The sequence below is a fragment of the Phaseolus vulgaris genome, chromosome 3 (assembly GCF_051622355.1).
Source record: "Phaseolus vulgaris cultivar YP4 chromosome 3, ASM5162235v1, whole genome shotgun sequence".
Classification (NCBI taxonomy): domain Eukaryota; kingdom Viridiplantae; phylum Streptophyta; class Magnoliopsida; order Fabales; family Fabaceae; genus Phaseolus; species Phaseolus vulgaris.
The window spans coordinates 32,227,144-32,288,091 of NC_143500.1; the positions used below are offsets into that span (position 1 = coordinate 32,227,144).

General features: G+C 33.3%; 2 protein-coding genes across 8 annotated transcripts; one reads left to right on the plus strand and one right to left on the minus strand.

The window, feature by feature from the left end:
* Positions 1-25,453: 25,453 nt before the first annotated feature.
* LOC137807049 (E3 ubiquitin-protein ligase UPL6) lies at positions 25,454-52,449 on the plus strand. 7 transcript variants are annotated; one of them, XM_068607471.2, is made up of 26 exons: positions 25,454-25,930; positions 27,772-27,869; positions 28,028-28,155; positions 28,474-28,585; positions 33,601-33,781; positions 34,616-34,798; positions 34,987-35,169; positions 36,594-36,660; positions 36,892-37,007; positions 37,117-37,400; positions 39,354-39,450; positions 40,538-40,681; positions 41,267-41,350; positions 41,430-41,516; positions 41,693-41,833; positions 41,946-42,071; positions 42,301-42,399; positions 42,595-42,662; positions 43,488-43,554; positions 44,843-45,013; positions 45,107-45,196; positions 46,616-46,696; positions 46,954-47,027; positions 47,111-47,182; positions 47,291-47,380; positions 52,079-52,449. In XM_068607471.2, the coding sequence occupies exons 1-26, from the start codon at positions 25,772-25,774 to the stop codon at positions 52,143-52,145; spliced, it is 3,069 nt and encodes a 1,022-aa protein (XP_068463572.1). In that variant the 5' UTR covers positions 25,454-25,771; the 3' UTR covers positions 52,146-52,449. The 7 variants fall into 7 exon arrangements, 2 of the variants coding, with proteins under 2 accessions (XP_068463572.1, XP_068463573.1); XM_068607472.2 differs by having other exon boundaries at positions 25,486-25,930; positions 47,300-47,380; XR_016519677.1 differs by having other exon boundaries at positions 25,530-25,930; positions 42,576-42,662.
* Positions 52,450-53,199: 750 nt separating this feature from the next.
* Positions 53,200-56,708, minus strand: RPS1 (ribosomal protein S1). Its single transcript, XM_068607473.2, has 7 exons — positions 56,285-56,708; positions 55,899-56,174; positions 55,723-55,803; positions 54,936-55,217; positions 54,757-54,867; positions 53,879-53,965; positions 53,200-53,463 (listed from the first exon to the last, which is right to left on the minus strand). The coding sequence occupies exons 1-7, from the start codon at positions 56,582-56,584 to the stop codon at positions 53,359-53,361; spliced, it is 1,242 nt and encodes a 413-aa protein (XP_068463574.1). The 5' UTR covers positions 56,585-56,708; the 3' UTR covers positions 53,200-53,358.
* Positions 56,709-60,948: the final 4,240 nt, after the last annotated feature.

Consider the following 60,948-nt stretch of genomic DNA (forward strand, 5'->3'; position numbering starts at 1 on the left):
TATATATACAAAGCTAAAAAGGGAAAGTTGGAATGCACCAACATTCACCAAAGTTGCCCCAAGCTAAAAAAAAAGCCAAGACGCCACCAGTGAATCTCGCTCAAGCGAGCTCAATAATGTTGGGCCTTTTTATGTGAAACTCGTCCAAGCGAGCCCATTAGCGCCCAAGCGAGAAGTCACTTAAGCCCAAGATAATTAGGTTAAATAGGAGGTTTGAGACAACCCTAGAAATCAGTGATTGAGAGCAAAACATCATTGAGTAAACTGTAATCCAATTGAGAGAATATAAGGTGTTAGAAAACCCTAGAAAAGGTAGCCATCAAGGAGAATTATCCGGAATCTTATTTTCTTGCTCTCTCTGTTTGTAATAACCATCATGTGTGGCTAATTCTACCCGTTGGGATTGGGAATAATTTGTTCAAACTCTTATGTATTGAGGTGATATCTAAACATAATATTTTGTTCTTGATTGAAGATTGATATTATTGTTTTATTTGTAATGCTTGGTTTTCCATGATCTCGAAACTTAGATTTGACTGGAAAGTACTTCTAAGGTTCTGACCAAAATGATAATGCTTAACAGATTTGAATGCTAGGAATAGATTTGAAATGTTATTTGATATCAACGTATAATCTTAATGATATGTTGTTTTTATAAATATGCAAATAATCGATATTTAGGAAGCATCTTAATAATTTTATATGCGAGGAATCAATATAAATTATTTTTATACGGACATCAATATCAATAAAAGGATACAATATTGTCATGCTAATCAAAATACAAAAGAGTGAGAAAGATGAACCTCAATCCCTATTTTTTCAATTGAAGCAACAAACTCTTTGACTTGTTTTCTTATTAATCATTGACATCATAACAAATCTCAATAAACTTTTATTATTTTGTTTTATATTCAGTGAATCTTTTACTTGATTATTCAATTATTCTTTGTGGGCTCGATATCCATCCTTAGGGACAAATTCTTAAATATTGTGAATATTCTAAATTTTTTTAATTTTTGTTTATATTTGTTATTGTGTTTATATTTTTTTACTGTTTTTATTTTGTTTTATTTTTGTTACAAATTTTTTTAATTTAATTTAATTTTTATTTATTTTAATTTACAGATTTGATTTGATTTTTTTAATTTATTTTGAATTTATTTGTTTTTATTTGTTTGCAATGTTAAATTTTAAGAAAAAAAATATTTTGTTACTGCTAGTGAATCATTGTGTTAATCCTTGAAATAGTTGTCTTATATGATATTAAGAGGTCAAATTTCCAAAGACCAATTATTATTTGAAGCAGGGATTGAAAGGGCAACCAAAAGAAACAAAAAGAAAAGACAAAAGAGAGACAAGGAGACACTAGACATGAATCCTCAACCATTTCTTCTTTTCCACTAATTTTTTCACGAGGAAAGCAATATGGCAGAAAAGCAAACACCACCCCCTAGAAAGATCCTTGGAGATTATGCCATGCAGTAGGGACTAAGACATTTTTCTAGTATTGCAATACCTGCTACCACCAGGGCCTTAGAGATGAAACTTGTTTTCTAGTCTCATCAGTACCCACCAATTTACAGCAATGGATCATGAGGATCCATATACACATTTGGCTACATTTTATGAATTGGTGGGAACAATGGGTTTTCAATTAGCTGATATTGAAACTATTTATATGTGCTTGTTTCCTTTTTCATTGGTACGAAAAGCTAAAGAATGACTCAAATCACATCCAAATTAGAGTCTCACTAGCTGGAAGGATGTAAAGGAAAAATTTATGCAAAGATTTTTTCCAATCTCTCGCTACATCAAAACAAAGTCTCTAATCTCTATATATTAAATGCATTTTGTAAGAAAGATCGTATTGTTTCGTGTGCGTGATGATTATTGTGCCTTTGATGTGAAAAGTCTCTAACCCCTAGCTATTGGATTCACCGAAATTTAACGGTCAAAATATTGTGTCGTATCGTTTGGAAGAGGATTTTTATTTCTATAAATAGTCGTTCTTGAGTGACAATGGCCCATTACTTCTATTGGATTTGTCTTCTTGTTGCCAAGAAGTATTTCTTCAAATTTTTAAGAAGGTATTATGTCTTCCTCAAGCTTTGTTTCCGGTTCTGATGGGGATTCGAGGTTTTCGAGCACAAGTGCACAAGTAGTCGGGAGAGTGATTGAAGATATCAATAGGAGTATTCATTCGGCTGCTTCATCAACAACTTTATTAATAACAAGAAATAAAGCTTCTACTGATTTAATCTCAAGTAATGAAGTTCCAGATCTTGAGGCTGAAGAACGAGCCCAAAGGGCGAAAGAAAATTGGAGCCTCATAAGAGGTTATGAATGAGTCGACTATAGAGTTCGAGAGTATTTTCCCCAGTATTGTTGGTTGTCTGCATTTCAAAGTTTTTTGTCAAATATTTCCATTTATTCTCCTGAAGCTACTGAGGAAATCATTTTTTCTAGGCGTTGTCGGGCTATCGATAATGTTTGCCATGGTCGTGAGGGTGAGGCTTGATTTTTATTTAATTTTATGACTGCCTTTTTACACACATTCATGTTCGGTTTCCTCTTGATGACCTCCAAATGGGTGTTCCTCGCCTTTTAAATGTAGCTCCTACTCATTTGTACCCTAATAGTTGGGCTTCTATGCAAGCTTTTCATATTGTTTGTGAATTTCTTCCATTAACTCCTACTCCTGAAGTTTTTCTTCATTTTTATAGCTCTCGGCCTGACAAGCGTTGTGGTCGGCTGTCTTTCATCAGTCGATCTAAGGCTTGTTTACTTTCACCTTTCACTTTCTCTTATAAAAATTTCAAAGGAGAATTTTTTAAAATTCTTATAGAGGAAACCAGGAAAAAATATTTTTATGATGAAAATGTTCCAAAGTTTGCTTTCTATTGGACTAACAGTCCTTTGAAGTTAAACTCTTGGTTGCGCCATTCAATGAAGCCGAAAGATCTTCAAGTCCTTTCAGTTCTTGATCACTTTTCCCATAAGCTTCCAACTTATGGCTTGCTATGAATTTACCTTTCCCCCAAACCGGAAAGAGACTTTATCAGTATGTTTTATTCTGAATTGACTTGCTTTATAAAAGAGTTTTAACTTTTTAAAATTTTCTCTTGAATTGTAGATTTAAAGGCTTCTACTCATCTGAAAGGTCGGGCATATTTTCCAAAACTTTTGAATAAGCCTGGTGCCTCTACCTCTCAGCCGAGAAGAGAAGTTGAGAATGTTGAGCCCATTTCTCAAGTTGAACCTATTCTTGAAAGCGCTAATGTTGAACCTCAAAAGAATAGAGAGAAAAAGGATAGAGGTAGTAGACGGTTTCACTCCTCACCAAGGCGTCATCGTCATGGTGTCGGTAACTCTTCTCTACCTCTTTTAGAAAGTCTTTTGGTGCCTCCATGCGGTTTTGTGAATCTATTAACATCAATTTAAATGGACTTGAAGGTCAAGTTTTTCGGTTAACAACCATTCTTTCTTTGGCGGATGCGGCTATTGATCTTTCAACTTGGTGTTTGCTAATTTTGAAAAAAGTTAAGGAAGAAGCTGTAAATGGTGTTTCTACCACTGAGCATGAAAATTTAAAGAGAGAGCTTGTTGAATCTGGGAAGAGTGTTCAATTTGCTTTTGATGCAAATTTGACTTTAATTGCTTAAATTAAAGAGATTTCAGATGTTCATTTTTGTTGTGATGCCGAGAAAGATTCTTTTAAAGACGAAATTGTTGCCTTGGTTTTTGAAAGACTTTCCTTGCAAGTCGAGAATGAAAAATTGAAAGGAGGTTTGAACGATTTATCTACTTCCAAAAGTGTTGATGCCGAGAAGATAAATCAGTTGGAGAAAGATTTAGAGGAAGCCCAAAGTTTTTAATAGAACAACATAAGTTGGGTTGTTCTAAAGCTCTCCAACAAGCCGAATACTTTTACAAAGTTCCTTTGAATGAAGGAAATTTGATGTTTGAAAATATTTTTACAATGACAACCTCATTCCTACTCAAGAAATACCTTATGAAGAAGATCAAGAAGAAGAAGCCGCCATCACCAATGATGTTGTAGTGGATGTTGAATGATTAAGATCATTATATCTTTTTTTCTTTTTGATGTACTTCTCGGTTATTAGTTACCGATTTTGTGTGCTTTGGTTTGGCCTTTGTTAACTATTTTGACCTTATTAGTTTTAATATACTAGTTTCAACATTATTGTTTGATTACCTTTGTCTCTTATTTTTCTTTCAGTCTTTCGACATCTCTATTGAACAAGATGTTTTGATGTCTCCAAATCCAAGTAGAAAGCTTGAAGACCTTGTTGCGGTGTGTGTGTTGTCTAGTTGTTTGAAACTTGTTAATGCACTTCTTAAGATGATCAAAGTTCATTTGAATCTTTAACCTTTTGAAAAGATGGGTTTACTAAAAGGAAGTTAAATTTCAACAGGTTGAAATTTCGAATCAACAGGTTGTTTGACACTTAGTGGATTTTAAAATGTTTTGGAAAAGCTTTGCCTTTGCCTTTGCTATTAAACAAAAATCAATCGATTGTTTCGATAAATCAATTGATTGTTTTTCTGAAAACCTTAACAAAATTTATTAAGTGGTTTTTATGTTTTAAATGATTCCAACAACTTTTGGTTTTTTGTTTTAACCATTTGATTGAAAGATAAAGAGGTTGTTTTACGCTCCTATGCATTAATGAAGTGAGAGAGATCAATCAAAAACAGTTTTCAAATAGCTTTTGGATCATCTCAAGTGTGGAATAGGATTTGGTCTTGTATTCTGGACTTTGATCTTGTGATTTACCTAGGTGTATTCTATTCCCTTCTTCCTTCATAATTGTATTTATGTACTTGTGTTGCCAAGAAGTGTTGTGTGTTCTTGAGGGGATCAAAATAAAAAATTTTGGTGTGGTTTTTTCCAAGGAATGGTGTGTGTTCTTGAGGGGTTCAAGATCATCACTCTTGGTGTGTGTAGCTTGTCATCTATGGTTGATTACATAGTGAATTCTCAATGGTTTCTGAGGACTGGATGTAGCTCTTGGTTAAGAGTGAACCAGTATAAACATTTTGTGTGAATTTGTCTATCCTTACACTTTTTAAATTGCTTTAACTTTGTTTTTATAAACTGCTGATAAAAACAACCGATTGTTTCGTAAAAACAACAGGTTGATTTTCTGCAATCATATTAAAAGTAGTTTTCTAATTAGCTAAACAGTTTTCTAATTGATTAATTCTCCGTTGTCTTTCACTATACCTTCAAAGTTTGCAAAAATCTTTCATAAATAATTCACCCCCACTTGTTTAAGGCCTATAATTCTAACACTCTCGGCATCATCAACTTAACACAAATCATGTAAAAACAATTAAGTGTTTTAAGCTTACGGTCTTTCAACCTCTCTACCATGTAAAGATGATTAAATGATCTTAAGCCTTTCAACCTCTCTACCATTCAACATTTTCGACCCATCAACTTATAATAAAACAAATCAAGCAAGGATGGTTAGATGGTCTTAAGCCTTTTGACCTCTCGAACATTTGACATTTTGACCTATCAACTTATAATAAAAACAAAATATGTAAAGATGGTTAAATGACCTTAAACCTTTCGACCTCTTGGTCATTCGAAATTTTCAACATATCAACTTATGATAAAACAAATCATGTAAAGATGGTTAAATGGTTTTAAGCCTTTTGACCTCTCGACCATTTCACATTTTCAACATATCAACTTATGATAAAACAAGTCATGTAAAGATGGTTAAATGATCTTAAACCTTTCAACCTCTCGGTCATTCAACATTTTCAACATATACTGTTATGATAAAAAAAATCATGTAAAGATGGTAAAATGATCTTAAACCTTTTAACATCTCGGCCATTCGACGTCAACATATCAACTTATGATAAAACAAATCATGTAAAGATGGTTAAATGGTTTTAAGCCGACGTTTTAAATAAAACTAACCAAGAGCTATATTTACTTGATATGATTATTTCTTTGGTTAAGAACATTTAGCAAGATAAGTTGCTTTTCAAAATGGATTTATTTATATTGAAATAATTTTTGGCCGAAAGGTTTGTGTTTTCTCTTAAGCCGAGAGATTCTACTTAAACAAGATAAGTTTTTCTTGAAGGAGAATTTACTTACGGTGAGAACATCTTTGACTAAGAGTTTTGAAACGTTGGATTATATAGACTTCTCTCGAAAGGGATTCACTTATGATGAAAAGTTCCTTGGCCTAGAGTTTTGGAGCACTGGATTATATAAGTTTCTCTCGGGAGGGATTCACTTGAAATAAAAACTTGCTTAAAAGACAACTTATTAGCTTTAATGAAATGTATTTCTCTCAGGAGGGATTCACCTGGAGTGAAAACTTCCTTGGCCGAAAGCTTATTAGCTTTACTGAAATGTATTTCTCTTGGGAGGGATTCACCTGGAGCGAAAACTTCCTTGGCCGAGAGCTTATTTTTCTTTCTTTGAAGTAATAGAATGAGAGCATACTTTTTTAAAATTGATTTATTAATTAAACAGTTCCCTCTCGAGAAGGATTCTCTTTTGGAATGAGAAAACATCCTTGACCGAGAAGTATTATGTACCTTGATTGATTCTTGATACCATACATACAACTCTTCAACTGAAATAAAACTTCAAATGTCTTGTATTCCATGTTCTTGGAATTGCTTTTCCGTCCAGGGTTTCTAATCTGTAGGCTCCATTTTGTAAATTCTTGGTTATTCTGAATGGTCCTTCCCAATTTGGTGCCAGCTTTCCCTGAGTTGGATCTTTTCTTGCTTCAGCCCTCATTCGCCATACTAAATCTACTTCATTGAAAGTTCTTGGCTTTACTTTTGCATTAAATCTTTTACATGTTCTTTGCTTTACTGCCTCTTTTCTAACCTTTGTTTTTTTCTTGGAGTTCCTTTATTATATCCAAATTTGTTCTCAAACATTCATTATTTATTCCCCAATCTTCAATTTGTCTTCGTAATGTTGGCTCGCCTACCTCGACTGGTATCATGGCATCAGTACCATAAGTAAGGTTGAATAGAGTTTCTCCAGTTAACGTTTGTGGCATGCACCTATATGCCCATAATATTTTAGGCAACTTCTCAGCCCATAATTCCTTCGGACTTCCGAGTCTTCTTTTTAGTTGACTGAGAATGACTTTGTTGGAAGATTTTGCTCTTCCATCCATTTATGGATGTTCAACTAAGGTTGTTATTGGCTTGACCCCTAGATCTGCATAGAATTCTATAAGTTATTTATCATTAAATTGTTGGCCATTGTTAGTTATTATGGTATGTGGGATACCAAATCTACAAATAATACTTTTCCAAATAATTGTTTGAACTTGTTGAGCTATTATTCTTGTAAGAACTTTTGCTTCTATCCATTTTGTGAAATAATCTACTTCCACCACTAAAAGCTTTATTTGTCCCCGTCCCAGAGAAAATGGACATAAGATATCCATTCCCTACTTTGCAAATGGCCAAGGTGAGACAATTCCTTGTAACTCTTGATATAGTATATGGTTAAGATTGCCAAACTCTTGACATTTCTTGCAAGACCTAACAAAAACATTACAGTCTTCTCATACTATTAGCCAATAATACCCGACCCATAAAATCTTTGTTGCCATCGTTCAAGCACCACAATGTAACCCATAAAGCCCTTCATGCAGCTCTCGGAGAATGTATTCAGCTTGTTCTCGTGGAAGCCATTTTAACAACGGAGTTGAATGTCCTCTCTATACAACTCATCTCCTATCATAACAAATTTGGCCGTTTTTCTTGCAATACTGATGTCATACTCAACACCTTGCTATTGATTCTTGATTACTTCTTTATACATTTTGATCCATTCATTCTTAGTTGTTGTCGTTATCAAACATCTTTCTACTCCAACTGTTGGGTTATTCATTGTTTGTTGTATAATTGAATTGTGTTGAGTTTGTCTTTTTTGACTGGCTAACTTGGATAACAAATATGCTCTTGAATTTTGTTCTCTCAAAATATGCTCAATTTTGGCCTTGTTGAACTTTTGCATGATATTTAAAATTTATGATAATATTGTAACAATAAAGGATCTTTTATCTCATATTCACCTTTTATATATCCCATAGTTAAATTAGAATCGTTTCAGCAAACGACCTTCATAGCTCCCATGTCCTTAGCAAGCAATAGTCATGCAATTAAAGCTTCATATTTTTCTTGATTATTAGAGGTCGGTCTTGAAATCAAATCTCAAAGCTACTTCAAGTTGGAAATGTGTCAGCCCTTCCAACAATATTCCTATTCTGCTTCCTTTCTTGTTTGATGACCCATCTACATATAAAGTCCGCGTTTTTTCTTCAGATGCTGTTGTGGCAACTCGATGATGAAATCTGCAAGGGGTTGTGCTTTGATTGTTCCTCTTGGGTCATACTTTATTCCAAACTCTGAAAGTTCAATTGACCAAGCTACCATTCTTCCTGCATGTTCTGGTTTTCTTAAAACTTTTGCTATTGGACAATCGATTCTCACTATTATCTGATGATTTTGAAAGTATGGTCGAAAATGTCTTACTGCATACACTAAGGTAAGGGCTATTTTTTCTACAAGTTGGTACCTAGTTTCGGCATTTTGTAGGGCTCGACTCACAAAGTAGATCGGCTTTTGTTTTGGAAACTCTTGGATTAAGGCTACTTTTATGGCTTTATGTGAAGTTGCTAGGTATACAATGATGGGCTGAGATGACACTGGTTTCACTGAAATTGGGGGTTCAACTAACATTTTTTTTTATCAATAAGAAGGTTTGATCACACTGCTCATTCCACTTGAAAGCTTATGCTCTTCTCAATAGTTTGATTATAGGTTTCGTCTTTTCGGCTAGGACTGGTAAGAATCTGGCCAAGGCAATCAACCTTCCAACTAACCTCTAGAAACTTGTTTTAAGTTAGTTGGACTCCTCATTATTAAGATTGTTTTGCATTTATCGGGATTTGCTTCAATCCCTCTATTGGTCAACATAAACCCTAAAAACTTTCCACCTCTCACCCCAAAAACAAATTTCTCAGGATTCAACCTTATGTCATACTTTCTCACTCTTGCAAACACTTCTTCAAGATCTTTAACATGGCTTTCCACTTCAAATGACTTAACAATCATGTCATCTACGTACACCTCTTTGTTCCTCCCAATCTACTCTTTGAACACCTTATCCATTAACCTCTGGTATGTTGCCCTGCATTCTTTAATCTAAAAGGCATGACTTTATAGCAACAATTAACCACCTCAATAGTAAAAGTCGTCTTCGGTACATCAAACTCGTACATTTGTATTTGATTATACCCTGAATATGCACCTAGAAAACTCATCATTGCTTGACCAGAAGCTCCATTTACCAACCTATCAATACTATGCAATGGATATGAATCTTTCGAACACGCCTTATTTAAATTTGTATAATCAGTGCACATTCTCCATTTTTCACTCAATTTTTTTACCAACACCACATTCGTCAACCAAGTTGTATACTGAATTTGCCGGATAAACCCAACTTGTAACAACTTCTTGGTTTCTTGAAAAGTTTTCCTTTTTTTCTCTTCCCCCATCCTTCTTCTCTTTTGAGATATCGACTTGGCCTTTCAGCATAAAGACAACTTGTGGGGAAATAACATTAGGATTAATCCCAAGTATGTCTGTAACCTTCCACGCAAAAAAAATCTTATTTCTTCTCAAAGTTTTAACCAGTTCATTCATCAACTCTTCAGGCATGTTGCCTCCAACATATGTGCACTGCTTTTCATTCTCTCTTAATTGAATGGGTGTTGTTTCCTCCTTTGGCTCCATCCTTTCTTCATCATGCATTCTCGGATCAAGATCAACCATTGCAATCACATTTCTTTTGTCCTTTCATCTTCTCGACATTCTTGGTTCTTGAACTATTTTAAGACTTTCCATGTAACATTCTCGTGTCGCTCTTTGATCAACATAAATAGTTGCAACCTCTCCCTTTTCAGTTGGAAACTTCATAGCCAAGTGCGATGTTGACACTATGGCTCCCATCTTGTTCAACGAGGACCTTCCCAATAGAGCATTATACGAAGTGCATGCATCAACAACCAAGTATCTAATTTTAATTGGTTTCATCACTCTTCCGCTTCCAAACGTTGTTTTCAAATCTATATACCCCCTTGTATCCACTCTCACACTCGAAAACCCAATTACCTGTTCTCGATGTGGTATAATATCTTCCTCCCTTAAATTTAGCTTATGAAAACACTCCCAAAATAAAATATCAACAAAACTTCCCTGATCCACTAGGGTTTTCATAACCGCATACACTGTTATCTCCACCGTTATCACCATTGGATCATCTTGTTCGGGATCCACCCTTTAAGGACTTTGATGATTCCTCTCTTCTTGTCTTTCCACCCTTCCTTCCCTTCTTTCATCCCTCCTATCAAATCTTTCTTCCCTTCTACTCGTATACTCCCTTCCTCTCTATTCTGGAATTTTTCCCTTTCTCGCTACTCCTCCATCTCTTACAAAATGCCACAACTCGATGTTTACTTTAGTTTAAAATAACTTTATTCATAAGTGTTTTCATGTGAAATTATTGATAATTTAAAGATGTTTTAGATATATTGTAATTTTAGTTTAAGATGTTTGTAGTATAAGACAATTTTATGACGTCTCTGTTAAAGTTGTTGTTGGTCAAAAGGTGGATATTGGATCTCTGGGTGATCAAGAGGTTAAGAAATTTGTTGAAGTATTATCTACTATAGATAATGCATTTGTTGTTGCAACTATTGATATAAGGTGATTTAGGATCCCATGATGTTATTTTTGCTGATATGCTCTATTTGTAGAGTGTTAATAAATAAGATAATATGTTACAAAAAATGACTCCTTGCCTATTACAATTCTACTTGTTTTTAGAAGGATCCTCTCTACTTAAATTTGCAACTAAAGCAACATGTCCTAAATTTGTTGTTGTTAAACGGATTACTTATAAATTTGTTTCCCAAGATTTAGCCTTGTAAAACTGTCTTGATTATCTTTCAGGTGATCAACAAGAGACTCTAGAGTCATGTTTGACTATCTTGGCGCCTGACATAGTTGAATCTACATCGATTGATATTTTATTAGAAAAACCCAATTTAGTTTCTAAGTTCTAGACTATAAAGATGGATAAAGAGGAATCATTAAGCGAAGATGATGAACTGGTTCAAACCTCTAGGAAACTGAGATGTCCTCCTGAAACTGAAATGAAAGTCAATAAGAAGAAATCAAAAGTAGGTAAATCCAAGATCAAGTAATGATAGTGATATATATGAATATCAAATTATTTCATTACTTCTGCTTATTGCAACCATAACTCAATTTGGTGAGATTTGTTGTAATCCAATCATTCATCTTTGTTGTTTTTATCGGAGTTACACTTTAAAGAATGTTCTTTTGTTTGACTTTTTGTTTGGTTTTTTCATTTATAGGCTTAATCTCCCAATATAGTTTTGCTTATTGTTCTTCAAAGTTTCTTTGTTTTCTTTTCTTTTCCATATAGATTTAGTCTAATCCCTCAAATAAAATTAATGGTATACAATTTTTTATTTATTTTAAGTTAAAATGTTGGAATTCTAATTTTACCAAGATTTCAAATTTAATTTTTCTCAATTTTACACTTATCACTTTTAATTATTGGTTTTTCTTTAATATGTTTTCTCTACTTTCTAATACGTTACATCCAAATTTGTGTTTGATTTTCATTGTGTACTTAAACAATTATATAAAACATAATTTAAGAGACTTTTTTTCTTTATATAATATTCATTTTACTCATTTTCATTAAATATAGATTCCTAATTCCACCCTTAAATTCGTCGTGGAAAGTTATACGAAACGATTTGATGTAGTTGCTAAAACATTGCAAGTATCTGAAAGCTGTCAATTTTTAACATTCAACTTGAAGACCTCTTTTGTAAGGAAGTAGATAAGGCTAAACTAAGTCAAAAGAATTTGCGTGGTCGAAAAGGGAAGAGAGTCAAAACCTCCAAATTAAAATGCTGAAATAACAAAATATTGCATTCTTATAATAAGGTTTAGTGAGTCAGCTAGATAAGCATTGTAGCTATAAACTATAATTTATTTTCCAGTTAGTGTTCTGTTGCTCAATACTTATTATTTTCTATCACATATTTTTCAGTAACACCAAATACTTTACCTAAGCAAAATTATTACATGCCTTTTCTTTTTCTGCTAAATGGGTTTCTGTCCATACAAAGTTCAGATTTTAAGTTTTAGTTTTTGTAATTTTTTTTTTTGAAAATGGGGAAAATGACAACAAGTTTAACCTCTACAGTCTAATTATGGACAACAAAAATAAACAAGAAAAAAATTAACATTTTTTTAATTGGAACCAAATTTTGATTTCTACCACAGCTAAATGCTTATTTAACCATATAATAACTGTTATTGGATTTGTTTTTATATATATATATATAAATAAACTACATTCAGACATTTACTAATAGAACTGGCATAGATAGAAATTCAATTGAATTGAGCTTCAAGACCCATTTAGCTTTATTTGTGTTTTCTAGACTGTATTATTTCTCTACACGCGAATTCTTCCTTCACCTCCATATGCTTTATTCCTCACCTCTATAAAAGATGTGAAATAGCAATTTATCTTCTTCTTTTTTCATTTCTTCCTTTTTTTCTGAAATCTAAAATTTTGAATTCTTCAATTTGAACACAATTTTGTATTTTGAATTTAAAGTTTTGAAGCATCTCAAAACTTTGTAATTCATAATACAAAATTATATTATAAATTTTAGAGTTTAAAATGTATTTTTTCTATGTTTGAAAATACCTTATGAATTCTATAATTCAGATTATATTTGGAAGATTTTTAAGGGTTTGAATATACATTTTGAATTATAGAATTCAAAATACAATTTTTTTCAAATTCTATAGTTTGTAAGGTATTTTCTGGATTTGAAAATACATTCTAAACTCTACAATTCAGAATAGAAAATTGTATTTCAGAATTCACATTGTATTTAGAATTTATTTTTTCTAAGTTTTAAAAATAACTTATGAATTATAGAATTCAGATAACATTAGGAAGATTTTTATGGTTTTGAATATACATTTTGAACTATAGAATTCAAAATACAATTTTTTTTCAAATTCTATAGTTTGGAAGGTATTTTGTGGATTAAAAATACATTTTAAACTCTAAAATTCAGAATAGAAAATTTTATTTTAGAATTTACAAGATATTTTTTAACCCAAAAAATACATTCTCAACTCTACAATTTGGATTGCAAAATTATATTCGAATTTTAGATTTTGGAACGTCTATGGATTATACAATTCATAAATATTATACAATTTATAAATGAAAAAAAAAATCTTCACCTTTTGTCTAAAGGTGATTATGGAATTGAAATATTTATGGAGGTTCAGGAATAAAATATGGAGGCGGGGAAAGAAATTAATTTAATGTCTCAATTTAAACTTTTACTTCCTCACCCAATAGGGCCTTTGATAAAATAATAAAGATGAGATTTCTTTTAGCACCCTCATAATTTCATACGACACTTTATCAATACGAAAATCCTTATTTTGTCTTTTTGGTTTTATAAAAAAGTAATTTCTAAATTGTAAAACTTAGAAGTGATTTTCTACATGAAAAAAATGTATATAAAAATCATTTTTTGCAAGAAGAAAAAAATTTATGACTTGCATCTAAAAGTTATTTTTTTATAAAATAAGTTTTTGAATTATTTAATTAAGGAATTTTTTTATTGTACAATCGTGAATAATTTTTTCTTTAAGTCCATTCATAAGACAATACATATATAAAATATAGTGGTGAAAAAAAGACATGATGACAGGAAAAAAAAAATAATGATAGCAAGATGGACAATTTTATTTTCTAACCACCTTAACATAGTATATTTCTGGATAAAAGCAATATGACCATTTGATAAATAAAAAAAACTGTATAGAATTGATCAATTCATAAATGAAGAAATGTATTTCAAATGGTTAAATTTAATGTTATAATTATACTTTTAGATTGATTGCTGTTGAAATTTCAGATAAAAAATATTACTTTGGATTTGAGAGTATACAAATATTTTTCTTAAACATTTTATTTATTTATGCTTATTTTGGATTATTTGATAAAAAAATTATATTTACCTTTTTAAGATATAATTCTAAGTAAAATAAATTTCAAATATTTTGAATTGATTTTTTAAATTATATAATTTAAAAGGAAAAGAAAAACTAGTGGAGACTTGCTCGGCACCATCTCCAAGAACAAACTTTCCTAAGGTGGAGTGCCGAAATAAATTACGAGGGTGCAGGAAATATTTTCCTAACATTTGCTGAACCGTGTAATTGAAGGCCCATGTATTACTATTAAAAATTAGGCTTGTTCTTTCTGCACCCCCGACGATTTTCTTCCTGAACCCCACAATTTTAAATATCCCAAAATTAACCTTGACCTACAATTTGAAAAGAGGCATCGTGTTGACTTCCATTGTCATTGTTCATCTTCATCATTGAATATCAACTGTTGTGGAGGATCGTTGTAATTGTTTGGAGCAAGGTGGAGGACTACGCAACATTGTCGAAGTGTTGTTTGGGTTGTAGAGGTAAGAGTTAAGTTTTTTTAGGAGCATGGTGGTTATGGAGATTTTGGGGTTACTGGATATCGAGATCCGGTAATGTATTCTGAATTCATGAATCTTGAATTGATTAAATTGTGTTTTCCAGATGAGGGGTGTTTTGGAAGTTAAAATTTCATAAATTGTTGTTTTCTGGATTACTGAATCCGGAAGCCTAAATTGTATTACAGATTGGTGGATATAGAATTTTTTTTTTTTTTTGTGTTATGGATTCTTAAATTCAGAATGTGTAACTTGCATTATGGATTTCTGAATCCAGGATTTTTTATTTTTTTTTGTGTTATGGATTCCTGAATCCGGAATGATCTTTTTGAATTATGGATTGTTGGATCCGGAATGATTTTTTTGACTTATGGATTCATGGATCCAGAATGCAATGATTTAGTTTCATTTTTTTTTATTTGTAGAAGCATGGACAGTAGTGAAGAACTTGAACAAGAATTATATGATGAGGTCGATGTGTGGGATGATGATGATATCGAGAATTCATTATGTAAATCGAAGGGATATGAATGTACAAATGTGTTTACTACAGATGAGGTAAAGTTAAGTTTGTAAAGCATGTTTAAGTTGTTTGTTAATTAGTAAATGAAATAATTTGTTATGATAACTTTTGTAGGTATTTCGTACTCGGGATGAGCTCCTAAAGTGGTTAGAAAAGTTGCGTTTCACTTTGGTTTTATTATTGTGATATTGAGATTGGATACTTCAACTGACCAACAAGGAAGGAAGACATTTGTATTATTAGGTTGTGAGAGAGGAGGTAAATACAAACGATATAAGAAGGATTTACAGGTTACTGAGAGTGGAACTAGGAAATGTGGTTGTCCTTTCAGATTATGAGGGTATCCAGTAAAGAGTGGTGACAGATGAATATTGAAATTAATTTGTGGGTCTCATAATCATGAGTTGGCAAATACATTGGTTGGTCATCCATATGCTGGTAGGTTCACATGTAGTGAGAAGTCAATGCTTATGGACATGACAGATAGTTCGGTGAAACCTATAAATATTTTGCTAACAATGAAAGAACATAATGAGAAAAATGTGAGCACAATAAAGCAAGTTTATAATGCACGATATATGTACAAAAAATCAGTACGAAGTGATAGAATTGAAATGTAACAATTGATGATGTTACTTGAGTGAGATATGTATGTCAATTGATCTAGGTTTGAAGAAGGGACGAATGTTGTGCAAGATTTATTTTGGACACACCTTGATTCAGTGAAGCTATTGAATGTCTTTAACATTGTATTGATGAATTGTATCATTTCTACAAAAAAAATATAAATATAAATATAAATATAAATTCTATTGAAACCAAAAGAGAGAAAAAAAAACATTGTACTAAACAAATATAACTAAACTAAATAGACAAAAAAATTATTAAAAGAAGAAAAAAAAGAAGCTCATTGCAAATCATATACGAAATCCAGAAAAATAAAATAATATTTAAACCAGAATAAAATAACATTTTGAACAAACATTTAATTAAATAGAATAATTTGTGAAGTAATAAAATTAAGATATAATTGAGTGATAGCAGTGAGGTGAGAGAGATTTAAATATTGTATCTAAGATCACATCATAAATTCAAATCTTCTTGTAAGAGCTTAACCAAAAATAGTAATGGTGTTGGACGTTGTATTTGATATGATCCAATTAAATAAAATGCATTTTGGAATAGATTGGATGTTCGAGTTGTATACATTCATATTATATTGTAACTCCCGTCATATTTAAATTGTAACTTCCATCATATTGATATCCCACTAGAACAATTACATTCGAAGATAGAAAAAATCTTAGGATGAAGTTATATATGTTGTAGAAAGGAAGACCATACAATCACAAATCCGAAACCTTCATGGATCCACAAATTCAGAATATTCTTGGAACCACAAATCTAGGATTTTACCGGAAGCATAAATATGGGATTTTACCGTATTTTGTGATCCGAAATTCTACCAGATTCTACAATCTGAAATGTGAGAAAGCACTTACGGAAATAAAAATCCATAAAAAAATGGATGTGTAGATTCGAAAGCAAATAAATTTACTTACCTTCGTCAAAAGTACTCTAAATCACCAACAAAAAATGTGAGAATGAAAGGAAAATGATTTGGAGGTGCCATTGCTGTAGAACATGAAAGACACGGCTGCGCAATCTGACAACATCCTTGCCTGAGTCTCTCTAGGGTTTTTTTAAGTTAAGGATATTTCTAAAATTTTAAAAACTAATAAAGGCGTTTTAGTCCTTGCATAAGAGTGTGGGGGTGCAGGAAGAAGAACGTGGCGGTGCAGGAAGAAACTGCCTAAAAAATAATATTTTGTTAAATTAAGGAATGATTTTGAGGGAATAAATTTGAGAATAAAGTGTGAAGAAAATGATATTATTTTGATTGACATATATAAAGTTGAAAAATTAAGAAAAAATTTATGAAAGTTTGTGACTGATATTGTGAGTATCATTGAAATTGTAATTTTTTTAATTGATAAAAAAGTAATATTATAAAAAATTTCTTATATTTAAAAATAATTAATAGAAAAATATGATTGATATATTTGTAGATTTTAATTGTTTGTAATTAAAATATTGTTTTCAGCATCTAAAAATAGACTTCGTAAAAAATAAAAAGATATGAATTTTGTATAATTGTCGCAACATGAAAAATTGAGAGATTTTCTTTAGTTTCATTTTAAAATAACGATTTTAATATTTATATACTATAATTAATTTTATTTTATTTTATTAATTATTATTAATTATTTAATATTTTTACTATATAAATCTATTTAATAAATAATATTTTTATTTTTAGTATAGGTACACATACAAATATTTTCAGAAAATAAAATCAAATAAAAAATATTATTGTTAATATTATTATTTAATAAATTTATTTTAATTATTATTAACATTTTAAATTTGTATTTATATTAATTATTATAATTTATGATTTTATTATGATTTTAATTATGTTTTTAGGATTATTATTTATATTTTATTAATTTTTTTATATATTATTACTTGTTTAAATTTAATTTTTATTATTATTATTTTATAATGTTTACATTTATATTATTATTATTATTATATAAATAAATTTATGTTATTTTTATTATATAAATATATTTATGTTATTATTATTATTATATCAAATTATAATATATGATTATGTTATAATAATAGATTATGTTATAAAATTCTTAACGATTACATATTATGTTATAAAATTTATAATATAATTAATAATTGTTTTTATTGTAAATATATTCTTATTTTATTTTTTTATGTTATAATATAATTAATTTAAGAAACAGAAAGGATTTGCATGTTAGAAAGAAAGCTTTTTTTATCAGAAAAAGAGAACTAAAGACAAAAAAATATTGAGAAAAAGTATGAGAAAACATATTGACAAACAAAAAAAGAAAGGATGACAGAGAAAATCAAAGTTTGCAACTTTAATAAAACAAAAACAAAGAACAAAATCAAAAATAAATTGAAAAAAGCTTTTGCATGTCAGAAAGTAAACTAATAGAATAAAAAAAAAGGGAATAAAATACAACCTGAACAGTTGCAGGGCCTATTTGAATGCATGGAGGATCTGTGAATTCAATAGTAATGATAAAAAAACAAACACACTGAATAAGTTGGATGAGATGAACAAAAAGCCAAAAATGAGAAATAAGATGAACACATGCTTACAAACCTGGAACACGAACTCAACAAAAAAGAGGTAAAATACACTGAAAAAATTGATCAGATGAACAAATGAAAAGAACAAAATATCACAAAGGCAAAAATAAAGAGCAATGAAATGAACACATGCTTACAACCCTAGAACACGAACTCAACCTTAGAAACGGTATAAAGATTACCTCGTTCGATATCAAATGAAAAGAACAAAACCGAACAAAAATGAAATAATGGTTCTATACAACACTGTATATATAGTGAAAAATAATGGTGTTTTGGGGAAAAATACTTTCAAATACGGCATCTCTGAAGTTGCCGAATTGGTGAAAATGAGTAAAGGAGAGTAATTAGGTTTCAGAGGCAGAGAGAATGGGGAAAGCGAAAAAAACGCTAGAAAGCGGAAATTCAAATTCAAATTCAAAAACCGTTACCTGAAGGGTGCTCTGTCATTGTTCTCTAACATCTGCTGGAATCGGCATTTGCACAACCATACACGCTTTTCGAAAAGTCATTGCTAGGCACACAGAACACACATTCAAAAACCCTAATTTTTACTCAACCTATGTATATTGGGCCTGTTCACTCATTTTGGGCCAACAGAATCATGGGCTCGTTTTCTTCACAATTAAAGCCTCACAATTTGCCACGTGTAAAACATTCTTCTTCTGGTAAATTTCATTTTTTGTTTATTTTTTTCAAAAATTCGTGAAAGCGACACGTGTAGAAAGTTGTCTGTTTGTGCTCCCTCAAATGTTATAAAAAACAGAGAACAAAAAAAAAACAAATATTGAAGAAAGCCTTTGCATGTGAGAAAGTAAACTAATAGAATAAAAAAAAGGGATTATAATACAACCTTAACAGTAGCAGGGCCTGTTTGAATGCATGGAGGATCTGTGAACTCAACAATAATGATGAAAAACAAACACACTGAATAAGTTGGATGAGATGAACAAAAAGCCAAAAATAAGAAATAAGATGAACACATGCTTACAAACCTGGAACACGAACTCAACAAAAAGGACGTAAAATACACTGAAAAGGTTGATCAAATGAACAAATCAAAAGAACAAAAAATCAGAAAGGAAAAAATAAAGAGAAATGAAATGAACACATGCTTACAACCATAGAACACAAACTCAACCCTAGAAACGGTATAAAGATTACCTCGTTCGATGTCAAACTAAAAGAACAAAACCGAACAAAAATGAAATAATGGTTCTATACAACACTGTATATATAGTGAAAAATAATGGTGTTTTAGGGAAAAAATAGTTTCAAATACGACATCTCTGAAGTTTCCGAATTGGTGAAAAGGAGTAAAGGAGAGTAATTAGGTTTCAGAGCCAGAGAGAATGGCGAAAGCGAAAAAAACGCCTGAAAAAGCGGAAATTCAAATTCAAATTCAAACACCATTACCTGAAAAGTGCTCTACCATTGTTCTACAACATCTGCTGGAATCGACATTTGCACAACCATACACGCTTTTGGAAAAGCCATTGCTAGGCACACAGAACACACATTCAAAAATCCTAATTTTTCCTCCACCTATGCATATTGGGCCTGTTCACTCATTTTTTGCCAACAAAACCATGGGCTCGTTTTCTTCACAGTTAAAGCCTCACAATTTGCCACGTGTAAAACATTCTTGTTCTGGTAAATTTCATTTTTTGTTTATTTTTTTCAAAATTTTTTGAGAGTGACACATGTAGAAAGTTGTTTGTTTGTGCTCCCTCAAATGTTATAAAAAACAGAGAACAAAAACAAAACAAAAATTGAAGAAAGCCTTTGCATGTGAGAAAGTAAACTAATATAATAGAAAAAGGGGAATAGAATACAACTTAAACAGTTGCAGGGCCTGTTTGAATGCATGGAGGATCTGTGAACTCAACACTAATGATGAAAAACAAATATACTAAATAAGTTGGATGAGATAAACAAAAAGCCAAAAATAAGAAATAAGATGAACACATGCTTACAAACCTGGAACACGAACTCAACAAAAAGGAGGTAAAATATACTGCAAAAGTTTATCAGATGAACAAATCAAAAGAACAAAATATCAGAAAGGCAAAAATAAAGAGAAATGAAATGAACACATGCTTACAACCCTAGAACACAAACTAAACCATAGAAATAGTATAAAGATTACCTCGTTCGATGTCAAATGAAAAGAACAAAACCGAACAAAAATGAAATAATGGTTTTATACAACACTGTATATATAGTGAAAAATAATGGAGTTTTAGGGTAAAAATGCTTTCAAATACGGGATTTCTGAAGTTGCCGAATTAGTGAAAAGGAGTAAAGGAGAGTAATTAGGTTTCAGAGGCAGAGAGAATGGGGAAAGCGAAAAAAACGCTACAAAGCGGAAATTCAAATTCAAATTCAAAAACCATTACCTGAAGGGTGTTCTGTCATAGTTCTCCAACATCTGCTGGAATCGACATTTGCACAACCATACACACTTTTGGGAAAGCCATTGCTAGGCACACAGAACACACATTCAAAAACCCTAATTTTTCCTCCATCTATGCATATTGGGTCTGTTCACTCATTTTGGGCCAACAGAACCATGAGCTCGTTTTCTTCCCAGTTAGAGCCTCACAATCTGCCATGTGTAAAACATTCTTCTTCGGGTAAATTTCATTTTTTGTTTATTTTTTTCAAAAATTCGTCAGAGCGACACATGTAGAAAGTTACCTGTTTCTGCTCCATCAAATGTTATAAAAAATAGAGAACAAAAACAAACAAAAAAAAGTATTAAAGAAAGCTTTTGCATGTCAGAAAGTAAACTAATATAATAGAAAAAAGGGAATAGAAAACAACCTGAACAGTTGCAGGGCCTGTTTGAATGCATGGAAGATCTGTGAACTCAACAGTAATGATGATAAACAAACACACTGAATAAGTTGGATGAGATGAACAAAAGGCCAAAAATGAGAAATAAGATGAACACATGCTTACAATCCTGAAACACAAACTCAACAAAAAGGAGGTAAAATACACTGAAAAAGTTGATCAGATGAACAAATCAAAAGAACAAAATATTAGAAAGGCAAAAATAAAGAGAAATGAAATGAACACATGCTAACAACCCTAGAACACAAACTCAAACCTAGAAACAATATAAAGATTACCTCGTTCGATGTCAAATGAAAAGAACAAAACCGAACAAAAATGAAATAATGGTTCTATACAACACTGTATATAGTGAAAAATAATGGTGTTTTAGGGAAAGAATTCTTTCAAATACGGCATCTCTGAAGTTTCAGAATTGGTGAAAAGGAGTAAAGGAGAGTAATTAGGTTTTAGATGCAGAGAGAATGGGGAAAGAGAAAAAAAACGCTAGAGAAAGCGGAAATCCAAATTCAAATTCAAAAACTATTACCTGAAGGGTGCTCTGTCATTATTCTGCAACATCTACTAGAATCGACATTTGCACAACCATACACGCTTTTGGAAAAGCCATTGCTAGGCACACAGAACACGCATTCAAAACCCTAATTTTTTCTTCACCTATGCATATTGGGTCTGTTCACTCATTTTGGGCCAACAGAATCATGGGCTCGTTTTCTTCACAGTTAAAGCCTCACAATTTGCCACGTGTAAAACATTCTTCTGCTGGTAAATTTCATTTTTTTTTTATTTTTTTCAAAAATTCGTGAGAGCGACACGTGTAGAAAGTTGTCGGTTTGTGCTCCCTAAAATGTTATAAAAAACAGAGAACAAAAACAAAAACAAAAATTGAAAAAAGCCTTCGCATGTGAGAAAGTAAACTAATAGAATAGAAAAAAGGGAATAGAATACAACCTAAACAGTTGCAGGGCCTGTTTGAATGCATGGAGGATCTGTGAACTCAACAGTAATGATGAAAGACAAACACAGTGAATAAGTTGGATGAGATGAACAAAAAGCCAAAAATAAGAAATAAGATGAACACATGCTTACAAACCTGGAACACAAACTCAACAAAAAGGAGGTAAAATACACTGAAAAAGTTGATCAGATGAATAAATCAAAAGAACAATATACCAGAAAGGCAAAAATAAAGAGAAATGAAATGAAGACATGCTTACAACCCTAGAACACAAACTCAACCCTAGAAACAGTATAAAGATTACCTCGTTCGATGTCAAATGAAAAGAACAAAACCGATAAAAAATGAATTAATGGTTCTATACAACACTGTATATATAGTGAAAAATAATGGTGTTTTAGGGAAAAAAAATGCTTTCAAATACGACATCTCTGAAGTTTTCAAATTGGTGAAAATGAGTAAAGGAGAGTAATTAGGTTTCAGAGGCAGAGAAAATGGGGAAAGCGAAAAAAACGCTAGAGAAAGCAGAAATCCAAATTCAAATTCAAAATCCATTACCTGAAGGGTGCTCTGTCATTGTTCTGCAACATCTGCTGGAATCGACTTTTTCACAACCATACACGCTTTTGGAAAAGCCATTGCTAGGCACACAGAACACACATTCAAAACCCTAATTTTTCCTCCACCTATGCATATTGGGTCTGTTCACTCGTTTTGGGCCAACAGAACCATGAGCTCGTTTTCTTCACAGTTAAAGCCTCACAATTTGCCACGTGTAAAACATTCTTCTGTTGGTAAATTTCATTTTTTGTTTATTTTTTTCAAATATTCGTGAGAGCGACACGTGTAGAAAGTTGTCTATTTGTGCTCCCTCAAATGTTATAAAAAACAGAGAACAAAAACAAAAACAAAAATTGAAGAAAGCTTTTGCATGTCAGAAAGTAAACTAATATAATAGAAAAAAAGGAATAGAAAACAACCTGAACAGTTGTAGGGTCTATTTGAATGCATGGAGGATCTGTGCACTCAACAGTAATGATGAAAAACAAACACACTGAATAAGTTGGATGAGATGAACAAAAATCCAAAAATGAGAAATAAGATGAACACATGCTTACAATCCTGGAACACGAATTCAACAAAAAGGAGGTAAAATACATTGAAAAAGTTGATCAGATGAACAAATCAAAAGAACAAATTATCAGAAAGGCAAATATAAAGAGAAATGAAATGAACACATGCTTACAACCCTAGAACACGAACTCAACCCTAGAAACGGTATAAAGATTACCTCGTTCGATGTCAAATGAAAAGAACAATACCGAACAAAAATGAAATAATGGTTCTATACAACACTGTATATATAGTGAAAATAATGGTGTTTTGGGGAAAAAATGCTTTCAAATACGGCATCTATGAAGTTTGCGAATTTGTGAAAAGGAGTAAAGGAGAGTAATTAGGTTTCAGAGGCAGAGAGAATGGGGAAAGTGAAAAAAACGCTAGAAAGCATAAATTCAAATTCAAATTCAAAAACCATTACTTGAAGGGTGGTCTGTCATTGTTCTGCAACATCTGCTGGAATCAACATTTGCACATCCATACACGCTTTTGGAAAAGCCATTGCTAGGCACACAAAACACACATTCAAAAACCCTAATTTTCGCTCCAGCTATGCATATTGGGCCTGTTCACTCATTTTGGGCCAACATAACCATGAGCTTGTTTTCTTCCCAGTTAAAGCCTCACAATCTGCCACGTGTAAAACATTCTTCTTCTGATAAATCTCATTTTTTGTTTATTTTTTTCAAAAATTCGTGAGAGCGACACGTGTAGAAAGTTGCTTGTTTGTGCTCCCTTAAATGTTATAAGTATAGATGTTTAATATATGATTATTTAAAATTTTAAAAAAGTGAAAATAAATTTGTTATAATTAATATGAAAAGGTATTTGGAAGATAAGGAGGTGGAAAATTTGACTCTGTATTCTAAGGGAATTAAATCCAAGATTGGGTGTCTCTTCTGGTGCTCAAAGTTGATGAGAATAAAGTGTTTTACTCAACCACAAAAAACTGCATTGAATATAGTTTTCCAAAAAAATGCAGTAGCATAAAAAAATGAATTTATTTTTTCTATATTATCTGTACAACAAATTTCGCCCACATTTTTTATAAAAATAATTAAAGTTGTCAATATGTGTAAAAATGCATTGGTGATAGTTATTGTAAATATTTTCTGAAAGGAAAAAAAAACCCTTCTTGGTAGACTTTTTTCTTACCCAGCATTTCTGAAAAGTGAGGGAAAAACGAGAAAAAGCTAAGGAAAATTACGTGTTCTTCTTCTACTGAGGCTTTGTTTGGATTGAGGAGAAGATTTGTGAGGAGGGGAGGGAATGGATTTGTGAGGATTGAAGAGGATACGTGAGGTTGTTTGGATTGAGGGATGATAGAGTGGATTTGTGAGGATGGTTTATTGTAAGTTTACAAAATTATCCTTCTTATTAAAAAATATTTAAATAATGAATTATGATTTTTTTGTGTGTAGGTTTGAATTAATTAAATATTTTTAATATATAATATCCATAATTATTTATATTTTTAATAAAAAGTTAAAAAATATAATATAAAATATTTTGGTGTTAAATTGAAATAAATTTATTAAATACATTAAAATTTATGAAAATAATATTCATTTGTTAATTTATATAACTATATATATTGTTGATATTATAATTTTATTTTATTATTTATAATTATATGTTGTTATTAATAGTATAATTAAATATTTTTGAAATTATAAATAATAAATAAATTTATGTAATATTTAATTTTATATATTAAAATAAAATGTATGCACAAGGGTATTTTGATAAAATGCAATAATCCTACTAAATCCCCACAAATCTCTTCATTTTGTGAAGAAAAAAAAAAAAAACTCTCCACCCTCTCCCACATTCTCAAAACCATGGAAACAAATACAAAAAATACCCTCCTCCTCCCCCTCTCTAATTGTTAGCAAAAAGAATGAAATTAGTCTATGGATACATTCGAGTACTTAAATGTTTTACAATTAATAAACTAAATTTATTGTTATAATCTATATTTTCTATAAAAAAGGACTCATGACAATAAGCTAGTCCATAAATAGATTCCCTAAAAAAAAGTGGATATAGGATATCTGGTATGGAGATCTACGGAATTCTAAATATGCTTGATATTTCTCAATTAAAGATTTAAAAAAGTCTATTTAGTCAAATAAACTTGGAAGCAAACACACCCTGATATTCCCTTCTCTCCATGCTGTTATTATTATCTTGCTTTGCAGTGATTAAATTAAACGGTTTATTCGATTAAGAATTCTCATTATTACTGTTGAGACTTTCCTCTCGCCTTGCATCAGAGAACACGGTTCCTAGTTTTCTCCATTTATAGGGCAACTTTTTCAGCTAAAACCATTTCTTCCAGCTGAAGCGAGTTCCCATTGCAAATTAAACGCGTTTTGCGTACTGCGATCTTAGTCGTGATTGAAACCAGGGCATGAATTGGCCGAGATGAAGAAAATACGGTAAACAATGTTCTTCAGCGGTGATCCTTCTACGCGGAAGCGTGTCGATTTGGGAGGTCGCAGCTCAAAGGAAAGGGACCGAAAGAACCTTCTAGAACAGACGCGAGTTGAAAGGAACCGGCGCTTGTGGTTGCGCCAGCAGAACTCTGCTGTACTCAGAATTCAGGTTTAAGGCATTTGGTTGATTTTATCCTTTAGTCTTGCAATTTGGTTGCATTATCATTGTTTCTATACTGCAGTCGTCGAGTTTGGTCCCTAAATTCTTCTCATTGTAATGCTTGATGGCAGTGACGTAGCTTGATTGAAAATTTTGGGTAGCAAAAAGCTTGAAATAATTTTGGGAGCGAAAAACTTGAAATAGAATTTTGGAGAGCAATGTGTGTGTGTGTTTACTACAAAATTTATAGAGAAAAGTTTGGGGAGCCAGGACCACCTTTGGCCACCTTTAGCTAGCTCCTGCAATTTAAATCGATTTGGTCGAGTATCGCTCTGCTGTTTCAAGTTCCATCATGTTGGATAAGTTTAGCAAGAAGTAATGATACAAGAAGTGGTGATGCGTATTCTGGCTCAGTGTCTAGGTATGTAAACATGTCATGGTACCTTGGTATTAAGGAAACACATAAATAAGGATTCAAGCTTCTTTCGCTAGTTTTACTGTGCTATCATATTCACAGATGACCTAATTATTGTTATTGTTTTTCTCGATAAAAAAAATATTGTCAAGGAGAAAGAAGAGAAAGTACACCTGAGGGAGGGCTGGAAAACCTCTTCAAAAGGAAACCAAAAGGGAAAGGGCAAACTAAAATTGAAATGAAGCTCTGGAGTCTCTTTTCAAAGATATACATTCCCTTACTGAAATAACTATGAGTGCAGCACAAAAAGTAAAATCCATAAACACGATCCTGTCCCATTATAGATGCAAGGATAAAAGTTTACAGCCTTGAATCTCTGGGCACTCATTTCCAACCTGTTAGTTGTTACATGCAGAGAACTGCAAAAACGACATACTGCTGTAAATTCATTGTTTTCTTATTCTTGCCAAAACCTTTAAAAATGTTTCATAAGAAATTGCACCAAGTTTTGGTTCTCCAAAAACCCCAAACAAAATTGTTCACTGTCTCATGAGGCTATGACAAGTTAGCTTCCTCACATTCGAGGAATAAATGGACAATTTTTTTTTAACTAGACCTCCACATGAGGCAGTCATTAGGAGAAAGAGCATTTTATTACTAATTTATAACATCTTATTCCTTTTATTTTACTTTGTTGTAAAAATAAATGTCTTGACCTTACAATGTGTTTCAGGCTTGCAAAATATGTTTGAATCTCTAAATTCAGGAGATTGAGTCCGAAATAAAGAAAAAGGATTTAAATACATCAGAGCAATCCACGTTCCAATTTAACTATTTGACTTGCGAAAGAGTATATGCAATTAAGTGAAAGAACAAAGGACTTTACTTCCAAGAAAATTCAGGACACCAAATTCGATAATAAACAATTTTATGGCGAAATTATGTACAAAATTCTAGTTCCAAAGGAGAGGAGAAGTATCATAACAAATTTTCCTATATCCTGATTCCTGCCACTTCCTGCTATTTCACTTTGCCACCTCACCATCAAGACTTTATGATGAATTATTTGATGTTGTTCAAGGTTACAATAATGTTTGCTCAAGATTTCAATTACAAGGTTTTGATTCTAGTAATTTAATAACTTAATACTTTCAATTCGTGCACTTTTGTCATGAAATTTTGGTACAATTTTTTTTGTTGATTTATGCCGGACATCACCATAGTATATTCATTGCTACATGAAAAGTGAAAACAAGATTGCATTATTGCATGTTGTGTAGTTCCTGAAGTTTGTCTGCCTGTTTGTACTTTGATGTGTGGTGGGTACTGTGGTAATTGAATACAATGTGTCCCTACGGCTGGGAAGGCACATGATGTTTGTGGAAGTCAAAATATTTCATGTGTCATGCAAATTTTTGACTGGTTATAGCTACAGAAATGCTTCAGAGGAAGAAAAGCTGTCAAAACTGAACAATATAAGTTACGAGAGCAGTTCTATGAAGCCTATGGGAAGTATTGCCAGAATGTGGACAGGTGGATTTTTTTTATAGTTACAAATTATTTGTTGAATATTGTTCATTTTCTTTTTTATAAGCTTTTGTAGTAATTAATAATGCAACTTAGTTTGGTACAATCTTACTTGTAAATTGCACCATTACTAATCAAATGAATGCCATCTTCTGTGCATTCAGGAATTCTTTTGGTCCAGATTCTGATTTCCTCTGTCAGTTCCTCTATTTCTTTAAGGCAGACAATATTGATGATTTTTTAGTTCTTGTGCAAATATGCCGGTTGCTTTGGTGGTTTGTTCAGGATAATGGTAATTCAAAATCAGCCTTCCATTTCTCATGGACAGGATTTTACAGTTTTTTTTTTTGTATTGTACTTTTGAGGAAAAAATTGTGATCTCTATATGATTGCGTCATTTGACAAAGGTTGAATTCTAGTTTTTAGATTTCTTTGTATGATCTCATAAAGACATAGGTATTGAAGTGTTTGACAAAACCATGCTAGTATTGTTAGGTCTGGTTCTTGCTAGAAGAAAAGCAATTTGAAATATTGTAGATTCTTGCATTCCTTCCAGTCTTTTTCCCTTAAGTGTTTGTTACTAAACTTAGAGCTAAAATATTTGCAACAGGGGACGTTGTGAAACTTTTTGCGGGGGTGGATTACTCTTCCACCCGTGCTTTCGTGATTTACCGAGTGAAGCGATTTGTACAGGCTTGTATTCGTGCTTTGCATCAGAATAGGTTGGTTTTCCTGCCATAATTTGATCCAATTTTTCTTAGCTTGTGCCTTTTTAAAATTATCCAATCTGTTTTTTCCATTATCTTTCATGTTGGATTATAAAATTGATATCTTTTTATGATATTGTTTTGCTGATGAGGTTTTCTCCTGTTCATGTTACATTGGTTCTGATGGTATTTTTTTTCTGTGTATTTTTTGTATTGCTAAAGCTCCTGGCAACGTGCCATGAACTCAAATTTATTCATATTATGTAATAATTTTGCTCTATTGTGGTTGGTGTGGTTTGTGACTACAAGCACTAACAACAGCTTTATTAGTATTAACAACAAGATCGGTTTTATCTCTTAATTACTGTTTGGCTACTTTGTGCTTATTTTCACATTATTTTGTAGCAAATATAATAGATGCTTGTCAAAACATACTGATTTCTAACTTGTCATGAACCGACTCTCCCAAAAGCTTAGACTATTAGGTGCAGACACATGAATGATTTATAGTACTTATCTAGCACTACTCATCACATAAGATCTCTTTACACTTGAATTGTGGACAATGCATTGGTCCATCTATCTTGTGTTGAAATTCAACTGTATCATCAGAATAGCGGTGGCAAGGACTGGATTATAAGCCACTTGGTTTACAGAGGTTCTGATGTTATGTTGTGAGACAGCTCTTATAAACTTACAAGACGTTAAATAAAAGGTCATAAGTGGTTTATATTACATTTCTTTCCCTAATAATTGCAAATGTCCCAAAATATGTTGGGATCTGCTGTTGATTTATAGGGGAACTTTAGACTTCAAAATGGAACTGGCAAATAGTATAGTATCTAAAGATTAGGTCATTGGGTAAGAAAAAGAAAACTGAGAAAATGAACTAAAAATACACAGCGGAAGAACTCAAAATGCAATTGCTCATATTTGGGCGTTAGTTTTTCTAGCACTCAGTTTATGTAGAAGGAGCTCTTGCGAGTTAGTTTTCTATCACTCAGTGTATTTAGATGCGAAAATTCCAAGAAATACAAGGACCTTAAATGGAATAAATTATTTCATTTTCACCAAAAACCTTTCAATTTAAATTCAGAGTAACTAACTTTTTTCCTGTTACAGTTCTAATTTTTTTACCCAACAATATCTAACTGTTGTTTTCTGGTGCCATTCTCTTGCCCTAACATATTTCATTTCTTATCTTATTTCATTTATTTATAAATTTAATTAGAATTTTTAATTTAAACATACATGCTGGCGAATAATTAGACCGGGAGGTGTAATTTGTTTAATGATTGTTCTATATTAGAAATCAGCATGCTTAAGTCAACCCAAGGCTAGCCTAAAGGAGGAGTATTGCCCAAGACTTATAAGGAATATTTTAGGTATATTACTAGCCAATGTGAATAGGGATGGCAACAATGTGGGTTTGACTATACCGTCTACTCATCTCTGTCTCTGAATTAAAAATTCTTACCCATCCTTGCCCCTATCATTGTCTGGTAAATTTGTGTCCCATCCCAATCCCCGTTGAGTAGCAGGTATACTCGTACCCTCTCCCATATTGTCCCAAATATTAATTAAATAATTGTTTTACAAAATATAAAAATTACAGCAAAAAAACATGTTATTATCAAGGATTCAATGTCAAACGACACATTTTCTTTTCTTTAATGTCAAATATCAAGGAAGACAAGAGTACACCATTTCACATAATTGAAATTCCATGACTACAACATCTATTAGTTTTGCAAATGTTGAGAAGGATTACCATTGGAATCTGAGTAAACTTGGTAGATATCGAATAGATCGACCTATTGATAAAGAGAACAAAAAAATGTGTAGCTAAAGATAAGATTTCAAATAAAATGAAACTAAGAATTAAAGAGAAAAAAAAGATAATTCTTTTAGGTTATCTAATAAACCACTCAAAATTGAGAGTTAGACTCTCACATGATAAAAAATAAACAAGAAATAAAATATTAAAAGGAGTAGAAATGATCAAATGTGTGCCCTAACAAATGATTTAATTCGATGAAATTTTACATTTTTGAAAGGCAATGCATTGTTTGAATGAAACCACTCATAGGAAAAAATGTGCAATTGAGGTTGCAAAGAGAGAGAAAGTACCTTGAGAATCTGAGCAGACTTAGTGGATATCGAACAAGTCAAATAGTTGAGAGAGAGAGATAATGAAAAATTATGTGGCGAAAGAAGGGTTCTTTAAATGAAATGAAACCAAACACCAAATAGAACAACGAAAATAATTTTTTTAAGTTACCTAATAAACTAAAGATGTTTTATTTTAGTAATTTAAAACTAGGATGAAGACGAGTATCATCCTTGTCTCTTGTAACATCCCTATATTTTTCCATATCTAATAACCATAATGTTGTATGAAATATTAAAATAAATATATAACCATAATACAAATATATCTATAATTTCTTTCATATAATGTTTCAAAATATCTCTCTCTTAATATGACTTGAAATATTTACATAAAATTAAAACAAATTTTCAAAAGAAAATAAAATATTTTCATCATCTAACTTCTCACCGAGGAGCTCTATCACATGTAATATCATCTGCTCCCGTGTAAAATACACGATCATCACAGATCAAAGAAAAACAACCACAAAACAAAGGGTAAACTAGGTATTTTTAAAACTTATAACATAAATATAACTTTAAACATCCACATAAATCCTTTATTTCTCATGCATTTCACATAACCATCAAGTGTCTATCAACAATTTCAATATTCATCTTTCTCATGTCAGCCTTCTACTGACTCACAACACATAGACACTTGACTCTACTTCCGGAAGAAGGAAGAATCGTGCGTTGACTCAGACTCAGAGATCTGCACCTGTCATCCTATCTCACTGTGAAATTCACACAGCTATGCGTATAAATAATCTCAATATCATCTCTCCTAGTATGACAGGGTTAATTCATATAATAGGTCAAGTTAGTTATCTTTCAAACAACTTACCCATTCATATGAACTCCTTCGACTCTCACCACCTGAATAACTTCATCTATATGATTTCATTATCTCAGGAGAGTCATGATATCTCCTTCTAGACGAATCCCTAGTCAATGCACATGCTAAACAATCTTAACACGTTATTTTCTTTCCTGAAAATACTATGTCTTGATTAAAATTCATATTCTGACTCTCACAATATCCAAATCACATAATCAAATCATACCAAAGTTTAGAATTTCCAATCACACAACAATTCATTCACTAATCATATAAATATTTTAAAATTTTCTAAACAATTCAATTATATCTAAAAATTCACTTAAACACATAACTAAGTTCCAAATATATGCTTTCTAAATCAATCATCTAAAATCAAACAACCACTTGTCATCAAACATCTCATTTAAGTAATTTAACAAATATTCAAAAGCAGTTCAACTCATTTATATTATCATTCAACATTTTAAATTTTCAATTACAAACACTTTCAACAACTTATTCACCTTAAAATCAATATAAAATATTCAGAATTAACCAGAAATTTGAACTGGTGATCACGTCACTCCCACATACATATCTTCTAACTTAAGGTTCAATAAAAAAATAAAACTAGTTTCCCTTACCTGAACTTGAGCAAATGCTCACTAAGAGCTACAAACCCACCAAAAGTTTAAGGATAGCCTAACCTGCACCACAGAGTCTTGATCACAAATATGACTATATCACTTGGATCCTGAGCTAACAAAGACTACTTCTGAAGATACCAACATCACATGCATGATTAACTAAGAGCAAACCTAACCAAATCAAAACTAACTCAAAGGAAAATGAGCCAATAATGAACTTACTCTATCTAAAATTCTGATCGGCAGTCTCGTAGAGTTCACCGCCAGGAGTTCAATGACAGACTCCGATAGTCAAACTGATAAGCAAGAAGATCAGAATCTTAGAGAGAAAGAAAAGGGAAGGAAAAAAGGGAACAAAAATGAACTTACTCTATCAAAGATTCTGATCGGGCATTCTTATAGATCTCGCTGCTAGGAGTCTAATGGTGGACTCCGATCGGTAAACAAATGAATGAGCGAGGATGTCAGAATCTTAGAGAGAAGGAAGAGGAAAGGAAAAGGAAACTTATAGAGAGATGGTGGTTTTTTTAAAATGAAACCTGAATAACTAATTTTCTATTTATATAGCTTTTTCACTTTAATAATAAAATATTCAGGTGCCATTTTTACTCTAAGACTATTTTTCTCGGTCCTTACATCTCTGATTTAAAAAAAATAAGAAGATTAGAATCTTAGAGAGAAAGAAAAGGGAAGGAAAAAAGGGAACAAAAATGAACTTACTCTATCAAAGATTCTGATCGGGCATTCTTATAGATCTCGCTGCTAGGAGTCTAATGGTGGACTCCGATCGGTAAACAGATGAGCGAGGATGTCAGAATCTTAGAGAGAAGGGAGAGGAAAGGAAAAGGAAACTTCTAGAGAGATGGTGGTTTTTTTAAAATGAAACCTGAATAACTAATTTTCTATTTATATAGCTTTTTCACTTTAATAATAAAATATTCAGGTGCCATTTTTACTCTAAGACTATTTTTCTCGGTCCTTACATCTCTGATTTAAAAAAAATAAGGTATTACCCATATTCATACTTGTGTCGTCAATGCCGGTATTCTCCATCAAATTCAGGATAGATTCGGACAATACTTGCAGGTGCGGGTTTATTAGCCAGCTCTAATTGTGAGACATTTTAACATCCTCCTCTCACTCAAGGCTGAATAGTTGGAGCATGAGGTTAGAATTGAACATAGGCAAGTGTCTGAACTCAACATCAGGCTTGATGGCCATCGGATGCTATGCAAGCATTTCAAAAGTTAAAAAAGTTGTAATCTTTGTGGACAGTTTCCTGCCTTTGCTCTTTGTCTTGCTGCACCATTTATTTTTAATAACTGAAAAAAGTCCTTGTATTTTATTTTTGCTACTTAGTATTTTTGGGTTTCTTTGCTACCTTGCTTATTTAATATTTATGTGGACAGAAAGCAGCTAAAAGATCAGCTTTTGTTGACTCCTGAGGAATTGAATGTATCAGCTGTTCCTTTATTGGAGGTTTTAGTATTGTTAGTTGATTCCAAATTGCCATGGAGCTGTAAGATACTAGAATATCTTTTTCAAAACAATGCACTTGGCCTACTCAGAGAGATCATTCTTACAGGGAAGGTAATGTTTTTTCAGAATCAAGTTAGTTAATTCATAATTTGATAGGTATTTGAGAAATATGCGAGTGAGCAAGGGAAAATAATCATTTGGGTTAACTCTTCTTCCTCCATCTTTTTTTTGTGGATGAAAAAGATCCTTGTTTTCTAAATGTGTGATCTGACAAGAATACATTTATCTTTTAAGAGAAATTTCTTCAAAATGCCTGCTTCTCTGAGCTTTTTGCATTTACAGTTATGTGTTTTAAAGAAAAAGATAATAAAGTTGGGGGAATTTGCAATATTCTCATGAAAGAAAATAAGCAAGGACAACGCCCATTTCTAAATATGCAGCAAAGCTGTCGATATATCTTATTCCTTTATTTCTATTGTGTTTTTTGTAGTATTCTTAATATCTACACTTCAAAAAGATTAAACTGTATGAGAGAAAATATTTTATTGAATTAATTCAATGAAACACATTAGCCTCTATATATAGAGAACTTTAACCCTAAAGTAATGATTACAAAGAGATCTCTAGAATCTTCCAACAACTCACTTGTAATTAATTACAATATCCTATTTTAGCTTATAAAAAATATTTCTCCTGAATCAACATCTACCTTCAGTAACATTTATTGATTATTACCTGAAGCCGGCAGTGCATCCCTAACCAATTTCCCTCTTCCCCTACTAGATCTTGATTGGGGGCATTCTACCTCACCAGAAGAAAAAAGTAGGCTTATTGATTAAATATCCAATGCCATATTTTTGTTATAATTTCTAGTTTTGTTATTTCAGATCATGTATTATATCATTCACCAGCCAAATGGTTAAACTTCACAGTGATTCCCTGTAGGATAATGCAGAAAATTACTTTTCTGCCGGCAAGGGTTCATCATTGGAGCGTGTACTTATGGCTGTAGTACGTCATGCTGGTCAGAAGCCATGTATCTGTTCACATATTAATACAAGATATAGTTTTGCATCTCAGATCATCACAATTCCTTTTTTGTGGCATCTTTTCCCTAATTTACAACAGGTACGTTTTCCATTTATTCTATTTGATGGAGTGCCTGTCCTTTGTAATAAGTGGAAGCTGAAGAAATGTATTAGTCATCAAGGACGTCTATCCTTTTCATAAATGTTAAAGGAAAATTTTGCCAGCCTTAAAGATTTTATATATGTAAATTTTGGCAAGTCTTGTAATATGTTTGAATTAGTACACAGGTTTTTGCGGCAGAGGAGCTGAGCCAATTTTACATTCATCAAATGGCAAAGTTTGGGCAAAATCTGATCAATTTGCTACCTAAGGATATATCAAATGAATTTCCTAGCCATGCATGTATGCTTGGAAATGTATTAGAAACTGCTGGAATTGCTTTGTCTCATCCTCTCTGTTCATTTGATATGGTAAGGAACTTATTCACTGCAGTATACCATCTGCTATAACTTGCGTCATTCATCTCCCTTTTTGACTTATCTATGTCAGAGATTGATCTCGTGGTGGATATGCATTAGGAACTTTGATTTTTTACTTCTATTGACATTGATCTGATGGTGTCTACTAGATTTTGCTTTCGGTTCTTTTATTACATAAAAGTGGTTTTATTATGTCATAGAAGAGAGTTACAAGGAGTGCATTACATATCTTCTGTTTTTTTAGGTCCATATTACATAAATTCTATTAAAGAGTAGACAAGAAAGAGTCAAGTTGTTTTACATTTTATAAGATGACGGAGGTATCCCTTCATTTGTCTCGTGCAATCATGGGCCATTAACCTTATGCTAAATTATTTTGGTTGGTAGCGGGAACAAAGTTCTTACAATTTATCAAATGTCAGTGACTTCTTACATCCTGAGGAGCCCACATCTTATATTGCCTTTTGCACAACATTCAGATTCATAATTATTACAAAAGCTGTCTTTTCATATCCTGATAACTTGGTTTTCTTTTCTGCCACTTATAAATGTGGCCAAACTGGCTATATATATATATAGGATAGGATACTTGTTACAGAAATTTGCGAATTAGGCAAAAAGAGTTCTTTTCTTGTCAATGTCAATTTGTAAGTATCTCAAAAGAATCATTTAGTTATAAACAGAGTATTTTTCAGTTCAGTGTTGGTATGTATAGAACTCGTGCTCGTTCATGTCAAGGCTTCATGCTAATATTCTAGTAGAACTCAAAGCAGAGAAGTGCTAAATGAACAGTATTGACATGACATCCTTTCTTCCACTCTGTGCTGACTCTTATTTTCTTCTCATTGGTTAGAATTCCAAATATTTTTTTCCACTAACTGTTGATCTACCTTAGAGACGGGGTGGTTGAGATTTACAGGTTTGGTAGGTAAGGCTCACAAGGTTCTGCATATTCAATAAAGAATGGAAGTTTGATCTGTTCTTTTATTCTTACAGAAATAGTGACTGATTATAATTTGTTTGCATGTGCATTGATTACACTTAGACCATCTTATACGTAGCATGAGTATGAGTGCATTTAGTACATGAGCTAATCAAGGTCTAATTGCAGAAAATAGTTAGTGTGTACTATATATGTTAACTGTAAGCATAATTTAATAACTAAAGTTGACTGATATTCTAACTGGTACCAAGTTTGCTAATGCACTTCTAACAAATTTAGGGTAATGGGCAAACACTTTCATCTCTAGAGCATTTTAGATAAATTGTTTTCTTTAGATTTCCTTTGAAAATGAATCTTTTTCTTGCACGGATGGCCATTTAAATTATTCAATGCTGTCATGCAATTGAATTTGAAACTTGTGCTTAATAACTTAACTCAGTTTTGAAGTTGACCCATGTTTGATCCCTTTCAGGCAATAGACCTTGCGGCTGTCACTACACTTTTGCTGGAGGCACTCCCATCTGTGAAAACTTTCAATGGTAGAGAAACTATGCTTTCCTATTGTATGATCAATTTTTTAGTTGAATATTTTACTTCTTTATTAAATAGTACCATCATTTATTATTTTTTGATAAAATAATATTCTGTTAAAAAGAATAACAGGGAAATACTCCTTATAATGAATTTTCAAACCTCCCCTCTAGAGTTAGCCTTTTGGGGATAGGTTCAATCCATTCAAAATTCTAAAAAGTCTAGAGTGGGAATTTCAGGTTCTATGAGCGTTGAAGATGATATGACGGGAGATGAATTCATGGAAATAACTTTAGATAGGAAATTGGAGCAGCAAATTAATAATGCCATAAATCCTCGCTTCCTTCTACAACTGGTATGCCTTCTTGTAAATGACACTTGTATCTAGGATCTCTTTTGATTAGAAATCTCATTGACATTTATTTTGAAATTTAATCAAGATTTTTATTTTTTGACATGTGCAGACAAACATACTATTTAAAGAGATTTCATCTGTCAATGATTCAGATTATGGACCCGAAGATAGAGAAGTTACTGCTGTTGATGCGGTTTGTGGGTTTTTGCATGTTACCTTCAGCAAGCTGCCACTTGAGCGGATCATGACTGTGCTTGCTTACAGAACTGAACTTGTTGTTACGCTTTGGAATTTTATGAAGAAGTGTCATGAGAACCAAAAATGGTCATCACACCCCTCAAATGATGCAGCTGGCTGTCTGTTACCTCTGGCTGTATTCTGTCCTGTCTACAAGTAAAACATTTTGTGCCATTGTCTTAATAAATGCTTGATGCGAGACATGAAATTTTCCCTCTGCTCACCATGAGTTTCTTTTCCAACCTTTTTTTTTTATTTTGAATATTGTTAGATGTAATGGGCTTAGCCCATACATTTTGTATTTTTCTTATCTATAAATACATAACCCTATGTCTTTAATATACATAAGGGGATTAATTGTATGCCTCTTTTTACTTTATTTTCCCATGGTATCTAGAACTAGGGTAAAATCCTTGCCTCACTCCAATTCTCTTGGTCCTTGGGTTCTAGACTTAGGTGCCACAAATCACATTACTGGTAACAAATATTTTTTTCTCTTCTCTATCTACTTTGGGTTATTTACCTTCTGTTCCCATGGCCAATGACTATAGTGTCTCATCAAATGGTGTTGGTACTATTCATCTTCGCTTTTTATCTATTGATAATGTTCTTTATGTCCCTGGATCTCCATTTAACTTATTATCTAGTAGTTGTCTCACTTATTCCCTTGATTGTATTATTTCTTTTACCAAAGATTCTATTTGTTTATAAGATGAGAGTTCGGGACAAATGATTGGCACTGGATGTGAATCTCATGGTATTTATGTGGACATCTGCACATGTTGGCACTGTAATGAATTCTCCATCTCTCATTCATGCTTAGTTGGGTCATCCTAGTCTTGTCAAGATGCAGAAGCTTGTTCAAAAAATTTCCAAGTTATTGAGTTTGTCTTGTGAGTCGTGTCAAATAGGAAAGCACAATTGTAGTTCTTTTCCTAGTAGCGTTTCAATGTGGTTCGTCTCCTTTTGCCTTAGTTCACTTTGACATTTTGGGATCAAGTCGTGTTATGTCCAATTTAGGATTTAAGTATGTTATTACTTTTATTAGATTATTCAAGATGTACTTGGTTATTTTTAATGAAAAATTGTTCTGAGTTGTTTTCTATTATTCAAAATTTTAAAATCAAATTAAAAATCAATTTGGAGTTACTGTTTGAATTTTGCATAGTGATAATGCCTTGTGAGTATCTTTCTCTTTCTTTTTCAAAATTTTATGGCTTCTCATGACATATTTCATCAAACCTTATGTGCTTATACACCTCAACAAAATGGGGTTGTTAAGCGCAAAAATAGACATCTCATTGAAACAACTCACCCAATTTTAATCCATGGTAAGGTTCCTCAACGTTTTTGGGGTCTTTTGTTGTTCTTAGTGTGTGTTATCTCATTAATTGCATGCCATCCTCGATTATAGATAACAAAATTCCTTAATCTATTTTATTTCCTCTTGAGCCTCTCCACCCCTTACCTCCTAAAGTCTTTGGGTCTACATGTTTTGTTCACAATTATAGTCTTGGTCTTGATAAACTCTTTGCTAGGTCACACAAATTTGTTTTTTAGGATTCACTAAATCACAAAGATGGTATAAATGTTTCTCTCACTCTCTTAACCGATATTTCATTTCAGCAGATGTCACCTTCATTGAGTCTTCCTTATACTTTTAGTCTCCTTCTCCTACTGCGTCTCTATCTGATCAAGTCAATATCACCATTTTCTATGATACTCCTGTTGAGTCTAGTGTAGTCTATCCTGTCTAAAAGTACAACTTTTTGTGCCATTGTCTTAATAAATGCTTGTTGCGAGACATTGAAATTCTCCCTGCTCACCATGAGTGTTTTTTTTCCAACTTCTTTTATTTTGAATATATTTGTTGAAAAGGGGTCTGTGACTAGCATTTAATGTCAAAGGAGGTTACATGATTTTACAAATTCATTAGTTTTGTATTTATTGCCTTTGTTGTACTTATGTATTTAACTCTTGAATTGAATCAATATAAAATATACAGCCTTATGAGTTCTTTTTAACTCTAGCAATTCACAAAACATTATTATTCAACAATATTCTTTGTGATCTAAATCATTATACCATAACCTATTTTTCTCTTATCAGGCACATGCTTATGATTGTTGATAATGAAGAATTCTATGAGCAGGAGAAACCGCTATCACTTAATGATATTAGGACCCTCATCATTATATTGAGACAGGTATATGTTTTTTATGGCTTATTTTTGTAGGGAAGTTCATGACATTTTTGTGGTTGAATAGGACAAGATATTACATTAATGAATGAAGCAGTTGAGTTCAATGTTGTCAAACTTGTGGATCGCAAGATGATTGGAAGGGGAATAAAAGATCGGAACTTGACTCATAAGAGTTAGCAATAAGAAAATCTTATAGACATACACATACATTAAAAATAATATAAACAAGAAAAATAACTCATAATCATAAATATTTAGATCCAATACATACCACATCTCAAAATTGGTTCATAAGTCATAAAATAACTCATAATGATAAATGAAGGACATAACATAATACTAAGAAGAAATGATAGAGCAAAACATCACTAAGAAATATCAAATTAGAACACTTCCAACAACTACCAAAAGTCAGCTATCTTGATACTGTGCACCCTTGACAATTTGGGATGACATGGTCACACGAGCATCGACAACAACAATGGGAGCCTGGACAAGGATGATTATGGTGATGGGAGGGTTGGAGACAGTGATACGATGCTTGAAGACGACCTGCAATGGCAATAAGAAAGTGATGGAGCTCATTGGGGTTGCGATAGTTCATTCAGATGGCAAAATGGTTATAATTTGCATTGGCAAATCCTTGGGGAAATGGGTCTGTGTTTGAAAAATTTTAAGTCCAAATACAACTCGGGTTACTTTATTGCCGATAAAAAAAAAAAAAAACTCGGGTTACTTGTTTTGGGTTGAAAAAACCAAGTCCACACAGGCTCCATTTTGGATTGACGTGACCCAGGATCCTCCAATTTTGCAGGCAAGATCACAATCTGGCAACTATTTGTGAAATCTCCATGCCACCACCAAGTTTGCTTGCTTGGTCACCAAAACTCACAACTTTGTGTTAGTTCATGGGTATACCACGAGTTTGACAACATTGGTTGAGTTAAACCTAAATATAGTATGCCGTATTTTTTTATATTGGTGGCATTGACCCAGAATATATTGCAAACATGTTTTCTGCAGAATCTCTGGATAAAAATGTGACCTTTGCAATTGCAATTAATTCTGGATAGTTTTTCTGTTTCCACAGGTTCTGTGGCAGCTACTGTGGGTGAATCATACTACATCTGCTAATTCAGTAAAATCAGTTCCAATTAGTTCAGCTAGAAAGGGGCAGTTTGTTCAGGCCATTCAACAGAGGGTTAGCATTGCGGTCTCTGAGCTTCTCTCACAGGTAGAAATAGCTCATATGTCGTGTATCTTATATCATGTTCCCTGTTACATTTTGCTTGGAAGCAGAAAAAATTATATCTATATCACAAGGGCGTCTCTTAGGGTTTGGCTTTAGGATAGGTTTGTATTAAGGCTTTTCTACTCTATGCTCAATAGTGTTTGGCAGGATTTTCTGTCGTATTTGCAAACAGGGAGACTGGACAATGTTATTTCATTTTTTTTGTTTCTTCCTCATTCTATTTTCGGGGATACTTATCTTCTCTTTTGTTATATTGTTGCCTTTTTCTCCATTCTCACTATTACTAGTGACATTTTTTTCATCTATCAACACAATAAAAAGAGATACCAAAGCTTTCCAGTTTTCTTTGGATCTGTTGGTTTGAGAACGTTTTCCAAAAGTGTCACTTTCTTTTTCACCTTGTGTTCTTTTTTCCCTATTTGTTGAATAAATATTTGAAAACAAGTCTTTACTGTCCCCTCTTTCTGTATTAAAGATCCTGCTGTCTGTTTTTAAGAGGCATGCATATGAAACATCACCAATAACCATAAGAATTGTTCTAACTTGCATTCTGAATTTCTTCCATAGCTGCAAGATTGGAACAATAGGCGGCAGTTTACATCCCACAGTAACTTCCATGCTGATGGTGTGAATGACCTATTTATCTCTCAGGTATTCTCTCTTTCATTGATTATGGTTATATGATGGAAACTGGAATGTCTATTTGTATAATGTAATCCTTTTTCTACAGGCTTTAGTAGAAAGTACACGAGCAAATGAAATATTGAAACAGGCCCCTTTCTTGATACCATTTACGAGCAGGGTTAAAATATACTCTGTAAGAAACTCTTTTTTGACTTTGATTTGATTTCTGGTTATCCTTGTATTATCTATTTACAATAGATATCTGCAACTGCAAGCAAGGTTTTGGAGTTCCTGTATCATATGTCACTGGATCGGTAATATAATGATTTGCACTTTACAGTGACTTTAGTGTATTTATTGTTTCATTAGTCTCAACTAGCTGCTGTTAGGCAAAGGCATGGATCTCAGGCTGTATTTAGTAGGAATCGGTTCAGAATAAAACGAGACCATATTTTGGAAGATGCTTATAATCAAATGAGTCAGTTGACAGAAGATAGTCTTCGAGGATTGGTATGTCCTTTTCTAAGGCATATTTCCTTATTTGTTATTCATTCCCTATTTTTTGAGGGATCTTGTAAGTCCTCCTTTTATGTGAGAGTGATTCCTTTTTGCTGCTTTGCAGATGCGGGTGACTTTTGTCAATGAATTTGGAGTCGAAGAGGCTGGAATTGATGGCGGTGGAATTTTCAAAGATTTCATGGAGAACATCACACGTGCTGCCTTTGATGTGCAGTATGGATTATTTAAGGTCAGAAATGTTGTGCTATTGTCTATATTTAACTTGAAGATTATTTTCTACTATGTATTTGACCGCATTAAAGAATCAAGGTTATTGAAGTATTAGTGAGTGTGAATATGGATGCAATTGGATAGGTGGAGTGATCAAAAGTTACTTCATTTTGTAATCCTGCCCTTGTCCTTTTATTCGATCCTTTTGATTTACTGATTCTTGCCATGCTGATTGCCAATGCATCTAGGAAACAGCAGATCACCTGCTTTATCCTAATCCTGGATCGGGAATGATACATGAACAACATTTCCAATTTTTCCACTTCCTTGGTACTCTTCTTGCAAAGGTATCCCCTCTCCTCTCCCATTCCCTTTTTAATTTCTCTCTTCTAATAAAGAAGGCCTTTGCATTAGATGCCTGAATTTACTTCAAAGTGCTATTTTATCTTTTTTGTCATGTTGTTTGAACAGTATTTCTCCTATAACTGTACTGCCTGCACTTAATTGGAACTTTGCTTCACAGTTACTACTTGCGTCTGCAGGCTATGTTTGAAGGGATTCTGGTTGATATACCATTTGCTACATTCTTTTTGAGCAAATTGAAACAAAAGTAAGACTCAAGGAGTCTCTTGCTCTGCTTTAGGTAGTTTGTTCGTTTAAATTGAATTAGTTTAAGTGCTCAAATCTTGGATTTTCATACATTATTTTTCATGCTTACAACTGCTTTTACTAGTATGAGATTCACAAATTGACTTCATAACTTTTATAGCTGTAGACGGATAAATTGTATTTCTGGATTTCAATTAACCTTGTGCCCTTCCAGTTAATATAGGGGTATCACTGGATCTTACAAAAAAATCCAAACAAACTTGCAAGAAGTTTAACTTTAAATTTGAACTTAGATCTTTGCATTTAAATTATTTGTATATAGTAAGAAAGTTAATGCTCCTTTTCCCCTTTATTAAAATATTTCTCATGGATTAAATAGATATTTTAGGTAAAAAATGCATATATAAAATATTGCCAAGGTGGTGTTAGTAGCAAATGAGTTGTCTCTGAATATGTTGAAGTCCTTTTACAACCTATATTCCTTTTCAACTGCAGTTTTAATTTACACTTGAAATGTTCAAGATAATATTTTTCCAATTGTAACCTTACTTTCACACCTATTTTCTAATTATTTGTGCATTTCTCGAGAAATTGAAACAAATAAATGACATAAATAAGATAGATAAAGTGTATTATAAAAAGTTGAATAATTTTTTTATAAAAGTGAAAACATTAATTATACTAGTTCATGTGCCACAGCCTTAAAGAAGATACTATAAGAGGAACAAAGGTACTAGTAGTAGTAGTATGTGTTAAGTTGGACTGCATGCTTATAATATGATTATCTATTTCACGCTTTCTTACACCTTTAGTTAACTTGTACCAGGTACAACTATTTGAATGATTTGCCCTCCTTGGACCCAGAATTATATCGCCATCTCATTTTTCTCAAGGTAATGTCACTTCAGTCTCTGTCACTTTCATATACTTGCATCTACCTTAGTATTATGCTTTGTTTGGATTAAAAGGGGAGTGGAAAAAGAAAGAAAGGAAGAAAGAGTGAAAAATGAGGTTGTTTGGATTAATGAAAAGAGGGTGAGAATGAGTAGAAAGTTTGTACCAAATGTGATTGATGTGAAAGCAAATTTTTTTTTTATAAATATAATAGATTACAAAAAGGCCCTTGTTTGTATTTTAATAAGAATGAGTATAAATTAAATTTGAAAAATAATAAAATAGAAATAATTAATTTATGTAATGGAAATAATATTCTTAAAACATTATTTAGTTTTTGAAATTAAATATATATTTCACAAGAATAAACTCATTTAAATTAGATGAATTAAATATCTCAGATTTAACGCTGCCAGCTGATTCAAATTTTTTTCTATATCATTGTTTAGAATGCATTTTCAAAAAATACAATAACTATGCATGTGTAGTTGTTGACAAACATAGCAACCGGACTAGACAAATGATTCATTTCTATTTATTTTCCATGGGTTTCAAAACATTATTATGTCTTTAGACGTAATAGATTATGTGTGATGACATAATTGATTATAAACCAGAAGTATATACTGTGCTTTTCCAATGTCCATAACTGCAAATGCTCTACAATTTTTCTTCATGCACATAAACAAAACCAAAAAGGGTCATGATTCTGTGTTGGAATATGGGCCACGTTGTGAAACACAACATGCTACCTGTTGTTCCACTCTTTTCATTACAATCATGGGGGGGCATTTCCACCCCTACCCCTCTGCTTTACATCTTCACAATTCCGCTGTTTTTGCACTCATACAAACATGAATAGTAAGCCATGAATTTGTGTGTCCTTTTCTCCATTAACAGTACATCAATGGATCCAAACAGAGGCTTAAGGTAACTCTTAGTCTTTCCAATACAAATAACACGGGTAAATAACAAAAAAATATACACTTCATCGTCCAGTTTAATATTCTGACTTTATTTACATATAATTCCTTTTCTAAATATTGATTTCTTTGTTCTGTAATTTAGGCTGTAAAAGTCTAATATGAACTTAGTAGTTTTTTATTAAATAAAATATACAACTGTTAAGTTATTTGAAATACGAACTATGCTAGTTAAATATGTATGGGCTTGGGGTTGTAGGCTTGATGTGATGTGTAGTTTGTCCAGATGATATATTTTTTATGTAGGACGTCTGCTATTTTCTTATTGACCCAATGTTGTCCTTCTAATCTGTTTGACTAACAGCATTATAAGGGAGACATTTCGGAGTTGGAACTATACTTTGTTATAGTAAATAATGAATATGGAGAACAAACAGAGGAGGAACTCATTCCTGGGGGAAGGAACCTACGTGTCACTAATGAGAATGTTATTACTTTTATTCATCTTGTAGCCAATCACCGCTTGAATTTTCAGGTAAAGTTCTTTTGAAAAATGTAATTGTATTGCATCTTGTACTGCAAATCATTCCATATTGCAATTAAATAATAAAAATAATTGTGCTTTCAGATACGCCAACAGAGTTCACATTTCTTGAGGGGATTTGAGCGACTTATTCCGAAGGATTGGATTGATATGTTTAATGAACATGAACTTCAGGTTTTTTCCAGTAACCCTGTCCAATTTTGGGTCTCGAAAGCTGTGCCATTCCCTTTTCCCACTGTATTCTTGGTTTTGATCATAAAGGGCTCATAGTATTATAATTCGTGGGACCACTGATTGTAAATTCTACTTTTTACAAAAATATGAACAAAATCGTGTATATATATATATGGCTATGAAAACAACAAATAATTGGAACAAAGTCAATCACATTATTAATGTGTCATCAAACTAAGTTCATAGTAAACCGTAAGAAAGAAAGCATGTCGAAAGTCATAATTTTTTAGTAACAAACACCTCTTAGAAGTCCAAGACAAAGAACACCTAGATGGCTAAACCCTAAACAGTAGACACATTATTAACTCTTTCAAATTAAAACCAAAACTCGAGATCTTCATTAGCTCCATTTCCTTCACAAAGCACATCAATAAAAACATCCTCCTCAATAAAAACATCCTCCTCTAGAGGTGTGATGGCAAGAATCCTTTTTCCAACCACCTTGGCCTCGACCTTCACTAAGTGCTCATCATATTCATTTGAATTTGGAGCATAACTTAAACATACGTTTTCATTGTCTCCTTCAACATTTTCCATAATCCATTCATCAATGCATGAAATAACATCGTTTTGAGTTCCTGCCCAATGGTGCTTCAGGCATTAAAGTCCCCTTTTTGGAAAAATTTGATTTGAATTTTTCTTGAACCTTCATCAATGCATATTCCATCTTCCAACCCAAGTCTGGTCTACTACCTGAAGCATTTTCCACTTTCTTAGAGCGAACATTTTGTGAAGAGGAACTGTCATCATTGCTAGAAGCAATGGCAACATCACTAGAGGGAGAGGGTTAGAAGCCCCAACTCCCAAAGCCATTATAATTGTGCTTGTGCATTTTGGTTTGTAAAATCAATTTAAGTTAAGAAAAGAAGAGGCATAAACAAAAGAGATAAAACCGACATGTGAAAGATGTGCAAAAGTGAACAGGGAGTTACGTATGTTGTTACAACCGATGGAAGATCTTGCTGGACAATCTGCAGGATCTCACTCTGTCGTGATCATGCATGCGATCTGAAATGGAGTTGTGCGAAATTGTGGAATTGGACAATTCCACATCTAAATTGCGATTTTAACTATATTGGTTTTGATATTTGCTCCTGTGATGGGTTTAAGGATGTATTCAACAACCAGAATATGTAATAATTCAACCTTGTAAAACCTAGAAAGGCACGTAACTGAATTTTATCTTAAGTTGTAATTTTGTTCCTAGTGATCATTAGTTATTACAATGTTAACCAAATCTTATCCTAAACTTCTGTATTTATTATTGCCATTTTTTTGGACGTGATGTTTAAGTAGTTTTATCGTACACTTCTGTGTTTCATCGGAATCCAACTTGCTTGACATCATTGTTTTCCACAGCTTCTGATATCAGGTTCAGTTGACAGCTTGGATATTGTTGATCTACGGCTGCACACAAACTATGCAGGAGGTTATAATAGTGTAAGCCTTCTGGCTTTTTTTGTGCTTTTAGTCAGTAAGGAACAAAATAACATGTTAACTCAATAAGATCCACATGAGAAGTTTGTGAATGATGTAGCATACATTTTTACTTTTTTCTGTTTAAATACACTGCCGAGTCTTACCTCTCAAATCTCAATCCGTAATTTTCTGATGACGAGGCCACACACCCCATTAGGCTTAAAATGCACTGTTCTTGTTGACACTATTGAATTCTAACATGTGGTTTCTTACGATAGGAGCACTATGTTATCGAGATGTTTTGGGAAGTTCTTAAAGGCTTTTCGTTGGAAAACAGGAAGAAATTTTTGAAGTAAGCAATACATATATACATGAATCGGTAGCCCTTTTATATGACAGATCTTAATATGGATAATAAATTTATCATCTCTACAGGTTTGTGACAGGTTGCTCTCGTGGGCCATTGCTTGGTTTCCGAAATCTTGAACCTTTGTTTTGCATACAAAGGTGAATTCTGCTCCAGCAATTATGTTCTGATATTTAATTCTAACATTACTAAGCATATCTAGAAGACCAGGATGACAGATTAGAATTGTCTAATGTCTCTCGTTGTAGGGCTTCCAGTAATGCTGCGGAGGAATCACTCGACCGATTACCGACATCGGCTACTTGTATGAATCTACTAAAGCTTCCGCCTTATACAAGGTTTGTCCTAGGCTAGGTTACCTTTGCAGACCGGTATTTTCTGTAGTTGCAATTGTAGACTTTTAAAACAACCAGAATTGGCAATATTTGAATTGATAATTGTTGCATAATCAGGAGAATTATGCTCTAATTAAGTGCAGATTCCATTTTATATTTATTAGGACAGATTTGTTAGTGATTTGATTTTATTTGATTTGTACAGCTTTAAACAACCATTATAATTGTCTTTTATTACCTATTATTTCCTTCCTTAATTAGATTGTAAAACAGTCTATAAATAGAGACTGTAAGTACATTTGTAATACACATTAGAAATACATTCCATCTATTTCTTTCTATTCCTTTCAACTTGGTATCAGAGCCATTTCGAGCCTATCCTAGCGAGTATTTGTTGGGCCTATCGTGCCACCCGTTATCGGGCCGCTATCGGACCACCCATAATATATAGTCCCACGCACGAGTTGGCAGTCTCGGCGTGAGGGGGGTGTGTTAGAGATCCCACATCGACTAGAGATTAGAGCCTTTCATTGTATATAAGTGGGTGCAAACCTCAACCTCATGAGTCGGTTTTATGGGATTGAGTTAGGCATAAAGTCCACTTCTTAATATGGAGGCCGACCTCCGCTGCCGCCCGACGTTGACAGACGTGCCGACCTCTGACGCCGACCTGCGCTGCCGACCGTCGTTGACCGCTGCTAACGCCGACCTTCGTTGCCGACCTCCGACGCCGACCTTCGTTGCCGACCTCCGACGCCGACCTCTACCTCCGCTACCGACCGACGTGCCGACCTCCAACGCCGACCTCCGCCGTTGACCGCTGGAATTTTTTTTTCCAACATTTTTTTTCCAAACAAAAATCACCACCAGTATTTCGGTCAACTCTTACCAATGGCAACTAACAACACAACCTCTCTTAGCTCCAATGATTTGCCGATGTTGCAAAGCAGTTATCGTCTGGATGGAAACAACTACCTGCAATGGGCCCAGTTGGTTCGTGCTACTCTCAAAGGAAGGAAGAAATTGAGTCACCTAGAAGGGAACCCTCCAGCCAAAACTGATTCGAAATATGAAGACTGGGATGATGAAGACTCTCTTATCATGACCAGGTTATGGAATTCTATGACGCCAGAGATTAGCCGAAATTGTATGTTCTTCTCCACTGCTAAGGAGATTTGGGAAAACCTTTGTCAAACATACTCTATGAAAAAAGATACTGCAGCATGGTACGAGATAGAAAACAAGATCTTTCATACCAGCCAAGGGAGCCTTTCAGTAACAAACTACTATGGTTTGTTTCATTTATTGATGATTGTACTCGCGTTACCTGGATATTCCTCATGAAAGATAAGTCTGAAGTTTTTCACTTGTTTGTAAATTTTTACAAAATGGTTCAAACACAATTTGAAAGTCTAATTAAGATATTACGTTCTGATAATGGACGAGAATATGTCAACCAGAACCTTTCAAAGTTTCTTCAGGAAAATGGAGTTGTTCATGAATTAACCTGTGTGGACACTCCACAACAAAATGGGGTTGCTGAAAGAAAAAATCGTCATCTCCTTGAGGTAACTAGAGCTTTACTTTTCCAAATGTCTGTTCCAAAATCTTACTGGGGGAAGCCGTCCTGACTGCCACTTATTTGATTAATAGATTACCTTCTGGGGTTCTAGAGGGTGTTACTCCTATTCAGCTTATGACCATATTCTATCCTTTTATTCACATGTTAACTAGTCTTCAGAGTCGTGTCTTTGGTTGTCCAGCTTTTGTACATGTTCATAGCCCGTATCGAGGTAAGTTAGATCCTCGTGCCATCAAATGTGTCTTCATTGGTTATGCCCCCAACAAAAAGGGGTACAAATGTTATCATCCTCAAAGTCGTAAAGTTTATATTTCCAAAGATGTCAGCTTCCATGAAACAGTCTTTCTTTCCTAGTTCTCAGCTTCAGAGGGAGAGTATTCAAGAAGCTGAGGACCTTGAGTTGCCACCTTTTCCTTTGTTGTAGAATGACAAAGACCCTATGCCAACATCATTACCAGAGAAGAATAATGAGGACAAATACTTTGGGAAACAATACCAACGAAGGCAACAAGAACCCGTCCTGATCGAACAGCAACTTCAATTGTCCGAACCGGAGGTAAGAACTCATACCTATGAGACTCTTGAGGACACTTTAAATAAAACTAACCTTGATGATTTACCTATTGCCTTGAGAAAAGAAAAAAGATCTTGTGCCAAATATCCTATATCAATTTGTGTCTACAGAAAAACTTTCTATGCAGCACCAGAGTTTTCTTTCAGCTATTGATTCTATTAGAATCCCTACATCAGTACAAGAAGCCTTAAAGGATGAGAACTGGGTTCGAGCCATGAATGAAGAAATGAAAGCATTAGAAAAGAATGAGACTTGGGAGATTGTAGAGAGACCAAAGGATAAGAAGGCAATGGGTTGTCGGTGGATATACACAGTGAAGAATCAGTCTAATGGCACGTTCGATCGATATAAAGCAAGGTTAGTTGCAAAAGGGTACACTCAAACCTATGGGATCGATTATGAGGAAACTTTTGCTCCAGTAGCAAAAATGAATACAGTCAGAATTATTCTCTCCTTGGCAGCGCACTTTGATTGGGAGATGCATCAGTTTGATGTTAAGAATGCCTTCTTGCATGGATGCTTGGAGGAAGAAGTATACATGGAGATTCCACCAGGTTATGGTAATGTTAATGAAGAAAATAAGGTGTGCAGACTTAAGAAGGCCTTGTATGGTCTTAAACAATCACCTCTTGCTTGGTTTGGAAGGTTTACTCAAGCTATGGTATCTTTGGGGTACCGACAAAGCCAAGGTGACCATACTCTGTTTATAAAACATTCTCATAATGGTAAACTCACTCTACTTTTGGTCTATGTAGATGATATGATTATTACAGGTGATGATGAGATTGAAAAACAAAATTTGAAGGAGAGACTAGCTGCTCAATTTGAGATGAAGGATCTTAGGAAGCTGAAGTACTTTCTTGGGATAGAAGTTGCTTACTCAAGATAGGGCATCTTTATTTCTCAAAGGAAATACATCCTTGATCTTCTCAAAGAGACTGGTAAGTTGGGTTGTAAGCCCACTGGAGTGCCAATAGAGCAAAATCATAGGATTGGGAATGATGAGGAAAACCCAAAAGTGGAGAAGACACAATATCAAAGACTTGTGGGGAAACTCATTTATCTATCACACACTAGGCCAGACATAGCCTATGCAGTTAGTGTGGTTAGCCAATTTATGCATGATCCAAGGGAAAGACACTCACAGGCAGTAGATAGAATTCTTCAGTACTTAAAAGCCTCCCCAGGAAAAGGATTGTTATTCAAAAAAGGGGAAAACTTATCCATGAAAGTATATACTGATGTTGACTATGCAGGATCGATTGTTGATAGGAGATCCACCACAGGCTACTGCATGTTCTTGGGTGGAAATCTGGTGACATGGAGGAGCAAGAAGCAAAATGTAGTTGCAAGATCAAGTGCAGAGGCAGAATTTAGAGCCATGGCTCAAGGGGTGTCTGAACTATTATGGGTGAAGATCATACTTGATGACCTTAAAATAAAATATGAAGCTCCTATGGGCTTGGCGTATGATAATAAGTCTGCTATCAGTATTGCACACAATCCGGTTCAACATGATCACAATCCGGTTCAACATGATCGAACAAAGCACGTAGAGATAGACCGACACTTTATTAAGGAGAAGTTGGATGATGGTCTTATAGCGCCACTGAGTACATCCCGTCAAGACTACAATTGGCAGATATGTTTACTAAAGGACTTCCCACAAAACAATTCGAAGATCTTACTTGCAAGTTGGGAATGATAGATATACATTCACCAACTTGAGGGGGAGTGTTGCATAATCAGGAGAATTATGCTCTAATTAAGTGCAGATTCCATTTTATATTTATTAGGACAGATTTGTTAGTGATTTGATTTTATTTGATTTGTACAGCTTTAAACAACCATTATAATTGTCTTTTATTACCTATTATTTCCTTCCTTAATTAGATTGTAAAACAGTCTATAAATAGATACTGTAATCACATTTGTAATACACATTAGAAATACATTCCATCTATTTCTTTCTATTCCTTTCAACTATAATGCTGAACGAAAATTAAGAGATTCTGTTTTAGTCTGTGAAAAGTATATGAAATAGCGAGCATTTGGCTGGAATTATGTTTGAATTTGAAACAATTTATTCTGAGAAAGAACAGGGTTAAGATCATCACAGGGCATAGGTCGAGATTTTTTAAATGTGTCATTATTGGCGCTAGGCAGTGAGTTTTATATTTAATTATTTCAAAAAAATAATTCCAAGATATAGGGTATGGAGATATACATTTCATGTCAAAAATAGATCCTTTGTAGATTCCTTCTTAACTAGAATTAATATTTTCGATTTTTGGTAGATTGGAATTTTGATAGGAATGAGGGGAGCATTTGTAACATCCTCATGTTCTTTTTATTTTTTGGAAAAGTATGTATTGAGATATAAACAATATAACGGAATTTTTAGAAAAATATGCTTTTAAAATATTATTTATGATTCGGGAGAGTTTCTGCATGACTTATCGTCTCGTTGTGCTTCATATTATTTTTTGTTGAAGTAGTTTCTGGTGGTTCTTCTAAATCATTTCCCCTGACAAAATTGTTGCAGTAAGGAGCAATTGGAAACCAAACTACTGTATGCCATAAATTCCGATGCTGGCTTTGATTTAAGTTAAAAGTATGAAGTGGAATTTACGATATCCGGAAGGTGTGAAGCTTGGTAGAGATTGACTCCGATGACGATTAGTTGAACAGGAAATGGCAAATAATCGGATGGATAGAGTTGAATAAAAATATCATGTGTGCTACTACTGTATGTATGTGTGTGTATATGTATATATATTGATTGCCAATTTATGCCCTTTATCTAAATGTACATACCTAAAATGTGAATTATTTTTTGAAATTCACACTTTGGCAGGTGTTTTCCTGATTACTTTCTATGATCATAAAAGCAAAACTCCACCAGGACATTTTGTACTTTTGCATTTAAGGGTGATGAGTCTGGAAATTGGGTTTTCAAAGGGAAGTGAAAGCACAGATTTATCATATTAACCTACTGTTTAATCTTTTTTTAAGACAAAAAAATAGGTGTGGATTTGAGTTTAATAATATTGAAATTTGTATATTGATTGAGGTGAATATTAAGTTTAACAATTCCACACTCGATCATCACTAAACTGCTAAAAAACTTAATGTAAGATATCATTATTGTTTTAGAGGATTTCATTCATTTAGTTTAGACTTTTGTGGCAAGATATCATTTTTTTTTCAATTATATTTTTGTTTCTTTTTCAACTTTTCAACTTTTCCATTTTTTTTTGTTATTTTAATTATAAATCCCGATTACCTGCCTGATTAAAACTTAGACGTTATATCATTGAACTGGTTTGAATATTGGTAGTTAAAATTGAAAAAACAACTAAACGAGTCGTGTTCACCCATCCGACTTTATGTAGAATTGACCCACTGGCCCTTGATAATCATAATGCAACTCTGCATATGGGATTTCTTCAAGAATAAAGAAATCTAAAGTATTCAACGTTGTAGAAAAAGATAGAAGAAAACAAATGGAGAACTGGAATATGATCATTGTTGTCTCAACTGCAGTGCAGGAATTATAATAACCTATTATGACGACGTGAGCGTTAGTGTGGTTTGCTATTTATGTAGATGCGTAACAATGAATATAAATATATATACTCCTCTGAGTTGCTTGAACGATGAATGTATTCTAGCGAAGAATCACTTCAGATTGTATTGATAATATTAATAGTTCTATTTATTTGACTCGGTAATACATTTGCATCAATACATCGTTCGGCAACAATATTTGATTGCTACAAGCAACATTACAAAATGTAACAAAAAAAACCTCGAAATTCTCAATCATGATTCTTCAGCTGGTGGCACCTCACTCAGATCTAGTCCCTCTTCGGGCAAGTCTGAAGTAAATTGTCCCAGGATCCCATCACCGGTGAGAGTCAATCCACTCTGCGAAACAAAATGGAATAATGAGTGACATAGAGAGGTCCATGAAATGCGCATCTATCATTATCTCTAGTATGTATGGATGCTATAGGAAGATACCAAATCCCAAGATAAATTTCTAGTGGCAGGAATCAGATATATGTTCGCATCTCACGTCAGGTAAAAGTGCATGAGAAACATGTCTGAAGTAGCAAATTCCTTTTTTATGCAAATGCACTATGACATTCCTTTCCTTGTCTAGTAAGATCCATTTTTAAATAATTTTATTCTAGTCATTTCAGAAACTGCAATAATTTTCAGCTGCAGAAAGAACCTGACTTTGCTATGTTTTTCAATATTAGTCCCACTTTAATCATTCGCTGTTTCTCCCTTTTTATTCAGATTCAGAATTTAGAAGAAATAATAAACCCATAGATACCTCAGGCTGGAACCTAAGCATGTCAGCACGAGCCATAGCTTCTGCTTGGGCTATTCTCTGTCTGAACGTTTGAGCCATGTCCTCGGCCTATATAACAAAAGAAGTTCAGAATTGTGTGAGTGACTTCCCCTTCAAAAATGCCAAAGCTAATGAAAATGGATTTAAATAGATTTAAAGCATGTAACACAAATCGAAGAAAAAGCTTAGAAATTGGTGTATGCACTTAACTTAATTCTAGAATTGGGTGAAAATTGTCTTCCTTTTAACAATTAGAATTCTCCAACTCCCACTTAGGTTGAGAATTGAATGGATGAAAGCTATTTTAAGTGTAAAATTTGCATGATCCAATAATGGCCGAATAGTTTAGAGTACAGTTTTACTCCAATAGCTAAGACGAACCTATCCCAATTAATTCTGTATCTGTATCTGCAACCTCAGTTACAGGTAGTTAGATTTTTTACTGCTCTTGCTCTGACAAAACAGCTATAAGCTGCTGAGTCTACTGGTTCATTTTACAGAATATTTTCACATTAGAGTCTCTCTCAATTTCAACAGATAACAGATGGTCAAATAGGTCTAAAAAATTACTAAGATAAATTTTGATACTATTTTAGAATTTGCATTTAGGCTTAACTCAATCTCAAAATCTAACATAGAGAGTAAGGGTTATCTACTTGTATGTGTGTGTATAAATGATCTCCAACAACTAAAATAAACAACGAAACCTCTATTTTAAGCTTCCTATATGATGTCAAACTATGGCATTAGATAGCTAAAAGTGGAAATAAATGGAGTTTTTAATTGAAGCATTTGAAATCACACGTTATAATTTACGTATGTAATGAGTAAAAGGTTCAAGAAGCTTGTTCATAACATACCTTCTCAAAAACAAGCTTTGGATTGCGGATCATGTCTCCAGGTGTGGGCTCTAACTTCTTAGTGGAAAGACTTACTCGACCTCTCTCACGGTCATGACTTAAGATCATCACCTAAACAAATTGTAAAAGTTTAATGTCCAATCTTGCCAAAAATCTCCATTACTCACTATAGTTTTTACCTTTAATATGTCACCAGGTTGAAGAACAGTTGAGATATCGGTTACACGGTCATGACTGATCTGACTAACGTGAAGGAGGCCATTAATTCCACCAATGTCAATGAAGGCACCATATGGCTTCAGACTTTGAACAGAACCAGTAACCACTGAACCAATTCCTAGCTGTGCCTGGTTGCCAGCAATGGCCTTGCGATTACTGAGAACAAGTCTAGATTGTTCCTCATCCACCTCCACAAACTTAAGGGGAAGCTCCCTTTCAAGAAGCTCTTCTACATTTGAGTTCTGATAAGATAATAAATGAGAAGAATTTGAGCTGTTTGATAAAGGTATAAAAAATTTAAACCCATTGTCACGGAAGCTAAATGAAAGAAAGAAATGCAAAACTGATCTAATTTATAACTTGTAGAAGCAAACAAGTTCTGAAGAAAAATGCATGACCCAATTTCAACTTCAATGAGAATATAAGAAGTTTTCTTTTAACTGTTTACATGGAGTGTTAGTAAATGTTTTACACTAACAATGTGCACTTATTCATGGATACAACACACAAAATGATATAGGTTTTAACTTGTAGAAAGAAGCAAAAAAGTTTCGAAGAAAAACGCATGACTCAATTTGGACTTCAATGAGAATACAGGAAGTTATATTTTAACTGTCTATATGGAATGTTATCAAATGTTCTGCACTTATTCACTGATAAGATATTTTGAACTGTCACATGGCATACAGCAAGCTTAAACCTGGAGTGAGTCCATAAATGTGAATACAGCTAAAGTCAAGAGCTAACCGTTGACAATTGTGACAATGGAACAAACCCTCTAAGCCCTTCCAATTCAGCCACCACTCCACCTTTGTTCACCCCCACAATCTGTTAATACAATAATCTTATCAAAATAACCCTATTGCTTGAGTTAGGATAGGAGTAACTGAAGTCAGCGTAGTTTGGTAGTAAGACAAACCCACCTTACCCTTCACAGAAGCATCTTCTGCCTGAAGTTGCCTACAACGTTCCCATGCAAGATCATACTGAATCGACCTTAAACTCAAGATCAAGCTATCATCCGCTTGATTCTCACCAATGATCAAAAACTCCTCTCTCAACCCAGCCACAATGCCCGCTTCTTGCACGTGCTTAATCCTGCGGATGCTCGCTTCCTGTAGTGGCAAATACGCCGAGGACTTTGCAGTGATGTCAACAACTGCTCCATTGTTATCCGTGTAGAACACAGTACCTTTAACCTGAGTGAAACACGTAACCCAATGTTTATTAAAAAGATGATCTTTCTTAGTTTGACGATGACCCAATTGAAAATTGAATGGAAAAGAAGAAGAAGGAGTGCAGCAGTGACCTTGGATCCAACTTCAGAATCAAAGTCATACTTCTCGAGAGCGGCAGTGAAGTCTTCAAGGGTGAAGGAGACACCTTCCATGGGAGCAGTGCGGCATCTCTCGTAGGCTTCTTCGAAGAGCTTCTTGAGCTTGGTTCTCTCTTTGTTCTGTGCGTTGGATAGTGCTACTGAGTTAACAATGGGAGTTGAAGAGCGCCTGTGGTTGTGGCGATGTTGGGTGAAAAGGGATGGTTGGGAGAGGGGAGAAGAAGAGAGTGGAGAGCACTTGAGAGCGGTGAACTGAAGAGCAAGAGAAGCCATCTGTGTGGTGCCATTGCCACAGATAATGTCTCATTCTTATCATCACTCAAACCATTCCTCTCACTTTGACAAACAGGATAACGTTTCAGATCTAACTCTTTCTTAATTCTTTTTCATCATCTTTTCCTTAATTAATATTACACCAATTTTACTTTATTACATCACATTGCTTATGCAAATGTTTACAACTTACCAACCAAGAGAATAATTAAACATAAAACTTATCAATTTTATTCCTAAATAATTTTAAATACTTCAATACATTTTTCATAGTCAACCTAAATATATAGCTACAAATTAATTATACCAACATGGATATAAAATAATAAGCTTATAATAATACTTATGTAAATTTAGCTGGCTACCCAAATTATTTTCAACATTTCAATTTAGTAGACATAGATTTTATGCTGAAATATCATTTAATAAATTATTTAATTCATTAAATAAATATACTAATAAAGTTATAAAGTAATAGATATGTACATTTATAAAAAATTTGCACATCCTCACTCCCTTGGGTCCAAGTCTTCAAGGCGATGAGGACATTGGAAATGAGGTTTTGGCGACCAATAAACAGGAAAGTCATCCAACAAGGTCAGATCGCCAACAGAAGGGCGGACTTTTATGAAACATGTTTTGAAGTTTTTATATAAAGATTGAAAAGAGGAAAACAAGCTTCTCCCTAACACGTTATTCAATGATGCCCACAACTGTATACTAGAATTTTTAAATTCAAAAAAAATAAAAGAATACATCTATGGTTGGGGGTATACCAAACTGAGAACACAAAATAACAAATGTTTAGATAAATGCCCAATTGTTCGGATGCAGCTAGGTAGAAGCAACGTTGAGTTCGGTCAACAACTCCTTCTCGAAAATGGAAAGAGGAAGACATAGTTTAATCTTGGTGAAAATTGTTGTATAGAAAAGGCAAAAGGGGCCTTTAGGATCAGAGGATTCATCACATCATATGGGTTCACTCTCCCCACATGCAACTACCTAAATTAGATACTAGTGCGTTTTGCTCAAACAGCCAGACTCCCTCAACTCCCTTATTTTTAAATGGGTAGTAAATGCACAGGTTTTTCTACGGAGTTCTTTTTTAGCCCAAGGGTAGGCGAAAACATAATTCTTCTCTAAAAATTTAACACATACAAACAACAAAAATACAGAAGAACAACTCAGCAAAGAGGATGACGAAGGTAATATAGCAAACCCAACAATCCAGAAACAACAGATCCCAAAGAGAGTATAAGTCAAAGTAAGAATGACTCAAGTAAAAAAGACGAAATGAGTTTCACATACCTGATAATCAATTAGCAAAGGAAACGAAGGGGCACTATCGAGGAGGTGTTTTTTTTCTCATTTCTGATGTTGATTAAGGCACAAAAGAAAGTACAAAGGAGAATAAATGTTCACTTATTTTCAAAATAAGAAGTGGAAGCGTCAGAATACTCCTGATAGTGTCACGTGTACACATCGTGTTTTCTTTAATATAATCGTCTCATCAAAGGGTGCTTTGAAACCCGTGCACCACCAACCTTCCGTACCAACGTCTTGTCATCCTAAAACACTAACAAACATCTTCGTCTCGCTCTACTCGGCTTGAGGCTAGGGGGTTGTGTACCATTTGATATGCTCGACCCACAATTCGAGCACTCATATCCTTGCCCCAATAATATGAGCAATAGGTATTAGTACACTCCTTTCGAGCCCAATAATTTAAAGTCGACCCAAAACACGAATAAGTCAAATGGCTCCAGAAGAAGGTCGGCCTTTGGTAAATAATTAACATGCTTCAGAAACAATAAACAAAAATAACATTAACATTATAACTTATTCAATTAGTCGTTTCAACAAAAAGGTAAGACTCAGTCAGATGTTACTCTGCAAAATCTAGAACCCCAAATACAGGGGAGCATATTAACCAATTAATTATGTAGTTACCAACTCTTGAAACAGGACTGACGAGTGTTATAAAAGGGCCCTAAGACCCTGAGCAAAGGGTAAACATTATTCCATACAATATACACTACACTCATACATTTTATGCTCTCACGGACTTGATCATCGAAGTCTTGTCAACAGGTGGAACTCTCCTCACTTTGAATTTCAAACATCTCAAAGCGACAATAGTAGAAAAGAAAAGTTAGCTTAAAGTTCACCACTTAGACCCGATCCAGGTCCGTCGACGAGAACAAATACCTTACATTATATAAGCTCATTTTTTTGGAGAAATAAAAGTATTGTATAATACTTTTGCCATTTTCATGAAGTATGATGTTATTTAATTTTACATATTTCTCATTGAGACAAAAGTTATAATTAATAATTAAGGTGTAGTTTTTTTCTACTTAAGAGCGTTTAAGCATCAAAATTAAATTGTGACTTGATCCATGAGGCATCATTGGATAATTGATGACCTACAACAATCTATGTATATTACTAAATTTGTCAAGGATGAATATACCCTCCTTTAAAAGATAAGAAATATTATTCTTTCTTTCTTATTTAAGAGAATAACACTTCAATAGTCACAATTTGTTTGTGACTTGACTCATCATACCCTTATCTATAAACCTTACCTCTCTTAAAAAATGAAATCTTATATTTCCTTAATGTTTATTATATGAAAATATACTTTTTATTATATGTTTCAAGAGAATAGAATTTCATATACATGCATATTATATATATATATATATATATCCATTCAATAATTTGAACTTTGGCATGTCTACATTGTGATATTGATGTTTATGGTATAAAATGCAAAGTAAAACATTTTATTTGAAAAATAGTATAAATTTATCTTATTTGGAATTCCAGATGAATGAGTATGATGAACTAGGAAAACAACAAAACCCATCTTAGATTAGTCTTTTTATTTTTCAAAAGTTGAAATATAATGACACCACTAGCTTAATATGATTAATTAACAAATTGGTTCCATATATATTTTCTATGACATATACATCAATATCTTTTTACGTCATGCGTTCAAATAGATATGAATCAATATATTCAAAGTTTTCTCAATATAATCATTATAAATGATAAGTTATTCAGATTTCAATCGATACTACCTCATTTTTTTTCATATATATATTTGACAAATAATGTATTGTGTTTCTAAAATGGTTTGGGAAAACAAAATATATGCTCAAATGACACGTTTGGAGACGGAAAAAAGAAGAAGGAAGAAACAGTTAAAGGATGATGTTTCTTATTTTCTCCAAAATTTTGAAGTTAAAGAGTAGACACTATTACAAGTTGGCTTTTATCAGAGGAATAAAGGTAGAGGTTGAAGATATTGTTAGATATGAAGTCAGGACCAATTGGGTTGGGCTGATTAGGCACCATGTTTAGTGGGTGGGCTTAATCATTATGTTCCTTTTATAATCTCTATTTAAAGAGATCATTGTACTTGTAATTGGTGTGCAACAGGACATAATGAAAACCTAATAGTTGTCTGTGTTGATGTAGGTTGCAGTTGGCGACCGAACCACGTTAAATCTTGTGTCGTTTATTTTTCTGCAGTTGATTCGTGATTGTGTGTTGCTTCCGCGTGCGTTTTTCCCATCAAGTGGTATCAAGAGCTTTGGTTCGTTTACACACTAGAGATTCGATTAGCATAAATTAATCGATGAGACATGAAAATTGCGACTGCAGTAGCGTCCCAAAGTTAGGGTTTTGCAGAGATGGCAACAACATCCCAAAGCTAGGGTTTCATAGAGGCGACGACAGCGTCCCAAAGCTAGGGTTTCGCAGGGGCTGAAGCAGCATTCCAAGGCTTAGGGTTTCACAACGGTGCAAGGAGGAGGCTCCCATATCTGCTTCACAACAGTGGTGACCAGCGACGGTGGTGGTGCAGAGCGTCAGTGCAGTGGGGACTGCGACCAGGTCTGTTGGTGAGTGATTTTGGGTGGTGCAATTTTTGTGTTCTTGATTTAAAAAAAAAAATTGCCAATATCTGAAATTAGTTGTACCGAGTATCTCGTCTAGTCATTTGAGATGGCAGAAGAAGGGAGGTTCCGAATTGAAAATTCGATGGTACAAATTTCAATTGGTGGAAAATGAAAATTGAGGATATGCGAGTTCAGTTACTGAGCACATCAATATGATCTTAGCCAGACTTACGTCAGTGGGCATTAAGTTCGATGATGAAGTTCAAACTTTACTACTGTTATTGTCTTTGCCTGACAGTTGGTCCGGAACGGTTACAACAGTTACCAGTTCAGAGGGATCCGATGGATTCACTTTTGAGAATATTCGTGATCTCATTCTTGGCGAGGATGTCAGAAGAAGGAGTTCTGGGGAATTATCTAGTGAATCGCTATATGTCATCAGAGGTAAGAAAA

Coding starts and splice junctions, on each gene's coding strand:
- LOC137807049 (XM_068607471.2), top strand. CDS start 25,772: ATGTTCTTCAGCGGTGATCCTTCTACGCGGAAGCGTGTCGATTTGGGA. Junction 41,517..41,692: donor GCAGGGTTAAAATATACTCT/GTAAGAAACTCT, acceptor TTGTTTCATTAG/TCTCAACTAGCTGCTGTTAG. Junction 47,028..47,110: donor AACAGGAAGAAATTTTTGAA/GTAAGCAATACA, acceptor TCATCTCTACAG/GTTTGTGACAGGTTGCTCTC.
- RPS1 (XM_068607473.2), bottom strand. CDS start 56,584: ATGGCTTCTCTTGCTCTTCAGTTCACCGCTCTCAAGTGCTCTCCACTC. Junction 54,868..54,935: donor AACCTGGTGACATATTAAAG/GTAAAAACTATA, acceptor CAATTTGTTTAG/GTGATGATCTTAAGTCATGA. Junction 53,966..54,756: donor CAAAGCTTGTTTTTGAGAAG/GTATGTTATGAA, acceptor TTTGTTATATAG/GCCGAGGACATGGCTCAAAC.